The sequence below is a fragment of the Pelophylax lessonae genome (genome assembly GCF_965119305.1).
Source record: "Pelophylax lessonae genome assembly, chromosome: 4".
In the NCBI taxonomy this organism is placed as follows: Eukaryota; Metazoa; Chordata; class Amphibia; order Anura; family Ranidae; genus Pelophylax; species Pelophylax lessonae.
In genome coordinates, this window is record NC_138771.1 from 604,949,472 (window position 1) to 605,021,560 (window position 72,089).

General features: G+C 44.0%; 1 protein-coding gene across 1 annotated transcript; it reads left to right on the forward strand.

Annotated features, from left to right (window-relative positions):
* The first annotated feature begins 5,431 nt into the window (after positions 1-5,431).
* Positions 5,432-33,087, forward strand: DNASE2 (deoxyribonuclease 2, lysosomal). Its single transcript, XM_082254298.1, has 6 exons — positions 5,432-5,534; positions 11,772-11,943; positions 18,279-18,351; positions 25,810-25,971; positions 27,759-27,956; positions 32,554-33,087. The coding sequence occupies exons 1-6, from the start codon at positions 5,443-5,445 to the stop codon at positions 32,886-32,888; spliced, it is 1,032 nt and encodes a 343-aa protein (XP_082110424.1). The 5' UTR covers positions 5,432-5,442; the 3' UTR covers positions 32,889-33,087.
* Positions 33,088-72,089: the final 39,002 nt, after the last annotated feature.

Consider the following 72,089-nt stretch of genomic DNA (forward strand, 5'->3'; position numbering starts at 1 on the left):
TGCCCCCTAGAGGGCCGCTGGATATGACACTTTCTGGATTCCCCTGGGTTACCCTTAGCACCTGGTAGCAGACAATTAGTAATTTAAGTCCTTGGCTCAGTCAATGATCAGTCCAGGGGATGTTGTTTTTGTGGTTTTAAATAGAACTTGGATAGGAGAAGGGGTGAGTGGGATACTCTAACTAATAACTATTCACAGTATTGAGGACAACTGACTTTAGGATGCGGCAAGGCCGCTGCTTCACTCTGCCACTGAAGTGAAGGTACTTTAAGTGTTCTTGCTTGAAATTCTCTTCAGGGTTCTAAACTTGACACCCCCTTTCTCTCTCACTGTGTGCTGACACCCGTCCACTGACTCTAGCCTCTGGAGTGGTCCCCTTCCTGGGCAGACCCCCGGGCAGTGCCATCTTAAGAGCATTACAGGCCCCCAGGCAACGCAGTGCACTGGGGGCCCCGCCTACACAATCACCCATGAGAATAAAAATGCAAATTATCGATACGGCAATATATATTGGTACAGCAGTGCCAGGGTATTGACAGCTTCCAAGTTGGGCGGCTGGGTCCGGTGAACACACACACAGACAGGAGTCAGACACGACTGTCCTGTGTGTGCCTGTTTCCGTAGAAGCGGACAGGGTTTCCTGCAGTTGTGGGCTCCCCCTCCACGGCCCAAGTGGCCTGACAGTAGCGCCACCTGCTAAGTTCCGCTGCGGGGTGCACACGGGAATTTGGACTAATGCTTGGTTGGGGCTGGGTCACTGGGCAGGTAGAGCCCCGCGGGCAAGTGGGGCCCCCGGGCAACTGCCCAGTGCGCCCATTTGGTAAGATGGCCCTGCCCCCGGGCAAGTTCCTCTGTACTCACGGACACTGTTTTTCCAGAGTCACTGTTGACTCCAACTCAACCAGTCAGCTCCTCTTGTACTTCTTGATTCAGCCACACACTCTGGTTCACCAGGCCGGCTGCCTGCGACCACCATCCACTGCTACAGAAGAAGAGAAAGCCGTCACCCTCCTTCTGGCACCTGGCTTCCCGCCCAAAGACCCTAAGCACATGTGTCCCTGGCTTTATATACCCTGCCCCATAATGCACCGAGACAGCCAGTCTGTGCCAATCCCTAACAAAGCCTGTGTGTCACTGGCTGGGTTTCCTCCACTGTCCAATGTGCATCACTATTGGACACAGTGGGGACACTCCCTCAGCCCAGATGAATCACACAGTGGACACATGGAACAGGCCTAATTGTAAATCCTGGTCCCTGATAAGCAGAAAGCACATAACTTTAGCCTGTTGCTCTACTGATAAGCGGCCAGACCCAAAAACCACACTACCTATCTAGCACCTGACTAGGAGGGTGCTACAGTAACAAGGGGCATAACATAGGCAGGCTAATTCTAATCAGAACTCAAAATAATGCAAACATGTAATGAAAACAGTGCTGTGTGCAAAACATACAAAATAGAATACAATGATATACAGAATTGACAAACTTCCTTTACAATCTAAATACTTTAAAGCGGATTTCCGGACTTTTTTTTTTTAATTACCCCCAGGATTATCACCACTCATTCTTCTACAAATGGAAATGTTAACAGTGTCCCCTTTTCGCTTGTTGTGCAGCAATGATTGCCTACTGTGTTCTCCTTCTGCAGAGCACAGCCATCCTAACTGTGGGCATGTGAAGTCCGCTGGGTCTCTCTTCCGGGATTAGTTGCATGCTGGCTACCCAGCATGCAGCTCCCGATCTCGTGTATGAGCAGTGTGAAGCAAGTGCGCCCACTGCATTGGCCTGGTTTCCATAGCGATGGCGGCGTCCGGGGGGGAAATATCACTTCCTTGGCTACATCGGCTCCTGGGATTGCTGTGTCATCGCGGGGAGGTAAAGTGGAAGTTGACAGGAACAACAAAGGAAAAGATAATAAACAAAGAGATGTAAAAAAAAAAATAAAAATGGGGGTATAGGGAATCTATTAACCACTTACGGACCGCCCTCCGCAGTTCTACGTCGGTACTTTGATGTTAAATACCAGGGTTATGGCCGCTACCGGTATCTTTTTAAACAGCGGGCGGTCCGCCTTAACATAAAAGAGGTCCCAGCGGCGGATTCGCCGCGGGATCGCTTTTATGGGGCGGCGGGAGAGGTACGGTCGGTAGCGGGGAAAACAACCCGGTCTGATGGAGTCCTAGGCAGGAAGATGGCCCACACTCGACTCTATGGTCTTGGAGGACCGGAGCGACATCATATGTCGCTTCCTCCCAACGGCCTATTTTTTTTCTTGCAGAAAAAAATGACTTTTTTTTTTTTTTTAAGTGTAAATGTGAGATATGAGGGCTTTTTGACCCCAGAGCTCACATTAAAGTGATCAAAAAAATGTTTTTTAAAGGGACAGTATAAAAATAAAAGGTAAAATAAATAAGAAAAAAAAAATTAAAGTGCCCCGTCCCTCCGAGCTCGCGCGCAGAAGCGAACGCATACGCAAGTCGCGCCCACATATGTAAACGGTGTTCAAACCACACATGTGAGTTATCACTGTGATCGTTAGAGTGAGAGCAATAATTTTAGCCCTAGACCTCCTCTATAACTCTAAATTGGTACCCTGTAGAAATTTAAAGCGTTGCCTATAGAGATTTTTAAATACCAAAGTTTGTTGCCATTCCACGAGCGTGTGCAATTTTGAAGCATGACATGTTGGGTATCAATTTAATCTTCGTAACATTCTCTTTCCCATCATAGAAAAAAAAGATTATTTTTTAACCACTTAAGCCCCGGAGGATTTGGCTGCTAAAGGACCAGGGGTTTTTTTGCGATTTTTTACTGCGTGACTTTAACGGACAATTGCGCGGTCGTGCGACGCTGTACCTAAACGAATTTGACGTCCTTTTTTTCCCACAAACAGAGCTTTCTTTTGGTGGTATTTGATCACCTGTGCGATTTTTTGATCACGCGCTATAAACAAAAAAAGAGCGTAAATTTTGCAAAAATAACAATATTTTTCACATTTTTTTATATGAAATTCCCCAAAAAAAAAAGTAAAAATCAAAATTTTTTAACATTTTTCGGCCAATTTGTTTTATGCTACCTATGTTTGGTAAAAAAAAATCGCAAAAAGCGTATTTTGATTGGTTTGCGCAAAAGTTATCGCGTTTACTAACAAAGAGAAAGATTTTTGTCATTTTTGGTGTTTTTTTTTTTAACGCGTAATGGCGGCGATCTGCGATTTTTTTTTCGGTACTGCGACATTGCGGCGGACAGATCGGACCCTTGACTGACATTTTTGACACTTTTGGGGTTACCAGTGACATTACTGCAGTAATCAGTGCTATACATATGCACTGTTACTGCAAAAATGACACTGGCAGGGAAGGGGTTAACTTTATTGGACAGGGAGGGGTTAAGTGTGTCCTAGGGGCGTGCTTTCTACTGTGTAGGGACATTCCTATTGGTGTAAAAGCAAAGATCAACCGTTCTACATAGTAGAACGGACAGATCTTTACTTTTACACAGGGAGAACTGACAGGCAGCTTGTTTACACAAGCTGCTCTGTCTTTCTCCCTTCACAGGAGCGATCGCAGTGTGACTGGCGGACATCGAGTCCGCCGGTCACACGCACTGACTTGCCTGTGAACGAGCCGCGGCGGGCGCGCGCCTCCGCGGGCGCGCGCCCGCCCGCGATAGGCTCGCAAGTCAGTGACAGGCGAGTGACGTACCGATACGTCACTCTGCCTGGCCGGGGCTGACCGCCGCAGTATATAGTCGTGCGGCGGTCGGCAACCGGTTAATTTAAAATTTTTTTATTTTTTCCAAACAAATTGCGTTTGTAAGACCGCCACACAAATACAGTGTGACATAACGTATTGCAACAATCTCCATTTTATTCTCTAGGATCTCTGCTCTGCTAAAAAAAAAAAAAAATTTTGCAAAAAAAAACAAGTGTCAGAAAAAGCCAAAAAGCCAGGTCCTTAAATGTTTAAACAATACCAAGTTTCATTTTTGCCTGAAACTCCGCTTTTAAAGTGCCCCTGTGTTTCCAGGGGCCCTGAACAATACAATGTAAGCTACATCTATAAGTTCCCAGTTGTTTGCTGCAGGTTTCACTATGTCTACTTCCCGTGTATTGCTGATACTGTGGAGATGTCCTTTGTATGTTAGAAGTACAAAAGACTGATGGCACATTTTCTTTAAAGAAAAGGGAAGTAAATGAGTGAGGTCATGGGGGAGGGGATGTCAGTCACAAGACTTGGTGTAAAACTCCAGAATTCTGAACAAATACTCAGAGTTCGCTGTGTACCCGGCACAGGTGAGTTCCCAATTTGCAGCTCTCTGCCTTTCAGCCTCTGGGATCCGCCTAGACATGCACGCTCTTGTATAGATTAGGAAAGTGAAAATATAGGCAACGCCATTGATTGGCTGAGTATGTCGACTTTTATAATTACAGCATTCTTTCTATTTGCCAGGTGTGCGGAAAAATATATTCATTAAGTAGATAAAAATAGCATCTCTACATTTTTCTTTCTTGTTCCTGTCTAAGTTGTCATAGGGGCTTACTTCTATGTTGGACGAAAAGTAAGCAGCGGGCAGGGTGTCAAACTGGTGGCCCTCCAGCTGTTGCGGAACTACAAGTCCCATCATGCCTCTGCCTGTGGGAGTCATGCTTGTAACTGTCAGCCGCCCTTGCAATGCCTCATGGGACTTGTTGTTCCGCAAAAGCTGGTGGGTCGCAAGTTTGACACCTGTGCTAGAGGGTCTATCCTACCTGTAAGGCTTTGATCCTTTTTAAGCCAATGATCTCCAAGTAGTGACTTACGAGCCACATAGAGCTTTTAGTTGATCTGTTGCTTCACTTTCTATGCTTTAGCCCTCGTTCATATTGAATGCGGCTTTGAAATTGCAAAGCTGCATGTCAGTGCGACTTGGAAGAAATATCTCTCTTTTTCTCTCTCTCTCTCCTTCTCTCTTTCTCTCTCTCTCCTTCTCTCTCCATCTCTCTCTCTCTCTCTTCCATCTCTCTTTCTCTCTCTCTCTCTCTCTCTCTCTCTCTCTCTCTCTCTCTTTCTCTCTCTCTTTCCATCTCTCTTTCTCTCCTTCTCTCTTTCTCTCTCTCTCTCCTTCTCTCTTTTTCTCTCTCTCTCTCTTTCTCTCTCTCTCTCTCTCTCTCTCTCTCTCTCTCTCTCCTTCTCTCTCTCCCTCCTTCTCTTTCTCTCTCCCTCCTTCTCTTTCTCTCTCTCTCTCATTCTCTCTCTCTCCTTCTCTCTCCTTCTCTCTTTCTCTCTCTCTCTCTCTCTCTCTCTCCTTCTCTCTCTCTCCTTCTCTCTCTCTCCTTCATGCAAGCCTCCATATACACATTTTTTTGTGGTGGCCTTCAATTTAATGTTTATTAAAAAGAATTTAGCAGTATAAAATGTTCATTGTTTCTTTGTTTCTTTGTAGTATCTTCAAACCAGAAGATGGCGCTGCAGCTACTGATGTTCCTGCTGATGCCTTACCTGTCCTCTACTGCCATCTCTTGTTACGGGGATAATGGCCAACCAGTAGACTGGTGAGTTCCCATTGGTCATAGGATTATCAGTTTAAGTTTTGGGCTTTCCTGTACAGGTCTGAGAAAATATTGTTTTACATTTATTGTACTCAGATTTAGTCAGGTTCTTGATACATTAAATGGTGATCAAATGAAATGAAATCAGTATACATAGGTTTACTTCTTCTGAGAGATATTAAAGGAACACTCTAACCACCATGACCACTTCAGTTATTTGAAGTCTTGGTGGTAGGAGTCAGAAACACTGCACATGCTGGGATATTTACAGTTATGTGCTGGGGGATAGTTGCACTCCTAGCACATATGACTTAGACAGCCAGAAAATGTCATGTCCTTATTTATACATGTATAAACAAGGACATGACATATTATGACAAAACACAACAAAACACAACTAGTTATTAAAAAACATATTGCAACAATTTACACACGCTAATGCACATACCTTTTCTATTTATTTTGCAGACTGCTGGAGGTTGCTGCTGGTGTGTAGTGCTGGCAGATACTGCTGGCGGATACTGCTGGCGGGTACTGTTGGCGGTTACTGCTGGCGGTTACTGCTGGCGGGTAGTGTTGGTGGGTAATGCTGGTAATAACTGCTGGCAGGTACTTCTGGCGGTTACTGCTGGCTGGTAATGCTGGTGGTTACTGCTGGCTGGTAATGCTGGTGGTTACTGCTGGCAGGTAGTGCTGGTGGTTACTGCTGGCTGGTAATGCTGGCAGTTACTGCTGGCTGGTAATGCTGGTGGTTACTGCTGGCGGGTACTTCTGGTGGGTAGTGCTGGCTTGTTTTTCTGGCGGGTAGTGTTGGTGGGTAATGCTGGTAATAACTGCTGGCAGTTACTGCTGGCTGGTAATGCTGGTGGTTACTGCTGGCAGGTAGTGCTGGCGGTTACTTCTGGTGGTTACTGCTGGCTGGTAATGCTGGTGGGTAATGCTGGTGTTACTGCTGGCGGGTAATGCTGGGGAGTACTGCTGGCGGGTAATGCTGGTCATGCGGGTACTGCTGGTCATGACAGTGGGTACTGCTGGAGGAAGCAGTAGAGAGCAGAGCCGCTACTTCCTGTATGGCTCCTGTCACAGGCGGAGTGCATTTCATATTACTCCGCCTGTGACAGAGCCAGAACTATACAGGAAGCAGCGGCTCTGTCACTGACTCCTGACATCCTAAAGCTGGATACACACTATATAATTTTCTTTAGGTTTTTTCCTTTAGATTTACCAAAACCATATAATATGAGGTCAAATCTAAACACTTTCAATGTGTATGCAATCAGGCAGGCCCTTGCACTACAGGATTTGGCTTTCTTTCTCATGATAGCTCTACTTGGAATAGAAAGGAACTGTACAAAAAAGATGGTTTGCATCTTTCTCTCAAAGGAACAAATGTACTTAGTGAACAACTCCAAGAATTTGCGAAAGAGTATTTAAACTAGGAAGGGGGGGCAAAAGAGTGGAATTACAAGAGTCCAATTGCCCCCCGAAACAATGCCAGAACAGGTCAGAAGCACAGAGGTTAAGAAATGATAAGCTCAGAGTCCTGTCTACAAATGCTCGCAGTTTAGGTAAAAAAATCAATGAACTTGGGTCAATAATGGCATCTGAGAATGTAGATTTAGTGGCTGTTACGGAGACATGGTTTAATGAAAGAAATGACTGGGACATAACCATACCAGGGTACTCTTTATACAGAAGAGACAGAGAAGGCAAGAAAGGAGGAGGAGTGGCCCTGTATGTGAAAGATAGCATTAAATCTAACCTAATACAAGTTGGTGAGGCCAACATAGAGTCAGTTTGGGTTACGTTGCAGTTTGCTAATCATGCAGTAACTCGTGTAGGTGTGATATATAGACCACCTGGTCAAGTCAAAGAACTAGATGATCTACTAGTTGAAGAAATAGCTAAAATGACAATGAAAGGAGAAGTTATCATTATGGGAGATTTCAATCTTCCAGATATAAACTGGAAAACCAAAATAGCAAGTTCTACCAGGAGTACAGATATTCTAAATTCCCTACTGGAGTTGTCTCTGCAACAAGTGGTTGAGGAGCCAACCCGGAGGGAGGCCATTTTGGATTTGGTATTCACAAATGGGGATTCGGTATATGATGTCATTGTAGGCGAAACCTTGGGATCTAGTGATCACCAGTCAGTGTGGTTTAATATAAGAACTGTGAAAGAGTCACACCACACAAAAACAAAAGTTTTAGATTTTAGAAAAACAGACTTTTCAAAAATGAAATTAGTCATAAATGAGTCCTTATCAGACTGGTACGGATTACATGGAGTCCAGGAGAAATGGGACTACTTAAAAGGTGCATTATTGAAGGCAACAGAAAATTAGACTTGTCAGTAAAAGCAAAAAAAGGAAGAGACCACTGTGGTACTCAGCAGAAGTGGCCCAAATCATTAAAAATAAAAAGCTAGCATTTTGTAATTATAAAAAACCCAAAGCAATGAAGATAAGGAAATCTACAAGATTAGGCAGAAAGAGGCCAAGCAAGTTATAAGAACTTCTAAAGCGCAGGCAGAAGAAAAACTAGCTCAGTCTATGAAAAGGGGGGATAAGACATTCTTCAGATATATAAATGAAAAAAGGAAATTAAAACCAGGAATAACTAAATTAAAAACAAAGGACGGAAGGTATGTAGAAGAGAATAAAGGGCTAGCCGACTGTCTTAATGAATACTTCTGTTCAGTTTTTACAGAAGAAAAAGAAGGAGAAGGACCTCCACTTGAAAGGATGACTAATGAATCGTTTGATCCATGTGTCTTTACAGAGGAAGACGTTCTAAGATTGCTGTCTAAAGTGAAGACAAATAAGTCACAGGGTCCTGATGAGATACACCCAAAATTATTAAAAGAGCTTAGTGGTGAGCTGGCAAAACCATTAACAGATTTATTTAACCAATCCTTAGTAACAGGAGTCATCCCTGAAGATTGGAAATTGGCAAATGTCGTGCCCATTCACAAGAAAGGTAGTAGGGAGGAATCGAACAACTATAGACCAGTGAGTCTGACATCAATAGTAGGCAAATTAATGGAAACCCTATTAAAGGATAGGATTGTGGAACATCTTAAATCCCATGGATTGCAAGATGAAAAACAACATGGGTTTACTTCAGGGAGATCATGTCAAACAAATCTTATAGATTTTTTTGACTGGGTGACTAAAATAATAGACAGTGGAGGTGCAGTAGACATTGCATATCTAGATTTTAGTAAGGCTTTTGACACTGTCCCACATAGAAGACTTATCAATAAACTGCAGTCATTGAGCATGGACTCCCATATTGTTGAGTGGATTAGGCAGTGGCTGAGTGACAGACAACAGAGGGTTGTAGTCAATGGAGAACATTCAGAACAAGGTCATGTTACCAGTGGGGTACCTCAGGGATCTGTACTAGGACCAATTTTGTTTAATATCTTCATAAGTGATATTGCAAAAGGCCTCGATGGTAAGGTTTGTCTTTTTGCTGTTGACACAAAGATATGTAACAGGGTTGATGTTCTTGGAGGGAAACGCCAAATGGAAAAGGATTTAGGAAAACTAGAAGAATGGTCAGAACTCTGGCAACTGAAATTCAATGTGGATAAGTGCAACATAATGCACCTGGGGCGTAAAAACCCAAGGGCAGAATATAGAATATTTGACACAGTCCTGACCTCAGTATCTGAGGAAAGGGATTTAGGAGTAATTATTTCAGAAGACTTAAAGGTGGGAAGACAATGTAATAGAGCAGCACGAAATGCCAGCAGAATGCTTGGATGTATAGGGAGAGGTATAAGCAGTAGAAAGAGAGAAGTGCTTATGCCGCTGTACAGAACACTGGTGAGACCTCACTTGGAGTATTGTGCGCAGTACTGGAGGCCATATCTCCAGAAGGATATAGATACTCTAGAGAGAGTTCAGAGAAGAGCTACTAAACTAGTACATGGATTGCAGGAAAAAACTTACCAGGAAAGGTTAAAGGACCTTAACATGTATAGCTTGGAAGAAAGAAGAGACAGAGGGGATATGATAGAAACTTTTAAATACATAAAGGGAATCAACTCGGTAAAGGAGGAGAGCATATTTAAAAGAAGAAAAACTACCACAAGAGGACACAGTTTTAAATTAGAGGGGCAAAGGTTTAAAAGTAATATGAGGAAGTATTACTTTACTGAGAGAGTAGTGGATGCATGGAATAACCTTCCTGCAGAAGTGGTAGCTGCAAATACAGTGAAGGACTTTAAGCATGCATGGGATAGGCATAAGGCTATCCTTCATATAAGATAGGGCCAGGGACTATTCATAGGATTCAGATATATTGGGCAGACTAGATGGGCCAAATGGTTCTTATCTGCCGACACATTCTATGTTTCTATGTTTCTATGTTACATAGTTGAAGGTAAATCTAAAGGAAATCTACCAACAAAAGTTGTATAGTGTGTATCCAGCTTAAAGCCTCGTACAAACGCAACGAATTTCCGCCGACCGGTCGTCCGTCTGTTGGTTGGAATGTGCTCTACACTGCACTGCAATTTTCCTGCACGACAGAATTCTACTTCAGAAGTGATGTCATGTGTTGGATTGCTTTGTATGTGTTCTTTCATCTCTGAGCATGCCTAGTCTTGCTCATCAGATTTTTCGCCATCAAAATCTGTACTAATGAGACGAAAATCGGACGTGTTTTGATGGTCGACAAAAATGTTATAGCCTGCACACCAGGATTTTTTCGGCCGAAAAGTCGGAGTCGGTTGTCGGAAGCATCATACTAACAAGCCGAAAATCGTCAGATCGTTCGTCGGACGAAAATTCCCGGCCGAATTTCCACTCGTGTGTACGGGTCTTAAGTCTCCCGCGGCAGCCAAGAGATCGCACGGCACTTGCGGGTGTCCGTGAGCCGCCGGCCAAAGACGGGAGACTCCTGCAAATCGCGGGAGACTTGGGATGTCTGAGAATCCATCTAGTAAACATCAACACTGACAAGGCACACAGTAAACCCTTTGATCACCCCAGATGTTTAACCCCTTCCCAGCTAGTGTCATTAGTACAGTGACAGTGCATATTTTTAGCACTGATCACTGTATAAGGCCCCTTTCACACTTGTATGACCTGAAAGTTGCAGGACTTTGACACAACTTTGCCACGACTTCGACATGACTTGAAGCAATGCCTGTATAATCTTGAGGTCTATGAACCTCAAGTCGCATCAAAGTCAGACCAAAGTAGTGCAGGGACTACTTTGAAGTCGCACAGAAATGAACGGTATTCATTGGAAATCATGGGGTACGACTTGTCATGCGACTTTGCAGTCCCAAGTCGCAGGACAAGTTGCACAAGTTTGAAAGGGGCCTTAGTGTCACTGGTTCCCGCTGCAATATCGCAGTTCCACTATAAGTAAAAAAAAAAAAAATTCCAGTTTATATCCCATAGTTGGTAATATACGCTTAGTGGGATTTTTATTTTTATTTTTTTTTTACTAAAAATATGTAGCAGAATACATATTGGCCTAAATTTATAAAGAAATGAGATATTTGTTTTCAATTTTTTTTATTGAATATGTTTTATAGCAGAAAGTAATCAAAATTTTCGGTCTTTTTTTTGTCTATAGTGCAAAAAATAAAAACCGCAGAGGTGATCAAATACCAACAGTGTTGCATGACCGCGCAATTGTCAGTTAAAATTAAGCAGTGCTGTAATCGCAAAAAGTTGCCTGGTCATGACAGGGGGGAAAATCTTCTGAAGGTCAAGTGGTTAAATGGCCTGTAGTGCGTTTCTGAAAAATGCACTAAAAAACGCATAGGTGTGAACCAAGGTGAAAAGGGGGGATTTGATTGGTTGCAGTAAGTTTGTATCTGTGTGCGACCAGTCTTGAGATCCAGGCACCCCTGCAGAGACCACAGGTCGTGCACAACATCTCAGTCTTATCAGGAACCTACTCAATCCTGTGATTGGACAATGAGACAGGAGACGCCCAATGATGACATCATCACATGCTCGTAGTATTAAATAGGGCTGTGAATGCACAAATGCATTATTATTAGGGAATTACAGGAGGCTAATGTCAAAAACAGATCCTGGTACCTGGATGAAAATATAAATTAAAAAAAAAAGAAAAAGAAAATATAAATTCATTGATTTTTTTTTTTTTTATTTATTTTCAAACTGGATTTTTTTTTTTTGTGGAAAAATGTGGTCTTTTCAAAGCCAATGATTTGCACTCTAATATTCTAGTTAAATCTAATTTCCAGGTTCATTGTGTACAAGCTACCCCATATGGATCACAGCGCTGAGGATGGAATGAAGTACATGTACCAGGATGGTAACAGTGATGGCTGGAAGCAAGGGGTCTCACTGATGAACAGCACAGACAGTGCAGTAGGACGGACCATCAATCAGCTTTACAAGTTCTCACAGTCCCAGGTGACACCCCCTTGGTCTTCTACCTAGTCAATACAACTGTGTAATGTCATAGTGTGGACAATTAGGAGCTGACACTAGCCATACACGTTTAGATCTCTCCCATTGGGCCCTGCCCTGTGGATGAAGCAATCTCCCCTGACAGCTATTGTATTCAGCAGCCAGCAGGACTTTATTTTACATGTGTATTTTTTTTTGTTCCATGCAGAAATTTAAGTCACCTGCCAAGATTAAATTATACTTTTTGAAGTCCAATAGCTTCCCTAGAGCTCCTTTCAAGTTCACTTTCCGGTTCCTATTAGGGCAGTATACATTAGCTAAAGTACATTCCGTTCCCTGCAGGTTTCTTTTCAGAAATATATATCGCCCTTCTGGGTCTTTTCTTCCACAGAGAACCTTATTCCTTTTGCTATACCAATTGCTACTTGCTTTCTTAGTTGGAGAGTCTCCATAGTGCCATGTCGGGTGGTGTTTTCAATATAATTTTACCTTGTGCTATATGTGTTTCCTGTAAAAAGAATACACTTGCTGAGTGTCGTTTAATTTCCTGTAAGACCTTGTGTATTTTTGTTGGGATATTCAGTCCTCTTACATTATAAGTTAAAAAAATTTTAAGTAATCAAATTGTCTTTCCCTCTCCTCTTCTTTTGTGCCCTATTTCTCCTCCCTTCTGCCTCTTCTTTGGGCACAAGTCGGGGAAGCTCCTTAGGACCAAGCAAGGGAATTCAATTTCAAGTCTGATCAAAAGGAAAACACTTTTGTGTTTGGCACTATATATTCTTCCCCTTTGCCCACCTTCCATCCACCCCTCTCCCTCCCCCACCACCCCCTCTCCACCCCCCCCCCCTCCCCACCCCACTACCAACGTCCCTTTGTTTTAAAACTTTAGACCTATCCATGGCCTCCAAGTAGACTGATGATCTTTTTAGTTGGGTACTCTCTACCCGTCTACTTCGCCTAGGATGGAGGCCAGGAGCTCTCCAGGTGCCCAAGTTTCCCATCCCTATTACTCATTTTTATCCTTTTCCTTCCCGCCTAACCCATCTAAATCTTGAGTGTCGCCTTTATGCTTCAAAGTTCCCCTTTATATTTCTGTCCCTTAATTTCTTCAAAACCCTACTCTTTTTGGTAATCAATGACCATTGGCCTTCCGCTAGTTTTATTCTCCATTTCCTTTTTTCTGTCCATCCGGGAACATCTGGAATCAAAAGTTGTAGTTTATTACAGAAGTCTTGGAGCTCTTCGGAAAATCCTAACTTTGCTGAGCGGCCATTTTTACGACCTACCAGGCATGCAGGAAAACCCCAGTTATACTGTATACCTTGTTCCCACATCTGTTCCATAAGGGGTTTGAGGTGTCTCCTTCTCATTAATGTTTCATGTGAAAGATCTGTAAAGATCTGGAGACTGATACTCTGATACTCTCGTATTGTAGTAGTGGCACTCCTCTCAAGCTTCCCCAAACTTGTGCCTTTTCTTTATAGTTTCGGAATCTGATTATTATATTTCTTGGGATTTCCATCAATATTCCCTGTGGTCTTCTGACCCGATGTACTCTTTCTTTATTTAATGGATCGGTGATAGCTCTTCCTAATAATGGGTTGAATATTTTTTTCATTATTTCTTTTAAGTCTTCTCCCTGCATCCCTACTGGTAGGCCACAGATTCTCAGGTTTTTTTTCTTCTGTTTCGATTTTTCTGATCCTCTAATATATATTCCATGTTCCTTTGTTCAGTTTGTAAGTTTTTCATTTCCTCTTTTAGCTCTGTTATTACTTGTGTTTGCACGTCCAGTCTCTCTTCTGTGTCTTCCACTCTTTCCAGTATCTGACCTAGGTCTCCATGTAACTTTGCCTTGTCGGTTTTTAGAGAGTTTTCAAGTTTAGCGAACATGGCCGCCATTTCTGATTTTGTAGGCAATTGGGCTTTCAAACTTTGCTCTTCCATGTATCCACCTTCGGTGTCACTTTCCAACTCTATTTCTAATCCCGACTGACTGGCTATACTTGTGCCTGTTTTGATTAACGTTAATGTTTCCCGTCACCTGTTTCACACGGGTTCCCTGTGGTTTTTCCGTTGTTGAGTTATCATTGCTCTCTTCTTGCGACATATGCTTTTTTATTGTTCCTTAACTTGCACTAATTTTAGGCCATTTTACCGCCCCTGTCCCTTTAGTTGGTTTCCCCTTCATTTTCTTGGCTTGGTTTTCTTCCCTCTTTCTCCCGGTTAGAACCTTAAATATATTATCTTCTGTCTGGTGATTTTACTTTACTCCAACTTCACACTTTCCTCCTCCTCTCTCCTCTCTTTATCCCGTCCCCTATTCCTTGCCCCTCCATCTCCTTTAACTTGCACCTATTCTTTTTGATGCTTATAGTCCAATAGTTCCAATGTTTTTATATAGAGTCTGATTAAAGGCTCAGGGGGCTATGGGACAGTCCACAAGTTGTAAAAACAGTGTGGTGCAGAGATAAATAAGGAGAGTAGTTTACTCACCACTTTTTGATAGCTGAATTTTTCACGGTCCTTTTCTACACCGCCATACTCCAAAACCGCAGCTTTTTAAATTACTTATGTAGCAGGTTTTCCAGGCATTGAGCCTGAGGTGGGTTTGCCATTGTTACCGGTTACCTCTCCAGCCCATGTGAGCTGTGACCCCAGGTGTGAGAACTGAGACAATGACAATTCCGGCATCCTTGGTTTGGTTGTTTTATTGTATTTAGGGGATGGGAGAAGGGAATGGTTGGCATACCCCTCTGGCTCAACTAGATAAACTTTTGGGACTCTTTTGGCAAGAAATGCCTATTAGCGCTGTCTTGACGCCAGCCGACACTAACCAACGCTTCCTGATGCCTGAATACACTGTAACACTGAAAACTGTGCTGGAACTTCAACTGTAATTCAGAAGATCCAGGACTGTAGAAAACTTGACTCCTGACACTGCTTTGCTCAAACGTCACTGAATAGCTCCCTCCAGCCCTGCACTGCCTGAGGTAGCTCTTTGTGAATTCCTGTGCTGCTGCAACTCTCAACTGGTACACTCCACACTGTACACTGACTCTTCAGGGCCCAAACTGCAGGCGCCCCCTTAACACTTCAGGGTCCTCTGACCAGGCACCCCCTTTACAGCTAGCTGACACTTGGATCCTAGAACCTTTTCCGGAGTGGTCCCCTCTAACACTAGGCAGACCCCCAGGGGCAATCCACAGCACTCACGACCTTTGTAGGCTTTCCTGGGACTGGACCCCTCTCTCTCTCCGCTGGTTCTCGGCACACCGGATCCCCTTCAGCTCAACTCAGTACCCTCTGGATTCTCAGGCAGCACCCAGAGACATCCGCTTCCTCTGACAGGAGAGACAATCGTACTCTCCCCCTTGGACTCTGCTTCCCGCCAAAGACAATGAGTCATGCACTCCCCTCAAACGTATACCCACTCCCAGAATCCTCTGCGGCAGAATCTGCCTTCTGGGGTAGTTACAAGCCTGAATGTGTCCCTGATTGGGTTTCCTCCACTGCCCTATGAGAAGCCTCTCACAGAGCTAGTGGGGAGACTCCCCTCTCAGCAGACACACCTGGAAGCCATGACACCCTACCTTACAAAAATAAATCATGGCTCTGCTGTTAGGCAGACAAAGCCCACTATATTTTACCTAGCACCTACCTGTAGGGTGCTACACTTAAGTCAGGGATCCTCAAACTATGGCCCTACAGCTCTTGTGGAACTTCACATTCCATGAGGCATTGTAAAATTCTGACATTCACAGACATGTCTAGGCATGATGGGAAGTGTAGTTCCTGAACAACTGGAAGGCCATAGTTTGAAAACCCCTGACTTAAAGTGGAGTTCCACCCTATTTTTATACTTACCTCCATCTTCTCGCTCCGGGTCACCTGAAAAAGAAATGGATAATCGCATATTTTTTTTTTTTTTACTTACCTCGTAGCGAAGAAAAAATACTTACCTTACTTCCTTCTTCCTCCTTCCTCGGCCGCGGCCCGTCGTCACTTCCTGGCTCTGCAATGATTCCTGGGAGCTGAACGTCATAGCTCCCAGGGATCATTGCGCCTGCACCGGCCCCGACGTCAGTTCCGGGTCGCGCGCGTCATCCCCTTCTAAACAGCTTCTGGGCATGCCCAGAAGCTGTAGAGGGATGACGCGCGCGACCCGGAAGTGACGTCGGGGCCGGCGCAGAGCATCGTGGGACCAAAGAAGGCGGAAGAAGATGCCGAAGGGGATCTCGCTGGCTTCAAGCTGCCCACAGCTGAGATGGCAGCGCTGGACAAGACGTTTGCAAGGTAAGTATTTGTCCTAACAGGTAAGTGCAACCCGGGACAGATCAGAGGCTAGCCATTGTGGAATGTACTAGCCCTGACTGTCCCGGGGGTATTAAAAAAAAAAAAAAAAAATCCAGGGTGGAACTCCGCTTTAAGTACTTGGCCCACACACTAACTTGGATCAAACCTTGATCTAGGTCTTTATTTTTTATTATTATTATTATTATTATTTTTTTTTTTTTTGTTTTCTCTTTGCAAGGAGAGAAGAAAAATACAATGTATTTTTCCTCTCCATTCACAGAGAGAGAGAAACACAGAGTGGGCCTAATAGTGACTCATCGCTGGGGTAGCCAATCAGAGGCTACCGCAGTGATCAGGTGTCCCCGAATCAGGAATTCTGGGTACCGCGTTAGTACAGGACTTGAGGGCTCTCGGTGAGACCCCGGTCTCTGTGCTGCATATATGCGGCCCCACTGCAAAAAGGCAAAGTCCAGTGAGGCCGCATATATGTGTTATGTCGGCGTGAAGGGGTTGAAAAAGGGAAACGGCGGTTGTAAAAAACACAAGACACCGCCCATATAGAATAGAATGGACACCAAACAGCCTGCTAAAATGGATTGTTTAAGCATTCGGGCAAGCCCTAAGACTTTTGCACAGTACCATCTGTGTGTATGTACAGTATACCTATGTGTGTGCCTAAAATACAGAAGACCTTTTGTCCCAGGAGGACTGCTCAGGCCTTGTTCGCCTGGGCCGTACACAAGCGGTGGAGGGCCATTTTTGCACGGGTGTTTGATGCATCCCCATGCAGGCAGGCCCATTGCTGTCATATGGGACAATCGCCCTGAAATCACCCTGGGTGTGACCCCTCACAGGGGTACACTTACAGTATGTATACCTCCTGTGAACAAAGCCTTCTGAAAAGCTGGAAGGCTGAATCAGGTGTGCACCACTAGCACCCTATAAATCGCCATGACCATATGCAAAGTGCAGCATTGAAATCTGAAGGACAGCTCTGAGCTGCTGGACGTCTCATGTGATCGCTGCATTTTTCATGACTATGATGAAGCTCATCAGAGATGTGAAAGAGGAAGGATGGTTTACAATTTGCTGATACTGCTTAAGTTATGCCCTTGCAGCATAAACGTACTTTTCTACAAATACAAAGCCAAACCTTTTCAAACCCAGCTTCTTCTTTTGCTGTTTACAGAATGATGAAAGCTGAACTACAGGAATTGCACAATCTAACCTTGCCATGGAACCCCCCACACTGCAAGCTCGTTTAGTTAAGACGTACAGAGATAAGGTGTAATAACTACCATATTTCTGGCTCCGGCAGGCTTCCTCCATTCCTGTGACTGGTCTAAAATAGTTTACTCTAAAGTATACCCTAAAGTATATTGACTATGAGCATGCTGGCAGAAGTAGAGAGCACAGTGAGCAGTGAAATGGTGATAGATTAGGCTATTGCTGATTTTTCATTGTCCAATTAGCAGCCAGGGGGAAGGCTTTGGATTACTGTGCTGCCGTTGTTTAGGATCAGGCTATATTGTATGGCTGGAGTGCCTTATCCCAACACTGGCTATACAGAATTGCTAATTCTTTAGGAAGAAAACATATTACATGAATGAACTGTATTTTACATGTGTAACTACCCCTTGCCTACCGTGAACAAAATCTGCTGCGTCCTAGCTCCCTCAAAATCTAAATCTTGGGGAGCCTAATTTACATGGTCATTGACTACCAAGAGCATTGTGGATGTTTCATGTCATTGGAGCCTGCAGATAGTTGATTGTTTTACAGTATACTCTATTTTACAAACCATGCAGTAAGGAAGTTCATCAGGGCACAAAGCAGGACATAAAGAGCAAATAGGGCCACCTGCAATGTACAGATAGGATTACAAGTTATATGTATAATTAGGGCCACCTGCAATGTACAGATATGATTACAAGTTATATGTATAATTAGGGCCACCTACAATGATCATATATGATTACAAGTTATGTGTATAATTATTAACATACAATGATGAGAACAATATACTCTGTTTTCTTTTGCAGAATGTGGCGTATATACTGTATAATGATCAGCCTCCTCATGACACAAGCAATATGATTCGTGGCCACACCAAAGGTATCTTTATTATTTCCTACATTCTGCCTATGGCTGAACATGTTTATATATGACTGAACTGATTTTTCCTCATATAATGAAGCACACGAAATTAACCACTTGCAGCCTGCCAGCCGACAAATCATAGTCATATGACGGCGCCCCTGGGTGCGCCATGTTCCCTGGAAACGTTGCAACCCAGATCTCGGCAAAGAGCCGCAGCTCTTTACCCATGTGAGGCAGGCAACCCCATTGCTGTCAATTGGGACATTTTTATAGACTGATCATTTCTTTGTCAGTGGTCTCTGGGCGCTCCCTGTTTCTGGGACACGGTGCGACCCCAATCTCGGCAAGGAGCCGCGGCTCTTTACCCATGTGATTGGTTATGTCTGATCAGAGCCGATCACATGTAAACAAGGAAGTGAAGTTTATTGGCTTTTTCTCTCTCGCACTGACAGAGTGTGAGGTGAGAAGAGCTGATAAGAGGCATCTCCTCACAGGGAATATGTGTAAAGGTAATCAGGGCACTGATCATCAGTGCCCTGATTACAATGCAGACACAACAGTGCCCATCAGTGATGCCAGTCTGTGCCCATCAGTGACGCCAGTCTGTGCCCATCAGTGACACCAATCTGTGCTCATCAGTGACACCAATCTGTGCTCATCAGTGACACCAATCTGTGCCCATCAGTGAGGCCAATCTGTGCCCATCAGTAAGGCCAGTCTGTGCCCATTAGTGAGGCCAATCTGTGTGCATAGGTTATGCCAATCAGTGCTGCCTTTTAGTGCCCATCAGTGCCACCTCTCGGTGCTCATCAGTGCCACCTATTGGTCCCCTTCAGTGCCAACGAGTGCTGCATATAGGTGCCGCCTCATCAGTGCCCATCAGTGCAGCCTCATCAGCGCACATCAGTGAAGGTGGAAAATAACTTAAGAACAACTTTTTTTTTTCAAAATATTTGGTATTTTCGTTGTGTTTTTTTTTTTTTTTTAGCAAAAAATGAAAAACCCAGCGATGATTAAATACCACTAAACGAAAGCTCTATTTGTGTGAAGAAAATGATAAAAAATTAATTTGGTTACAGTGTATTATGACTGCGCAATTGTCATTCAAAGTGCGACAGGGCGGAAAGCTGAAAATTGGCCTGGGCAGGAAGAGGGTGAAAGTGCCCGGTATTAAAGTAGTTAATATTTCGGTTTTGGTGGCTACTGGGGATTGGGGATGTTTCAGTTGGTCCCATACCTAACATCTGTGCACATGAGTTGGGATAGGGGATCAGAGGTCACTTTAAAACTGAACTCTGGGATTTTTGTAAAAAGTACTTCTCCACTACCAGCTACATCTCTCTTCCACCCCACCTCCCACAACCGTTAACAGCTTTAATAGCAGAGGAAGAAGCTGTAATACTAACTCTAGTCATTGTTCTGCGGTGGGTCTCCTCTTCTCTCCACTGCTCCTGCTTGTGAGTAAGGCCTCATCATCCTCATGTACAGTGCAGGACTACTGGTCCTGCATTGCACTTGATGATGCCGCCAGCCAGAACACCTTAGAGAAGTGGCTTCGGAAGGGGGTGATTATTATTACAACTTATTCCCTCTACCCCTACACCTAATGAGCCTTCATCCCTGCAGAGTTAGTAGGGGGGGGGGGGGGGATAGGGGCCAATACAAGGGTATTTTTAATAAGATAGCTTAAAACTGGCACAAAAACTTTCATTTAAATATACAGTATTCCTCAATAGCCACTAAGGATATACATCGATCAGCCATAACATTATGACCACCCACCTAGTATTGAGTATGGCCCCCTTTTGCTCAAACAGCCCTGACCCATTGAGGCATGGATACTAAAGTAACATCCACATGAATGGCAAGGCTCAAGGTTTCCCAGCAGAACATTGCCCAAAGCCTCACACTGCCTCTGCCGACCTCCCTTCTTGTACCACATCCTGGTGCCATCTCTTCCCCAGGTGGGTGACACATACGCACCCGGCCATCCACATAATGTAAACGAAAACGTGATTCATCAAACCAGACCACCTTCTTCCATTGCTCTGTAGTCCAGTTCTGATGTTCATGTGACCATTGTAGAAGCTTTTGGCTATGGACACGGGTCAATATGGGCTTCACAGCAAACGGCGATGCCTACTTTTTTTCTGCTTTCATCACATCAACTTCACGAACAACATGTTCACTTGCTGTCTAATATATCCCACCAATTTTCAGATGCCATTGTAATAAAATATTCCCTTTACCTGTCAGTGGTCATAATCAGAGGCGTAACTAGAACCTTCAGGGCCCTGATGCAAGAAACCATGAAGGGCCCCCCAGACCCCTGGCCGGGGCCCTTACCTTCAAGCCCAGGGCTCTTCCCACTAATCCTGGGGCTCTTTACACTCGTTGCATGGCCTTTTATTACGGTCCCGCAGCAGGATTCTTTCACAAGTTCTGCAGTGGGCCCCCTTTCTGCAATCTTGGGGCCTCCCCACAGTGGTGCAATGCCAGGGTCCGGTCGCAAGTGTGACCTTTGCAATCCTGGAAGTTCACCCACTGGTTTGCTACCGGGCCCCCTGGAGCATGGGGCCCGGTAGCGATTGCAACCCCTGCAACCCCTGTAGTTACGCCCCTGGTCATAATGTTATGGCTGTGTAAATCCACTTTGTGTGCACCAAATAGCTTTGCAAACCTTGACATTACCTTGTGAAAGTAGCAGTGACACCAGCACTGTGCTGCACATAGACCATGCAGAGAGCAGATCTGTGGGATGGGCTTAGCAGCTCCACCCACTACAGGCTGCCTGCAGAAAACTACAGGAGGGGGCGGAGACAAGACCAGTCACCCTACACAAGGAGGCAGAGCAGCAGTGAGCGGTCTTTACCTGCTTGCCGACCACCTCATATAGGAGCTCCTGCGCTGGAACTTGAATCCAATATGTGATCCAGCTTTTCCGGATAGGGGGTGCACACGTTCGTGCTGTGATTAGTCACAGTATAAGCTGATCAGCGGTAGGGATGATCGAACTTTTGAAAAGTTCGGTTCGGCCAGAACATCCGAACTTCCCGAAAGTTCCGCCCGGATTTCAGAACCCCATTGAAATCAATGGGACCCGAACTTCGGTAATCAAAAAACACAATTTTTAAGCCCTAAAACCCAATAAATGCCCCTAAAAGTCCCTAGGGTTCTGGGTCATGCCCCATTAACTATTAATCACACAAAAAAAAGTTCTTAAAAATTATCATTTTTGATAAAAAAGCCAATTATTGGAAAAAAAAAAGAGAGATTTTTTGACTTTGGATTTAGTATCTGGGGGGTCTAAAAAGTGTACATGTGAAGTTTCAGCTCTGTAGCATGTCCAGAACCATGAAAAAAAAAAAGATCATTTTTCAGTAGAACAGGGATGTGGGACCCTCCTTTTACACCTATATGATCTTTTTTTCTGGTTCTGGACATGCTACAGAGCTGAAACTTCACAGGTACACCTTTTAGACCCCCCCAGACACAAAATCACACAAAAAAAAGTTCTTAAAAATTTTAATTTTTGATAAAAAAGCCAATTATTGAAAAATTAAAAAAAAAAAAAAAAAAGAGATTTTTTTGATTTTTACTTTGGATTTCGTATCTGGGGGGTCTAAAAGGTGTACCTGTGAAGTTTCAGCTCTGTAGCATGTCCAGGACCATAAAAAAAAAGGATTGTTTGTATTAGAACACTTTCAGCTCAGGGGGTTAGCTTCTCTTCTCGGTTTTCACACCTTGCCGGTTTTAAAGCAGGCATTTTTTTGGGTTCTTTGCAGTCAGGAAAAACATCTGAACTTGTGTATAGTGGTATTGTGCACAAGTTCTGATGTTTTGCCTGCCTCCAAAAACTCCCAAAAAATGCCAGCAAAAACACACCTGGGCATTTTTTTTGACGCTAGCGTTTTTTTGGGCATTTTTTGGGGTTCTTTTGAGGCAGGCAAAACATCTGAACTTGTGTATAGTGGTATATATACACACATAATTATATGTATATAGACACCTAGCCATATATAGGTGTGATAGTAGCAGAAATATATTACTGTAAATGATTTCATTAGCGCAAGCATATATTTCTGCTACTATCACACCTATATATGTCTAGGGGTATATATACAGACATATATGTGTATATATACCCTCTATACACATGTTCAGATGTCATGTCTGACATCAAACATGTCCTCAAAAAAGCACTGGCAGTGGCAGCCCCTGCAGCATGAAAAATGCTTAGCTGGTGAGAAGCCATATTCCTGTCCCGAAGCAACTCAGAGAAATGATCATTTCTCTATAGCGGTCACCCTGCTATGGAAGGGTTTTGTCACCCTTCCATAGCAGTCACTGTCAGTTAACCCTACACTACACTACGGTCCCTTTACACTTAACACTTTCCCTACAGAAACTAAATTTTTGAAGCTAACTTAAGTGTAAAGGAGCACTCTAACTACACTAGATATCCCTTTCCTCACACTAAAAATAGCTAAATGACACTTTGTAACACATTAGAACAGAACAGCATTCCACTCTCTTCCATGTCCCGTACAAGAATGCTAGGAATTTGGCGGGGGCGATCTTATATACTGGGGGGCGTATTCACTAATGATTGGTCTAGGGACCCCCTAGTCACTCCAATCACATTCCTAGCATTCTCCTGCCCCCTCAATTGGCTTTTGGTAATGGTTCTGGTCCAATCACGGGCTTGTAAAGCCCATTTCCTGAAGCATTGCATTTTGGTCGGTTCTGGTTGCCGAATTCCGAACTTTTTGGGCAAAAAGTTCTAAATTCGGCCGAACCTCGAACACCCAATGTTCGGGCCGAACCGATGGTGGACCCGAACCGTTCGATCACCCCTAATCAGCGGGTTCCAGCCAATGTTTGACCGCCAGCACCCACTGATCAGCAAACAGGATGACAAGACAGAGCTCTGGGAATGCAAACAATACAGAGCTCTGTCCTGTCAGCAGGGATGAGCCAGTTTTTGTTTCCCTGCAAAGCAGGGAATAAAAACTGTCACATTCCTTAGTAAGAGCACACATTTAACCCCTTAATTACCGTAGATGTTAACACCTTCCCAGTCATTGTCATTAGTACAGTGACAGTGTAAATTTTTAGCACTGATCCCTGTATTAGTGTGACTGAATCTGAACACTAGGAGGAAACCGCTTTAGAGCAGCGATGATACACAATGTCTCCTGACAATGCAGGCAGCGTTAGCCAGCTCCTGGCTACATCTGTCTTGGGACTTGGAGCCTGGAGATTTCTTCGATATCTGGGTGAGATGAAATCGCTAATCCTGGGTCCAGGTTTTTAGAACCACCATCAAGCTTATTGGTCAGGTGTGCTGGGCTTTTTGTAGAGACCAGACCATGGATCTGGGCTGCACCCCAGCAAACAGGAGGTCTTTGCCCAGGAATCAGGAGGGCTCCACCTAGGAGAGAGGTGGGAGCCGGAGCAACAAGGAGCTGCTAGCTGTATGAACAAAGTGTGTGTTTGTGAGAGGACTTCTGTAGGAAACAGACAAGGTCCTGAAGAATAAGGCCAGAACCACAAGGCTGTATGTTTAAGCCAGGAGGCTCAATGTCTTTTTGTTTGGGTGGAAGAGCAATGCTGAATACCCCCGTGAGGGAAACTCATATATTGTTTTTGGACTTTTTTAATAAAATTACGTTAGAAAAGCCCTTAAAACAGCGGTCTAAAATGTGGCCCTTTGCGTATCTTTATCTGGCCTTTGGGGCTCCAGTCTTAACTCTGATAAAAAAGGCACCAATTACCCTACTGACCCTAACAACAGGGAAAAATGTCTGCCACTAACACCAACAATGTGCCATTATTCCTCCCATTGACACCTAAGATGTCGCACTATTCCTCTCACTGACACCAGGGATGGGACACTATTCCTCCCACTGACACCAGGGATGGGACACTATTCCTCCCACTGACACCAGGGATGGAACACTATTCCTCCCACTGACACCAGGGATGGGACACTATTCCTCCCACTGACACCAGGGATGGGACACTATTCCTCCCACTGACACCAGGGATGGGACACTATTCCTCCCACTGACACCAGGGATAGGACACTATTCCTCCCACTGACACCAGGGATGGGACACTATTCCTCCCACTGACACCAGGGATGGGACACTATTCCTCACACTGACACCAGGGATAGGACACTATTCCTCCCACTGACACCAGGGATGGGACACTATTCCTCCCACTGACACCAGGGATGGGACACTATTCCTCCCACTGACACCAGGGATGGGACACTATTCCTCCCACTGACACAAGGGATGGGACACTATTCCTCCCACTGACACCAGGGATGGGACACTATTCCTCACACTGACACCAGGGATAGGACACTATTCCTCCCACTGACACCAGGGATGGGACACTATTCCTCCCACTGACACCAGGGATGGGACACTATTCCTCCCACTGACACCAGGGATGGGGCACTATTCCTCCCACTGACACCGAGGATGGGGATCTATTTCTCCCACTGACACCAAGAATGGGGCACTATTTCTCCTCATTGACACCAAGGATGGGGCACTATTTCTCCCACTGATACCAGCAATGGAGCACTAATCCTCTCACTGACACCCATACTGGGGTACTATTCCTCCCACTAACACCAACATTGGGTCACTTATCCTCCCAGTAACACGAAAGATGGGGCATTGTTTACTCCCACTGATGTATTGCAACTTACCACAGCCCGGCCTCCCCAGAGTCTGGAGGACAGCCCTTTGTTTAGAAAAGTTGAAGACCGCTGCCCTAAAAAAAAGAAAGCCAGTGGCTTTGTCCTTGAATACTATACTATTTGATGCTAGTTCTCACAGTATTTAGACATTATTGGCTTATCCCGGAGTTCCGCTTTACGACTTGTCAACTGTCTGACCTTACATATAATAAGAATGGTCATAGAATGTAGGCCGATGCAGCAGGAACTGGCCGAGATTCAAACCTTGTGTGGTCTGGCAAAATGTACCAAAATGATTGATCAACTTGGATACAACCAGCCTGCCGGATTCACTTGTGATTATCGATTGCGGCTGCTATAGGCGCTAGCAATAATCCCTGTCTTCAGTCGGCAGAGACGGCTTCTTCCGCCCGCCCCCCTACCGGGAGCAGACAATTGCTCAGCAGGAGGGATTCTCCTGTCAGCACTGTGTGTGTTGATGGGGGAATCGTGCAAATTTCTTTCCTGCAGCCCATGTTTGCAGGAAAGGAATTTGAACCGTCTGGGGCCTGCCTCAGCTGGGAGGCAGTGTGTGAGGTCAGGGACTGGGTGCATCTGTCAGCACACCAATGAAATTGGAAAAGGCATTATACTGAGATGAGGAGGAACAAATCCCCGGTATGTGTGAATACAGGTTATGCAGATCAGATGGAATCTTTACTTTTTCTGAAGCCCACCACCAATATTTCTGGGTGTTTTCCTCATTCCCTTAGGTGTGATTCTCCTGGACAAAGAAAGTGGCTTCTGGCTGGTACACAGCACCCCCAGCTTCCCCCCGTCTGCTTCTTCCCAGTACGACTGGCCCAGCAGTGCACATCACTATGGTCAAACATTCATTTGTGTCACCTACCCGTACCTACAATTCAAAGAAGTCGGTGAGGAACTGAAAAAGGGTTGGAGTAACTATTGGGAAGCTGGTTGGTCTAGGCAAAGATTTGAAGGCCATAGAGGAACTATTTGAGCCAGAGAAATAGGCTAGAGCAACGCAGAATGAAGCCGACCGGTCCTGCGAGAACAGGGAGATTAACATAGAGATGAAGTTGATTGGTAGTGAAAAGCAGAAGGGGGGATTAGGTTGATTAGTCCAAAGGAGTGGGGATCTATGGGGAACCCGCTAAATAACTGAAAAGGGGTTTGGAGTAATGGTATTGCGAAGCTTACTGGTCTAGGCAAAGAGGGGAGGGCCCTAGAGGCTATATGAGAAGGCAAAAGCTACATAAAAGGAAGCAGGAGCATAATAGAATGAAGCCAACTGCTCCTGCAAGAGCAAGGACATTAATGTAGGGATGAAATGAATTCTTACTGAAAGCAGGAGGTAATATTAAGCTGATTGGCCCAATGGGTCTATGGAGAAATCAATGAGGAACTGAAAAGGGTTTGGATTATTGGTTTTGTGAAGCTGATTGGTCTAGGCAAAGGGGGGAGGGCCCTAGAGGAGCTATTTGAGCCAGCAAAGAGGCAAGAGCATTGGAGAATGAAACTGATTTGCCCTGAGAGCAGGGAGAATAAGAGAGATGAAGCTGTTGGTACCAAAAAGCAGAAGGAGGTAAAATTAAGCTGATTGGTCCAAAGAAGGAGGCAGGGTCTAAGGAGAAATCAGTAGGGAACTGCAAAGGGGTCTGAGTAATGGTATTTTGAAGCTGATTAGTCGAGGCAAAGAGGGTCATACTGTAGAGTAGCTACATGAGCAGGTGAAAGAGGCAAGAGCATTGTGAGTGAAGCCGACTGGTTCTGAAAGAGCTGGATAATAAAAATGAATTCCAGGTACTGATTGTATTTCTTCAACTTGGACCATGTAAATATACATATGTTGTTACAGTGATCACTGCTGTCCTCGAGGCCAGTGCTGAGTGGTTTTCTTGCTGCAGAGTAACCACATGGAGTAGCCCACTCGGCATGGGCGCCATTTACGGAACAGCTTGATGTTTTTTTAATGAATGAAAGGCATTCTCTGATTGGATGGGGTGGGGAGGTGGAGCAGTGAAGCCACTACCTCTACCTTGTCCCATCAGAGAACTCCTTGCATTCACTGAGAAAAATACAAGGTGTTCTGAGAATGGCACCTGTGCCGAGCAAGCAACCCCCTATGGTTACTTTTGCAGCAGTAATTTGCAGTCGCTCGGCAGGGGACCTGGAAGACCACGGAGATCACTGTAGTAGTGGCGACTACTACTACCGTGATTTTCAACTTCCACAGTGATCTCACAGGTATGGAATATGCATCCTGTAGTTACATTTATTCAAGCTTGACCAATGTAACTGTACAAGAAAATCCATACCTGGTGTTCAACTTTTACGTAGTAATTAGGTTGATTGGTACCAAAAAGCAGCAGTAGTCAGAAGTGAAATTAGGCTGATTGGCCCAAAGGAGGGGAGGTCTATGGAGAATTCACATTTTCTGGCCTTTAGTAGGGGGGTTTCAGTGGTAAAGTGAAGGGGAGGATGCTTAAAAATTAATCTAATTGGTCCAAAGAAGGAGGGCAGGTCAATGGGAAAATTACGTTATCTAGCCCTTAGAAGGGGGGTTTTCAGTGGTAAATTGAGTTGGGTGGGGGCACTTAAAAAATGAAGCTGATTGGTCCAGATTAACATATTTAGATGCTGATGAAATTAAACGAATTGGTTCAGGGAAGTAACAACTGACAGTACATGTCCCTCTCAGGAACGCAACTCCTGTACAACACCATTACTCCATATGATTCCTCGGTTCCTGACTGCTTCAGCGGTGACTTACCTGACCTAAAGAATGCAGCAATGAAGAAGGAAGTGAAGTCACCACCCTGGAACAGGCAAGTCACCCTCACCTCTGCAGGAGGCAAAACATTTGTGAGTTTTGCTAAGCATGCCAGATTTGGAGACGGTAAGTTAAGAAGGAAATTGTAATAGTTTTTAGTCCATTGTTTTTATTTGTTTTCTCTGTTTACAAGGTTTTAAACAGTTTTATATAATGATTTTAGTGATAAAAGTTTAATGCAGGATTCATCAGACAGCATTCACGGAGCGTTATAGGTTTTTAAAAGCAAGATCATAGAAGTACCTTTTTCCTTTCAGGCTGTGTCTCTAATTAAAATTCACATATTAACTATTAAGATATGTAAACTACAAGTATTTTTTCACATGACAGTCAGTGTACTGGTAGGCAAAATTATTACTTGCATATGATGTTGTCCAGGGCTTTTTTCTCAGAAAAAAGGTGCAGGAACCCAACCACGACCCCCCCAAAAACTCCCCTCCCTCCACCCCATTCCCTACACATCCACCAAACCACATAAAATAGTGGGTGTGGTCAAATTTCACTAACAATGGAAGAGTCTTAAAGAGGTAATAAATACCAGAAGTACATTAAATACAGAGTGCAGAGTTTGGGGGTGTTACACATAGAGTACAGATTTCAGGGGTGCGCTAGGTGCAAAGTTCGGGGATGCGCTATGGACATAGTGAAGATTTCAGGGGTGCGCTGCATACAGAGTGCAGAGTTCAGGGGTGCACTACACATAGAGTGCAGAGTTCAGCCTTCTTCCACAGCTGTTTACCTCTGCATCCCATATCCTCATCATGGGACTTTAATACCTCTTCAGCTCTGACCTCTGCATGCAACCCCCCCCCCCCCCCCGCCGCCCCTCTCCACTGCCCCATCTTTTCCCTCCCTTCTTAAAAGCTCCTCCATCTTCTACATGTCTTACTTGTGTTCCTGTGTTAAGCTGAAGCACCGAGCCGTCTCTAGTACCTCCCTGCACACTGTAGGTGGCTCTGCCTGTCTCATTGCAGGTAGATTATCCAGTAGGATATGCACTGCACCACAGGCACCTACATCTCTCTTGTCCCCATCCTGCACTTAGAGGCTCAGGAGATCAGATCTGTGGGAGCCATTGGGAGGGAGGCTGTCTCATGTAAACACAGAAGACAGTTTCTGTGTTTATAAGTGATAGTGGGGAGAAGGGAGCAGAGGGCCTGAGCCAGAGGTGGTGGAACTGAGTTCCACCAAGTTCCAGCTGAAAAAAGCCCCGATGTTGTCTATCTCTAGCATTAACACAGCAGTTATTGTGTTTCTTTGTATACTTTTATTACTTGTTGATTCTTCCAGTATACCTGTAAACTTTTAACTAAAGCCGGCCATACTAGGCCGGCTGCACCGGCCGAAGTTCGATCCATGTATGGGCAAGCTGAATGTACCTAAGTTAATTGATCGATCAACTTGGGTACAACTAGCCTGACAGATTTTAAATGCAATTATTGCAAGTGGCTGTTATAAACCGCTAGCAATATTCACTGTCTTCTCCTGGTGAGAACGGGATTGGAAATAGGTAATATGAAATCTGCTATAATGTGCAGTAACTCCTATTTAAATTGTATAATAAATCTCAATGCCACATCCGAATTACACCTATAGAACAACCAAAGAAAAAAACATACTGTATTTCAGACTTCAATGGCAAAACAAGGAGCACAAAAATTATATAATAAAATAAAAAAAAGTAGTTAACCAACCAACTAAACTGAACAGGATAGGCGACTTCAGATAGCAGTACTCTGATCGCCACACAAGGTTTTTACACAACGTGCCACATCCCAATTATCATAGAAAGTTTGAGTGTGAACCAGGCAAGGACTTTAAAGGCACGATTTTAATAAAAAACAATTTATTTAGAAAGAAATACATTAAAATCATCAATGAAAGTGCATATATCTCAAAGAAAAACACAAACAGTACATATCATGATATACACAGAATAGGGAGATAAAATCCTACTACATATTAGGACAACGGATGGTGGGTATTTGCGATGCTCCACATGTTTCGCTTTATGTATAAAGCTTCATCGGGAGCTAATCATATCTCTGTATCTTTAATGTAGTGCCATGGGCCAGGTTAATGAGCCCACCACAATGGGTTAACGAGGAAGGTGATCAATTTGCGGTTGGATTCCAAGTATTAGAGAGTTGTAAAAACAGGCTTATTGTAGGACCTGCTGGTGCATAAACCCAGCTAAGCCTGAAGCCTGATCTTTGCAACGTCTGAGTTCAAAAATGGGGAGCATGTAGGTAAAAACAACCCCCAGATACAGCGCTGCATGTGCGCACAGTAGAGACACTCAGTACAAGGTATAAGTCCAAGCGCGCATGATCACCCTGCTCAGATGGGGAACCGCCACCATGGTGTTTTGTATAATTCTTCTTTAAGGGGGTGTGGCGGGGGTTGTCCTATGCCTACATACTCTTGCTAATAGGTGTCCCTCGTTCCTATCTCAAAAGGTTGGAAGGTATGATTAAAGCACTATACATTCTCTCATTCATATAGTTTGTTACATAATTATTAAGACCTTAATCTGCTGGGTTACTGTAGCAAGATATTAATAAGGTAATAAGACACTCAGGAGCCGGGTTACTGTAATAAGATATTACAGGGGTAATAGGACACTCAGGAGCCGGGTTACTGTAATAAGATATTACAGGGGTAATAAGACACTCAGGAGCTGGGTTACTGTAATAAGACACTCAGGAGCTGGGTTATTGTAATAAGATATTACAGGGGTGATAAGACACTCAGGAGCAGGGTTACTGTAATACGATATAACAGGGGTAATAAGACACTCAGGAGCTGGGTTACTGTAATAAGATATTACAGGGGTAATAAGACACTCAGGAGCTGGGTTATTGTAATAAGATATTACAGGGGTAATAGGACACTCAGGAGATGGGTTACTGTAATAAGATATTACAGGGGTAATAGGACACTCAGGAGCTGGGTTACTGTAATAAGATATTACAGGGGTAATAAGACACTCAGGGGCTGGGTTACTGTAATAAGATATTACAGGGGTAATAAGACACTCAGGAGCTGGGTTACTGTAATAAGATATTACAGGGGTAATGGGACACTCAGGAGCTGGGTTACTGTAATAAGATATTACAGGGGGTAATAGGACACTCAGGAGCCGGGTTACTGTAATAAGATATTACAGGGGTAATAGGACACTCAGGAGCTGGGTTACTGTAATAAGATATTACAGGGGTAATAAGACACTCAGGAGCTGGGTTACTGTAATAAGATATTACAGGGGTAATAGGACACTCAGGAGCTGGGTTACTGTAATAAGATATTACAGGGGTAATAGGATACTCAGGAGTCGGGTTACTGTAATAAGATATTACAGGGGTAATAAGACACTCAGGAGCCGGGTTACTGTAGTAAGATATTACAGGGGTAATAGGACACTCAGGAGTCGGGTTACTGTAATAAGATATTACAGGGGTAATAGGACACTCAGGAGTCGGGTTACTGTAATAAGATATTACAGGGGTAATAGGACACTCAGGAGCCGGGTTACTGTAATAAGATATTACAGGGGTAATAAGACACTCAGGAGCTGGGTTACTGTAATAAGATGTTACAGGGGTAATAGGACACTCAGGAGCTGGGTTACTGTAATAAGATATTACAGGGGTAATAAGACACTCAGGAGCCGGGTTACTGTAATAAGATATTACAGGGGTAATAAGACACTCAGGAGCCGGGTTACTGTAATAAGATATTACAGGGGTAATAAGACACTCAGGAGCTGGGTTACTGTAATAAGATATTACAGGGGTAATAAGACACTCAGGGGCTGGGTTACTGTAATAAGATATTACAGGGGTAATAAGACACTCAGGAGCTGGGTTACTGTAATAAGATATTACAGGGGTAATAAGACACTCAGGGGCTGGGTTACTGTAATAAGATATTACAGGGGTAATAGGACACTCAGGAGTCGGGTTACTGTAATAAGATATTACAGGGGTAATAAGACACTCAGGAGCCGGGTTACTGTAATAAGATATTACAGGGGTAATAGGACACTCAGGAGTCGGGTTACTGTAATAAGATATTACAGGGGTAATAGGACACTCAGGAGTCGGGTTACTGTAATAAGATATTACAGGGGTAATAGGACACTCAGGAGCCGGGTTACTGTAATAAGATATTACAGGGGTAATAAGACACTCAGGAGCTGGGTTACTGTAATAAGATGTTACAGGGGTAATAGGACACTCAGGAGCTGGGTTACTGTAATAAGATATTACAGGGGTAATAAGACACTCAGGAGCCGGGTTACTGTAATAAGATATTACAGGGGTAATAAGACACTCAGGAGCCGGGTTACTGTAATAAGATATTACAGGGGTAATAAGACACTCAGGAGCTGGGTTACTGTAATAAGATATTACAGGGGTAATAAGACACTCAGGGGCTGGGTTACTGTAATAAGATATTACAGGGGTAATAAGACACTCAGGAGCTGGGTTACTGTAATAAGATATTACAGGGGTAATAAGACACTCAGGAGCCGGGTTACTGTATTTTGATGTTATAGGGCATTCAGGAGTTGATGGTAAGCTATGCATGTATTATGTATGCTGACATAGTGGTATGTAGGGATACAATCTGACTCTATGTATATGTTCTTTCTCTGCAGACCTGTACTCCGGTTGGGTGTCAGAGGCATTGAAGTCTGATCTTTGTGTTCAATTTTGGTTAAATTCCAGGGGAATCCTCCAATCGAATTGCTCTCTGGCATATCACACATATAATGCCCTGACAATCTCTTTTGACCCCACTGTCACTTTCTCCTCACATAAGGACCACTCCAAGTGGTGTGTAACCTGGGCGGACAGTTCTGGCTGGGCCTGCGTTGGTGATATGAACCGGGACAAGGAGGAAATGCAGAGAGGAGGGGGCACCGTGTGTATCCAGGACACAACCGTATGGAAGTCCTTCAAAACCCTGGTGATAGATTATAGCAAGTGTTAGGACAGCTGAGGAAGGATAAGTTAACATTCATCCTCTGTATATAAAGCTAAAAGTTAGGACAGTAACGTGGAAGAGGATTCTGGGAAAAAGACACATTTCATGTGGAACATGGACTCTGCTTGATAGACACAAAATGGATGTAACATATTTGTGCAATGTTAAACAGTAAAGGGACACATGGAGTTTGAATAGCTGTAGAAATATTCAAGTTAGGAAATGAGGAAACCTGTATGACCACTTTTTTTTCTGTTTGCAGGTATAAGCTTTAGGGCCATCAAGCCTTATCCTTTCTTCTCTGTATAGTGAGTCACTGACCCAGAACAAGGAGTCTTGCCTTCACTGGATACATGCTTGCACTGTATGATCCATTAGCAAAGAAAATATAAGGATTACAGCATTGGGGCTTACACTCCTAAAGAAGAAGTCTCATATATATTTTTTTTTTATTAGTGTTTTGATCCCCAGGGGATAATAGTACTTTAATCAGTCTTCCAACAACATGTAGAAGGTTAGATAGGTGGTCAGAAAGGACATCCCATGTCAGCCCCCCATGGCTTTCTGACAATGCAACTAGCAAGGAGTCGGCCTCATTAATAATCCCGCACTTGCCCGTGACAATCACCGGCAAGAGGAATGGAGAAGGACAGAAGGCAGTCTTCTCCCTCTGCGTTTCATTTGCTGGCGCTTGTCTTGGGCAAGTGCTGGAGACAAGTTGCAGATATCAAGGTGGCCATCTCCTTGCTAGCTGTATTGCCGGGGGGGTTGTGATGAAAAGGGGACTGCTGGCCATCTGACTACATAGATATCCTTCCACAGCACAAAGGAAGAAGGGAAATAAGTACTACTGGACATCTTAATGTGTCTGGCTAGTCTAAATGTCATTAAATTAAAGGGCAGTGTTACATTTTTTGTATAGGTAAGTCTGCACAATTAGAATTGAATACTGAATATATCTTTTTGTTGCATTAGCTTAGTTGTGACTAATTCTCTTAAGCTAAACTCCCAGATTTTTATTTTATTAAAAATGTCCCCAGCAATAGTAGAATTAGAATAAGTGGTTCTGGCTGCAGTGCTTGCCTCCTCTGCAACTTTATAGTTAATTTTCACCATTAGATGTCCTTAGTCTTCCAGGTTGAATAATGCCCAGTGTTTGTAAGGACAGGGGGTCAGGGACCTGTAAAAGGGAATAACTCTATTTAAACTAAGGGAATTTATGCCATCATCCCATAAACATAATCAACACATTTTTTTTATCCTCTATTTTGTGGAATATTAAAGGCAACTATTAATTACAATAGAGAAATGTATATACTATAATTGTTTATAAGACAATAATTCATTATTTATGCATATAAAATGATCCCTCCGGGTCTAATCTTAAAGATCTGACATGTCAGTTTGTATAACAACAATAAGCAAACATTTTGCAACAGTTGCACCATTTCAATAAGTAAAACTTATATAAAGCCCTGTTTCACGGGACATGCCCACTCAGGATGCATCACCACAGCACCAGCACTCCCATTGTAACGATAGACAGAATGGTACAAATAAATTCTGCATCATTGAGGCCTATCCTGTTCCAGAGAAAAGGCAAAGATTACATTGATAAAAGCTGAAGTTTTAAGGGGGGGAGGACCCCTGGGCATGGGGAGCCCAGAGTTGGGCTTTAAGCAGTTAGTGACTTGCCAGCTGCTCTGGAAGAAGTCCCAAGCTCCTGTAATGTATGTGAACTTGCAGTATATAATATAGCCACAAGAGGGCGATATTCCACCATTCATTTCTTCACTTACCCTTCTTATGTAAGTACAGTAACAGTAATTGTTTTCAGCCATGACCATACCAGGAGTACCTATTACCCACAAATAAATTGTTTTTTTTGTCTGATAAACGAGACATTACAATATCCTCCTAGTAATCACACAGTACAAATTTGTTTTAGTAATATATTAAACGGTGTATCCTGCTGTCCATACCATAGATGTCTAATAGGACACAGAGTCACTACCATTTCACAGAATTTCATTAATGTATGCAGTAAATCGTTAACCATTTCCATGAATACCTTTAACATGCTCTGCTATGATGATTTGCTATGCATGGATTTTTTTTTTTTGCTGTTTGCAAAGGACTTTGACTATATTTTCTGCATTAACTACAATATACACATAAAATGTATTTTACTGATATAGTTGGGCGACTGTTTCTGCAATATCGGGTTAATATATTTTCAAGTTTACTTCTTCTGTCTTCTAAAAAATTTCAGACAGTTAAAATTTTGTCTTCAGTTTTTAATGAACCTCAAGCAGATTTCACTATTTTTTCCATTTAGAGTCTATAAAGGTCAAGATCAAAGATCAAACATTTCCTCCTCTCTTAGCACCTTTCAATGAAAAAAAAAATGCTAAATGATTCTGAACTGGATTAAAAAAAAAAAAAGAGTATATATGGTTTTTATTTATTTTTTGAACATATTGGAGAATTGTAGTGTGGTGTAACATTTTTTTTTTTTATATATGGAAGTATAAACAATTATAAAATGGAATTAATTGTATTTCCCAACAGAATTTCAATAGGAAAAAAAAACAAAAGAGCAGACACGTGACCTAGACATTGATGGGTATACTGTCTGCTTTTCTGTGTGGATGGTCTCTTATTATCACGGGGTGTGCACATGTGACAGTTCTTGAAGCGACATGCCTTATAAAAATGAATGCCACATCTAAGCCTTGACTATTGTAAATCCCTCCTCATTGGCCTGCCTCTTTGTTGGCTATCCCCCCTTCAGTCTATCATGAATGCTGCTGCCAGACTCATCCATCTTACCAACCGCTCAGTGTCCACCACCCCTCTCTTCCAATCCCTACACTGGCTTCCCATTGCCCAACTAATAAAATTCAAAACACTAAAAATAACACACATTGCTATTTACAACTCTGCCCCGAGCTACATTACCAATCTTGTTTCCAAATATCGACCAAATTGTCCTCTCTGCTCATCCCAACACCTCCTGCTCTCTAGCTCCCTTGTCTCCTCCTCCCATGCTTGTCCCTGGGGCTTCCCCAGAGCCTCTCCCATCCTCTGGAATACTCTACCCCAATCTGTCCGGCTATTTTCTACTTTGTCAACTTTTAGGCGATCCCTAAAAACGTATCTCTTCAGGGAAGCCTATCCTGCCTTCAGCTACTAACCAAATGTTCTATTTCTTCCATCAGTTCATCCTTTACAATTATTACCTTTTGTTCCACCAGCCCCTCCCTATTTGATTGTAAGCTCCCGGGAGCATGGCCCTCCTACCCCTCTTGTATTGAATTGTGTTGTTATTGTATTGTATTGCAAACTGTTGTATACTGTTGGTGCTATATAAATCCTGTATAATAATAATAATAGGCCTAACTGCACACAGTTACTAGTATAAAGCCCCGTACACACGTACTGATCGTCGGCCGAACGATCGGCCGTCTTTTGTCCAGGGCTGTCGTGTCTGTTGAAAACTGCAAAAGACTGCACACGAATTTTGTCGGCCAACAACAGCCGACTGCAGAAGTGATGTCACGTGATGGTTAACTTTCCTTGTCTTTTTTCTTTTCTGAGCATGCCCAGTCTTGCTAATCGTCTGTCTGTCGGCCGAAATCTGTACTGACTGGCGAACAATCGGCCGTTCTGGTGTTGGCCAACAAAAATTTTAATGCCTGCACGACAGATTCTGTTCGGCCGAAAATGCGCTGTCGGATGTCGGAAGCATCATACTAACAAGCCTACAATCGGTCGTCGGCCGAATATTTACGGCCGACAATCGGTACGTGTGTACGGGGCTTTAAGGGCTCATGGTGGTACGTACAGCCTGCTGCCAGTAGACTGTCAAAATCAATGACAGGCTGAAATACCGAGTGGCTGTACACACATCCAAGTGGTATTTGCATACAGGGCTGTATGCACCAAACATGGACTTTCTGCTTCCAGGGCATACATCTCTATATTCATATGGCGCTGCACATGAGAACCACTTAGATGTATGTACAGCTGCTGCATATTTCAGCCTGTCATTGATTTTTACAGGGTGTTGGCAGTGGGCTGTATCCACCACCCATGACTCCCAGGCTCTGAAATACACCAGATTTTTATGAACAAATGCCTCTGTGTACACGAACCATTAAGAAGTTAAAGACTCAGTTGCCTGAAAGCCACCTAATTTGATGAACACGTTCTATCTCCCTCTAAGCCACCTTACATGCCTAGGAAAGTAGAACTTCCAGGCCCATTACTTTTGGGTCCCTAGGATGTAAGTGCTGCGGATCTCATAGGCCTCAGTACTGCGGTTGTGTCTCCATCTCTTTCTCCTCCTGACCTTTCACAAAATAAAACCTGGGGCTGTGTGTATTGTAAATGGTCAGGAGTTTAGGGAGGTGGAAATACGACCGCAGTGCTGGGGCCGATGAGACCTGCAGTGCTTAAATCCTAGAGGCCCAGACGCAAGTGGGATCTCTACTCCACCCCCCCCCCCCCTACATGAAAAGAAGATTTGTAAGATGTAGAACAAAAATGTTCATCACAAAAGGAGGCTTTTGAGGCAGTGGAGTCTTTAACTGCTTTAGGGTTAACATGGATGCATTTTCCCATAGAGTGTAAACAAATCAGGCATATGGGAATCATGGGTAGTAAGCTTATTGTGCCCAGAGTTGGACTTTAAATGTTTCTAGAATAGCAGATGGGTCTTGGCCTGTGATTTGCCACAAATGCAATTGCAGTCTCAAATTAGCTTGGTTCAAAATGGGAAATGCTGTAAAATGTTGTTTATTTTTATAGTGCTTCCCCAGCACAAAACCCCAATTTCCAGCAGGAGCATTCAGTTAACATGCATCTATACCCCGAGTTTTTGAAATTCAACTTTAAAGCTGGAGTTTTTTTTATATTTATCATATATATTTATAATTACTATAATAAATATATTTAAATATATTTTTTTTTGAAGGAGCTTCACTGATGTCTAGTACTGTTTCTGTGCTTAGGATAATTTTAAGACAGGATTTACACCTATGCATTGTAGTAACGCAATTGACGATGTAGCAATATTTCCAGGCATTGGGCCTGATGTGGGTCTGCCATGGTCACCGGTAACACCAACAGCACATTTAAGCTGAACACCCAAGTGTGAGATCTGAGACAATGAACAGTCCGGCATCTTTGGTTTGTTTTGTTTATTTTATTTGGGGATGGCAGAAGGGAATAAGTAGGATACTCCTCTGGCTCAACTAGGTACAAATTGGGTCACTTGAGAAAAAAAAGGCCTTTCAGCGCTGACTTGACGCTGGCTGGATGCCAGCCACGCTTGCTGGCGCTTGAAATCACTGACATGCTGAACTGTATTGAAAACTGACTTCTGACACTCTGGTTAGCTTAAAAGTCCTTGGCTGTACTGAAGACTAACTTCTGACGTGCTGGTTAGCTCAAAAGTCTTTGACACTGCTCCCTCCAGTCCTTCCTGACTGAGATAGCCTCTTGTAATGCTGCTGCAACTCTTACCACTGTACACACTGCACTGTACACTTCAGGGCCCAACCACTGGCACCCCCTTTTACTCTTCAGGGTCAACACTGGCACCCAATTTACTTTGCTCCTGCATCAGCTAGCTAGCTCCTGGATCCCTCTGACCTTCTCTGGAGTGGTCCCCTCTCACTAGGCAGACCCCCAGGGGCAGGTTGCAGTACTCACGACTGGGAATGCTTTCCTGAAACTCGTCCTCTCTCAGCTCCGCTGGTCCTCGGCACACCGGATCCTCTCTGCAGCTCAGCTCAGCCATTTATACCCTCAGGCAAGCCGCCTGGGATACCCGATCCTTCCTGTCAGGAGGAGAGACAGCCGTACCCTCCCTCCTTGGCTTCCCGCCAAAGACAACCTGTCATGTGCTCCCCACAGACTTATACCCTCTCCCAGAATGCTCTGTGGCAGAATCTGCCCTTCCAGGATGGATACAAGCCCTGGTGTGCTATTGGTTAGGTTTCCTCCACTGCCCAATGAGAGCCCTCATTGGAACACAGTGGGGAGACTCCCCAACTCAACAGGCAAACCTGGGAACACATGCCAGGCTAGCTGAAAATCATGGCCCTGCTGATAAGCAGACAAGACCCACTACACTTTACCTAGCACCTACCTTGGAGGGTGCTAGAACAACATACCTTGCCAAATGCACTTGTGGGAACCATTTGGGTGTTTTAATTTAATTTGGTGTTTCTATAGCGCTTTTCTCCCTGGGGACTCAAGATGCTTAGGAGATGAGGCAGCCATCTTGGGTGCACTCAGTAGAGCCAATAAACCCAGCATTGTTCAACCAGAGAAAGTTTGGGTATGTAAGGGATACTCCGAAACTACAGCACTCCTGACAACAGCCTAGCACATATATGCAGTGTTATAAAAGTGGACTTTCTTCTGTTTGGGCATATATATAGGTGCCATGTGATTGGGGCTGAAAGCACACTCAATCACGTACCCCCAACGGAGACTGAGCTGTCGCCACCAACTCCTGGTCTTGATTAGGAGTGGGTAAGATCATTTCCTGATCACTGTGATAGCCAATCGCAAAAGGAGACATCTGTGTAAATAAAAAAAAAAGAATCAGTTGGAAAAAAAAAAAAAAAAAAAGATAAAATAGTTAGATCAGGTCTTCATCTAAGGTAATTTCACTGTTACTGTGTTTTTTAGTTTTAATATACCACCAAATGAAGACTCAATTTGTCCTTAGAAAAAAGACAATCTATTATTTACCTGGGATGCCTTGAGATTTTGCATACTTTTAAAGGGTGTTGTGGCTGAAAAAAGGTTACGAAACAAAGAATTTCCCTATCTGCATGTCTGTCCTGTGCATGGGAGTACTGGAACATGCAAACCTGAGGACCCCAGTAATACAAGGCGGAAGTGCTACACAAAAAGCCACTGTGCTGCGCTGTAGTATGGTCCTTTACAAAAAAGGACTGCGTCCACTTCTGAGTGCATTGGTCATCTATATTAAGAATGAATGAGTTGTTTCTTTAACGTCTTCCTGCTGGCCGTATGCATATATGTGGTTCTATGTAAACATCTTTCTGTGCTGAGAGCGCATGCCCTGCTCGCTCCCAGCACAGTTACTGGCGGGTATCGGAAAGCTCCAGATGCATACTTGCAATCAGCGGTTCCCGATCATGTGACAGCCATTCACAACTGTCACGTGATCGAAATGCCCACATCCTGACATTTAGAACCTCTTATAAAGCTGGGAAGCGATGGCTGTAAGGGATTAAGACACTACATACCACAAAATTAACATGTGTTTTAATTCACCACAATGGTGTTAAGGGACCCTAAAAAAAGAAAACTGTGCCCGAGGAATTGTGGGCTGCCATTGCTGTGCTCCTGAAAATGCCAGCTAACAGGCTGTCATGCTGCTCCAGTGGCTTCCAAGCTTTCTTAAGCTGGCCATACATTAGCACAGTCATTCACAATCTTTTTACCCCAGAGAAACCCTTGAAATAAGTTCCAGGTCTTGGGGAACCCTTGCTAAAACCAATTAATTTGTGGTCAGTGGGAAAAATGCCACCTTAGTGTGGGTCAAAGGGAAGAATGGAACCATTATAGTGGTGGTGGTCAGTGGGAAGAATGCCCCTTACATTGGTGGAATACCCCCGTTACAGTGATAGTCAGTGGAAAGAATGTCCCTAACATTGAATGCCCCTTATATTGGTGGTCAGTGAGAAGAATGCTTCCCTTACAGTGATGGAAAAAAAATGGAACCCTTACCGTGGTGATCAGTGGGAAGAATGGAACCTATGCAGTGGTGGTCAGTGAAAGAATGAAACCCTTACAGTGGTGTTCAGTTGGAAAGGATGCTCCCCTTACAATGGTGTTCAGTGGGAAGAATGGAATCTATACAATGTTGTTCAGTAGGGAGAATGGGACCCTTACAGTGTTGGTCTGTGGTAAGTACGCTCCCCTTACAGTGGTGGTCAGGGGAAAGAATGAAACCCTTATATTGGTGGCCGGTGGGAAGAATACTCCCCTTACAGTGGAAATCAGTAATGGAACCTTTACAGTGGTGGTCAGAATGCCATCCTTATGGGTAGCTTAAAGAGGTTCTAAACCCACTCTTATAGCTTCTACCTATAGGTAAGCCTTTAATAAGGCTTACCTATAAGTACTGTAAATATCTTCTTAACTTGCACCGTTTAGGAGATATTTACATTTCATGCAGCCGATGATGTCATCGGCGCATGTGCTCTGAAGGAACGGCCACCCGTGCCGTTCCTTCAGAGCCCTGTGCCATAAACAGCGGCTCCCGCACGCATGCGCGGGAGTGATGTCATCGCACCTCCGGTTGAAATCTGATTGCCAAAGGACGCAAACCAGGAAGCAGGATGGCCAAACATGTTGCCCATGTCACCTGTGAGCGGGCGGCACTGCAGGTGCTTCGTTCTAAGGTAAGTATTTCATAATGAGCTAGTATGCTATGCATACTAGCTCATTATGCCTTTGTCTTTCAGGTTTTTTTTTTTTTTTGTTATTTTTTTTTTCTGAGGTTTACAACCTCTTTAAGAGATAATTGTTGTCATGCAGCTGGCTATGCCAAGTGGTGTTGGCCCTGGAAATATGTAGGCAACACCAAATAGGAGGTCAATCAGCCACATCCCATGGAACCTCTAGCAAAGTCTGGGGGAGTCCTAGTGTTCCACTGAGCCGTGATTGAGAATGATTGCACTAGTAGAATATCCTCTGAAACGTTTAAATTTAAGAACATTCCTTCAGTTTTCTAACGGTTAGTGGGGTGAAATCAGCATTCGTTTTCTACTGCAATGACGAGAAAATTTGAAGGCACAGGATGGAAAATATTTCTCAAAAACAAATAAATTTTTAACATTAAATGTGGTTTTCATTTCGGAAATCACTTCATCCAAAATCGAATGTTGAAAGCAAACTAACATTTTAAAGTTTTTTTCAAATTATTGGTGTCAAGCCATTGGATGTATTGAAAATTTTAAAAAATCTGTAAAAAACAAGCTTCAGTCACTGACCTGGAACAAACACAACAGAAGTCAGAGATTCTTATCTTTATATTTGTCAGTGATCTTGACAGGACTAAAGCCTTTAGATTAGCATGATAACCAGGCAACTATTATATGTAGTATAAGGAGAGATCAGCAGTATAACTTTCCTTTAAAATGATGAAAAAATGTATTTTGCATAGTTTTTTCTACCACGTCATGCTTTCCTCTACTGTGTATAGGAAATGACCCTTGTAGGCTAAAATAAGGTACTGCAATCTGTTACCATCTTTATCTTCACACCTACATTGTTCTTACTTTCAATTTATTTTATTTTATTTTTGCTTTTATTATACATTTGCTACTATTCATTTATATGTATCTGATTGATTTGTGTCACTGCATTTAGAAATGCTGCATGCAGTGCAAAGATGTAAGTACGCTTTTTCTATATGCCATACATTATATGCTCAGTGATCTAAGCCTGGAGCCTAATTATGGTGTGTAGCTGTACTGGAACTGACTGTGCACATCACATTCTGCATGCAGGTCTCAAGCACAAGCAATTAAGGAGGGTTGAGAAAATCCCGACGACCTACCTTTTAAAGCAGTCATCAAGAAAAGGCTTCCAAGCGTATTGGACATGGTACCCAGAGAGCTAGCCCATAAAATCTCCAAGAGTCAGGTATGACTGAATGGATAACAGACACTCTGGCAGTGTCACCTTCTTATAGCACTGCGGTACATTTATGCTGTGTTCACATCTACATGGGTTGGAAACACTCACAAAATTCCGCACTTTCCCGACATGCACAGAAATGCGCTTCTCTTTAGCAGACACGTGGGGGTGCCATTAATTCTGAATGGACTAAGTATGTATTTATAATACATTTTTCGGTTGATCCTTTAGAGACCGTACAATTAGGTTGTAAGGTGTATGGAAATAGTGCCCCCACTTCCTCTTTAATGTGGTTGGCTGCTAGACCCAAGCACTGTCACATAGAAGAAGGTCATGTGCACCCCCATACCCAGAAGCGCCGAATATTGTTGCCAGTTGTGAGGAAGCAGAGGGAAGTAAGTGCTGGTAAGGTTGGTTGGTAAGTCACCTTCGCAGGGCATTTTGCCTTGAATGGGCAAGGTGTCAGTGTCTCTTTAAGCGTAACTTTAATTCATTTTGAATGACATCCTAACACACTAATGGGCCATACACACTATTAGATTTTCCGAAGACTTTTTTCTTTAGACTTACCAAAACCATATAATATGAGGTCAAACCTAAACACTTTCAATTTGTATGCAATCTGGCAGGCCCTTGCACTACATAGAAAAGGTAAATTTGAAGGAAATCTTACCACAAAAGTTGGATAGTGTGTATCCAGCTTAAGGCAATACATCTCCAGTGCACTTGTAAAGAGGTGATAGCTTAACTCCCAGTTTGGCCACTAGGTGGCACCCTCTGGTAGCTTATAAATTGTGGCTAGGGTGAGAAAGAGAGAGACTCAGTTCAGGTAGAGTTGTAGAAGTGAAAGGAGGTAGCTGCTGGAGTGTGCCCTCCATGAGATTGATTGGGACCTTATTCCCAACCATGTAGCCCTGGAAGTGTTGGTTATTTCCTTGGCTGGAGGATAGCTGAAGAGGTCCTAGAACTCTAGTTGTGTCTAGTTGTAGGGTCAGGACTAAGTATGCCTGTCCTAGGAAGGTCTTGCCAAACCGCTGACTAAAGCATCGTACACACGCACCGATTGTTGGCTGTGAATTTTCGGCCAACGACTTTTCGGCCGAACAAAATCTGGTGTGCATGCTATAAAATTTTTGTTGGCCGTCACCAGAACGGCTGATTGTTCTTCAGTCAGTACAGATTTCGGCAGACAAAAATGTGATGAGCAAGACTGGGCATGCTCAGAGAAGAAAAAACACACGAAAAGTTAACCAGCACATGACATCACTTCTGAAGTTGGTTGTTGTTGGCCGAGAAAATTCGTGTGCAGTCTTTAGCACATTTCAACCAACACAACAACACTGGACAAAAAACGGCCGATCGGTCGGCCAACAATCGGTGCGTGTGTACGGGGCTTAAAACGTAAGATCTTGTCTGTCATAAAGCTTATGGTGTACAGCAGAGGCGTAACTAGAACCTTCAGGGCCCCGGTGCAAGAAACCATGAAGGGCCCCCCCGGCCCTTGGCTGGGGCCCTTCCTTATAAGCCAACCCTTTATTACGGTCCCGCAGCGGGACCCTTTCACAAGTTCTGCTTGGGGGGGGGGGGGCAGGGGAGCACACAGGGGCCCAGAGACAGCAGAACACAAGTGAACTGGATAGGAGGAGTGGTGGGGGCAGCATACAGAGGAACCAATCTCCTCCATTTTCCTCCTGCAGCTACAGGAGGAAAAAAGGAAGACAGTGATTTCTCTACATGCTGTCCCGCCGCCCCTCCTATCCAGATGTACAGGGGAGCCACACAGGCCCCCTGGAGCATGGGGCCCGGCTGCAATTGCAACCCCTGTAGTTACGCCTCTGGTGTACAGCTTTGTAAAGCTTTTACTAAACTTAACTCTTCCTTGTTTATGGCCTATTCTATCTGGAACCTGGCTCAGGTGATTGCATGGTAACATATATGTGGTGTTGAACTGTACACATTATATACTCCCTTAGGGAGTGGGGGACTCACACTAATACAGAGAATAGGGCATGAGGCCTGTTAGTGGCCTGTTTGCAGTGACCAACAACGCATGGTAACTACTACAGATGTTGCAATTCACTGCTTCAGTAATGCTGCATGCTCAAATTTTGGTCTATTCCTGTGCAGTGACAGCCCATTTAAAATGAATGGGCTTCCTTAACTCAACAATTGATAATATGTGACGCTATGTCTGCAGGTATTGCAATGCATAGGAACGGACAAGATCGAGTTCAGTGTTAAGGACAGAACTGAATCACCTAGCATTGAGTGAAAAGGGAAAAAAGAAAATTCTGTGTGACCATCTTTACCCATCTCCCTTTAAGAAGCCTACGCTTACCCCAAGTTGCCCTTTCCTCTGAGTCACTTTAATTACACGCCAGGCTAATACATTGCGCCAGCTCTTCATTGTTTCTTCGCCCCCTACGTCTGTTATGACAAATTATCCCTCTAACAAAGCTAATTAGTTTGTCTTCAGCTGGTACAGGAGAAGGAAAAACAATATTTTTATAGAACAACTTCTGTCCATGTGAAAAATTAGTCCATGCGCACCAAAAACACATCATGAGTTTTAAAAGCGTATCTAGAGCCAATACCTTTTTTTCTCACTTCGGTGGAAGATTTGGATGTTCTATCAGGTTTTTATTGCTGTTCGTGTTTCCAGTAGGGAGATTTACTTGCTGTATATGTCCAGATGACCATTGTCACCAGGACAGAAAGTGATAGGAAATCCAAAATTCCAATGGGGACACTTGTTCAAGTCTCAAGTGGGGCTTTCCCTTCACTTTCAAGCGATTTCCTTTCACTTCCTGTTGTGTCTCTAAGCGCCGGTTCACATTGCAGCGACGCTACTTCGCACCGCGACCTCTGAGGTCGCGGTGCGAGCAGCGCGCCGCGACCTTAGAGCAGCCGCCACGGACTTCATAACATTGAAGTCTATGGCGGTCGCCTCCAGGTCGCCCCAAAGAAGCTCCGGACCCTTTTTCTAGGTCGGAGCGACTTGTGTCGCTCCTATTAGAACGGGTCCGCAGCTTCCCTATGGGAGGCGACCTGTGAGGCGACCAGGTCGCCTCACAGGTCGCCCTAGTGTGAACCGGCACTAAGACATGGAGTCAAGGGAATTCTCCTAAGAGGGACAGCAAAAAAAAACTCTGACAAACCAAAAATGGAAAATCTCCCACCAATTTTACTTTCCTGATAAACTCCAGGGCAGTATATGTTTTGGGTAGCTCCACCCTTGCTCCTATCCCATAGGACCCTACTCCTATAAATTTTGAGGCTGAGCCAAAGAACGTGTTCCATAACTAGCCTACTCGTGATACTGGGAGTGGACTCATGCTGCTATGGAGTCTATAAGGAGAGGAAAATTAAGGAAAGCATTTGATAGGAAATTTTCTGTTTTCTTTACTGCCTCTTTGTATTTTTACTTATTTTATTTATTACAGGTACTTATATAGCGCCGTAAATTTTTACAGTGCTTTACATACATTTAGTACATACACATCAGTCCCTGCCCCCAAGAGCTTACAATATAAGGTCCCTAACTCACATTAACCACTTTAGCCCCTGAGGATTTGGCTGCTCAAAGACCAGACCCTATTTTGCGATTCGGCACTGTGTGACTTTAACAGATAATTGCGCGGTCGTGCGACGCTGTACCCAAATTAAATTGATGTCCTTTTTTTTCCACAAACAGAGCTTTCTTTTGGTGGTATTTGATCACCTGTGCGATTTTTATTTTTTGCGCTATAAACAAAAAAATAGCGACATAATTTATCACCAAAGAATAACTCTCAGAAAGGAGTTGAATAAACAAAGTTTTTAAAATAATGATTGAGGTAGAAAAAATTTTTCACAGAATTTTAACTGACATATAGGGGGAGGTTTACTGAACCTGAAGCGTGCAAAATTTGGTGCAACTCTGCATAAGAACCAATCATCTTCCAGGTTTTACTACCAAAGCCTAACTGAAAAAGCTGAAGTTATAAGCTGATTGGCTACTAAGCAACGCTGCACCAGATTCTGAATGCTCCAGCTTTACTAACTCTGCCAACATAGCCGTAATTTTTAGAATGGATTTATAATGAAGAATTGTATCAAATATTTACTGTAATTTTCTTTTCTTTGCATCAATCCATGGCAGCATGCTCCCAAATATTGCTGTCATGTTGGATCCAGGAAATCGGAAAAATTGTATCAAATACTTATCGTAATTTTCCTTTCCTGGCACCAATCTACGACAGGATACTACAGCTGTGGTCAAATGTTTTGAGAATGACACAAATATTAAAAAGTCTGCTGCCTCAGTTTTTATGATGGCAATTTGCATATACTCCAGAATGTTATGACGGGTGATCAGATCAATTGCAAATTTGTGAAGAAGGCTCCCAAGAAAATCAAGCCCGCGCTAGGACCGTCTGATACAGTTGATTCAGCTGTGGGATCGGGGCACCACCAGTGCAGAGCTTGCTCAGGAATGGCAGCAGGCAGGTATGAGTCCATCTGCATGCACAATGAGGCGAAGACTTTTGGAGGATGGCCTGGTGTCAAGAAGGGCAGCAAAGAAGCCACTTCTCCCAAGGAAAAACATTAGGGACAGACTGATATTCTGCAAAGAATACAGGGGGGGGCACATAACATACCACAGTCAAAACTAGAGGGGTGCTCATAATTTTTACCACTATATCATGCCCCTGAAAAACAAATAAAAATAGAAATAAGTATATATATATATATATATATATAAATATATATATATATATATATATATATATATATATATATATATATATATAAATAAGGTTACAAAATATGAGAGTAATGCAGTATGCAATGATACCTTTGTATTGTACTAACCTAACACCTAAAAGACAAGCTTTCAAGAGTTTTCCTTTCTTCCTCCGTTATTGCTTCAGACCTGAAAAAGAGGAAAACTCTTAAAAGCTTTTCTTTATAGCTTAAAGAAATTTCTGCAAACAGTTTAGCCAGTAATAACCCCTAGTAATGGTGCCAGTTTACACAGTAATAGCTCTTAGTATTGGTGCCAGTTTACGCAGTAATAGCCCCTAGTATTGGTGCCAGTTTACGCAATAATAACACCTAGTAATGGTGCCAGTTTATGCAGTAATAGCCCCTAGTTTTGTTGGCAATTTATGCAGTATTAACCCCTAGTATTGGTTCTAGTTTACTCAGTAATAGCCCCTAGTATTGGAGCCAGTTTATGCAGTATTAACCCCTAGTAATGGTGCCAGTTTATGCAGTAATAACTCCTACTAATGGTGGCAGTTTACGCAGTAATAGCCCTTAGTATTGGTACCAGTTTATGCAGCCGTAGCCACTAATATTGGTGCCAGTAGTCTAGAATTGGTGTTCGTTTATACAGTAATTAAGAATATCATTGGTGCCAGTTTAGGCAGTAATAGCCCCTGGCATTGGTGCCAGTTTATGCGGTCATTAAGCCTAGTATTGGTGCCAGTTTACGCAGTAATAGCCCCTAGTATTGGTGCCAGTTTACGCAGTAATAGCCCCTAGTATTGGTTCCAATTTACGCAGTAATAAAGCCTAGTATTGGTGCCAGTTTATGCAGTAATAGCCCCTAGTATTGGTGCCAGTTTACGCAGTAATAACCCCTAGTATTGGTGCCAGTTTACGTAGTAATAAAGCCTAGTATTGGTGCCAGTTTACACAGTAATAAAGCCTAGTATTGGTGCCAGTTTACGCAGTAATGGCCCCTAGTATTGGTGCCAGTTTATGCAGTAAATAAGCCTAGTATTGGTTCTAGTTTACGCAGTAATAACCCCTGGTATTGGTGCCAGTTTACGCAGTAATAAAGCCTGATATTGGTGCCAATTCACACAGTAATAAAGCCTAGTATTGATGTCAGTTTACGCAGTAAATAAGTCTAGTATTGGTGCCAGTTTATGCAGTAATAAAGCCTAGTATTGATGCCATGCTCCCAGCGCGGAGGAAGCAGGGAAGAACAGTGAGACCTGCCAAACACAGTGATAAATGTGTTAAGGCCAGCCGTGACAGTGGCAGCGGTCTTATCACTTTTATCAATTTCATGGGAGATCTTTATGACTTCCCCACGGGTCTCCTGATGTGCTACAGTACAGCGCACCTTTCCATTCGACTCACACTGCTGCGACACTAAGGGTGCTACAGCGCACCTCTCCATCCGGAACTCATGCCCCTACAGCAGGGTGCCCAACCTTTTGAGGATTAAGGGCCACTTTAGCGACTTAGTAACCGGTCGTGGGCCACAATGAGCAGAGCGGGTAGATGACAGGTCCGTGTCCACTCAGCATATGCTGAGCAGACACAGCCCGCTCTATGGGCCCTTCGAGCCGATCTATCCAGACAGAAGGGGATGGATACCCTTCTGTTTTTTTAAGTGGATCGGCTTGGAGATGAATGGGTGTAAACCGGCACAAGCCCATTTACATCTGCCGCTCTATAGAGGCGAATGGAGGATCCTATTGGGTCCACCATAAAAACAGACAGGCGGACCCGATCAGATCAATTGTGTGAAAGAGGCCTTAGGCTGCTTTCACAGGGATGCACTGCGGTTTACTTGCACCTCAACTGACCTCAATCTTCACTTCTTCCTCAGGATTCCTGCAGATATGGCTGGCTGCTGCTGTCCCCAAGGCAGATATAGCTGGTGGCTGCTGCTGGCTGTCCTCCAGGGATGGTACTGCTGGCTGGTACTGTTAATGGGTACTGCTATCGGGTACTGCTAGCTGGTTCTGCTAGGGGGTACTGCTGGTGGGTACTGCTGGCCGGTACTTCTGGTGTGTATTGCTGGCGAGTACTGCTGGTGGGCATTGTTGGTGGGTACTGCTGAAGGGTACTGCTGGTGAGTACTGCTTACGGAGACAGCTTGCTGGTACTGCTGGCTGGTACTGCTGGTGGGTACTGCTGCTGGGACAGCTGGCTCCTCTGAGACATAAATGGAGATGTGACAGGAGTGGCACAGGAGGAAGCATGAGGCTGCCATAGAGAGCAGATCCGATGCTTCCTGTATTGCTCCTCTCACAGGCGGAGTACATTTGGTATCACTCGTGTGACACGAGCCACTCCATTCTTCACAATAATGCTCAGGAATGGCGATTCGGGAACCCGCAATCTGGGCTTCCGCCATCCCAGAGCAGGAGGTGGGATGCTGCTGAAGGGCACATGGGGGGGCACAGCATAATGTTGGGGGGCCATGGCCCCCTTTGCCCCTCCCAGTGGCGCCACAGGGTGCAGGGATTGGACTGGGTTGGACTGGGGTAAAGTAATTTTCTCTGATGAATCCCCTTTCCCAATTGCTTGGGGCATCTGGAAAAGACCTTGTCCAGAGAAGAAAAGGTGAGCGCTACCATCAGTCCTGTGTCATTGCCAACAGTAAAGCATCCTGGGACCATTCATGTGTGGGGTTGCTTCTCAGCTAAGGGAGTGGGCTCACTCACGATTTTGCCAAAGAACACAGCCATGAATAAAGAATGGTACAAAAACATCCTCCGAGAGATACTTCTTCCAACCATCCAATAACAGTTTGGGGACGACCAATGCCTTTTCCAGAATGATGTAGCACCTTGCCATAAGGAAAAAGTGATAACTAAGTAGCTTGAAGAACAATACATTGAAATTTTGGGTCCATGGCCAGGAAACTCCCCAGACCTGTGTTCAATCCTCAAGCTGCAGGTGAACAAAAAAAAACCCCCACAAATTCTGACAAATTCCAAACATTGATTATGCAAGAATGGGATGCCATTGGTCAGGATGTGGCCCAGAATTTGATTGACAACATGCCAGGGCGAGTTGCAGAGGTCCTGAAAAAGAAGGGTCAACAATGCAGATATTGACTCTTTGCATAAACGTAATGTAATCGTCAATAAAAGCCTTTGACACTTATGAAATGCTTGTAATTATACTTCAGTATACAATAGTACATCTGACAAAATAATCTAAAAACACTGAAGCAGCAGACTTTGTGAAAATGATTATTTGTGTCAAAACTTTTGGCCATGGCTGTACACATGTATGTTGCCATGAACTTGTGATGCCCATTTTAAAAAAGTGTGGGCACAGACAGCAAAAATGTTTTTTTTTAAATTAAATGGCTGAAGTTCTGACCCTTCCTCACTTCGCTAAAAGTGTTTTTGTCTATGTGCCCATTGGACAGATTTGCCATAACTTCCTGTCCTGACAGGAAGTGAGTCATTAAAAAAAAACTCCCGAGTAGAGACACAGAAATAAAAACCTAACAGGAGCTCTAATCCTTCTTTGCTCTTTCCAACACTAAATAAACAGTTAGTTTTGTTTGAAGCTGGGCTTGAAAGAAACAAGCCATAGAAGCAGTCATTGACGTTGGCAGTTAATATACTTTCCTGGTATGCCTGAGCTATTTACAGGAAGCCGTGGGAGGAGAAAAACATGTGGCCCTGATAAATTAATTTATGGAGCAATATACTGTATATATATAAAGTTGTTCTCTGCATGACGTATAACATCGTGTCCTTGGTGTAATCAGCCCTTTTTACTGTTTCTCACGGTGGGATTGCATTCTAGTGCTCAGCTGCTGGTATGGTGGCATCTTGAGTAGAATCTCCAAATATTTGTAGCAGGAGTGCCAACATCCTAAGATATACAGATAACCGCCATTTTAATTGCATACGTTACATAGAATTCACATAGATAAAATCAGAAAACAAAAATTCTAAACAACACACTAATACATATACTGTAGGCTAGCAATGTAACACAGTACAGTACATTTCCATTATACTACATTACATATAATATAGCACTTAATATGTGTTGAGGTGTATCATAGATGTAAGATATTTACAATGCATTTCAAATCCTTCAGGTTGTGAGACTATTTATGTCTTTATACTGACGCATTTCAAATCCTTCTTCAGGGGCGGGAGACTATTTATGTCTATAGGAGATACAGTATGTTGAGAGGTACAACTTACATTGTAAAGTAATATACATGTAAAATGTTTTGTCATAGTTCATTTTTCCAAATAGAGGGCTTGTAACTTCCTCAGGTTATGGAGACTATTTAATTCTCCATACTGGTGCATTTCAAATCCTTCTTCAGGGATGGCGTTACTCATGTCTATGGGAGATATGTTGACCCTTACAACTTACATCATATAGTAATGTACACAAATGTTATGTCATAGTTCCTAATTATAAATAGAGGGCTGGTAACTTCCACAGGTTATGGAGACTATTTATGTCTCCATACCGATGCATTTCAAATACTTCTTCTGGGGTGGGGTTACTTATGTCTATGGGAGGTAATTTGAGCGTTACAATTTACATCATGGGTGTCCAACCTTTTGGCTTCTCTGGGCCACATTGAGTGTAGAGAAATTTTCTCGGGCCGCATATAAAACATATACTATAGTTAAGGTATATAAGTAATAAAACGCCGCTGCACCCTTCCCGCGACCCCCCCCCCCCGCACTAATTTAACACAACCAGTTGATGATCAAATGAAATAGAATCAGTTTACAGAGGTTTACTTCTTCTGAGAGATATTAAAGGAACACTCTAACCACCATGACCACTTCAGTGGTTTGAAGTGGTCATGGTGGTAGAAGTAGGAAACACTGCACATGCTGGGATATTTACAGTTATGTGCAGGGGGATAGTTGCACCCCTAGCACATGTGACTTAGGCAGCCAGAAAATGTCATGTCCTTATTCATACATGTATGAACAAGGACATGACATATTATGACAAAACACAACTAGTTATTAAAAAACATATTGCAACAATTTACACACGCTAATGCACATACCTTTTCCACATATTTTGCAGACGGTTACTGCTGGCTTGTAATGCTGGTGGGTACTGCTGGTTCGGTTACTGCAAGCGGGTACTGCTGGTCGTGCGGGTACTGCTGGTTATGACGTTGGGTACTGCTGGAGGAAGCAGCGACTGCAGTAGAGAGCAGAGCTTCTACTTCCTGTATGGCTCCTGTCACAGGCAGAGTGCATTTCATATCACTCCGCCTGTGACAGAGCTGGAACTATACAGGAAGCAGCGGCTCTGTCACTGACTGCAGACATCCTAAGTCTCCCACAGGAGTCGGGAGATCGCACGGCACTTGCAGCCTAGTGCGTGCCCATCCAATGCAGCCTAGTGCGTGCCCATCCAATGCAGCTTCCCCAGTACGTGCCCATCCAATGCAGCCTGATCAGTGGCCATCCAATGTAGCCTCACCAGTGTATGCCCATCCAATGCAGCCTGATCAGTGCCCATCCGATGCAGCCCCACCAGTGCATGCCCATCCAATGCAGCCTGATCAGTGCCCATCCAATGCAGCCTCACTAGTGCATGCCTATCCAATGCAGCCTCACTAGTGCATGCCCATCCAAGGCAGCTTCACCAGTGCGTGCCCATCCAATGCAGCCTGATCAGTGCCCATCCAATGCAGCCACACAAGTGCATGCCCATCCAATGCAGCCTGATCAGTGCCCATCCAATGCAGCCTCACCAGTGCAAGCCCATCCAATGCAGCCTGATCAGTGTCCATCCAATGTAGCCTCACCAGTGCGTGCCCATCCAATGCAGTCTGCAATGAAGAGAGAGGAGAGCCGCTGGATTACACAGAGCGGGAATCTCCCATTTACCCGGCGACCGCTGTCATACGAAGTCCTGCCTCCTGGACTGGCCGCTATGATAGACCTCACCAATGTGCTGTCTATCATTGACAGAGGCTCCGAGGCAGCCTCTGCCTACAGTTAATTGGAAGCCGCTGTGGCCGTGCCCCCCGACTCGATTTCCTTCCTCCCCAGCAAAAAAAAATAATAAATGTCAGAGGGCAGTGGGCCGCATTGCCTGCGGTTCTGGGCCGCAGTTGGACATGCCTGATTTACATCATATAGTAATGTACACATAAAATGTTATGTCATAGTTCCTACCTACAAATAGAGGGCTTGTAACTTCCTCAGGTTTAGAGACTTTTTATATCTTCTTACCGACATGTTTTTAATCCTTCTTCAGGTGAGGGAGACTATTTATGTCTATAGGAGATGTTGAGAGTTACAATTCACATCATATAGTAATGTACACAAAAAATGCTATGTTATTATTCCTACTTACAAATAGAGAGCTTGTAACTTCCTCAGGTTTGGAGACTATTTAAGTCTCCATACCGATACATTTCAAATCCTTCTTCAGGGATAAGTCGAGAGTTACAACTTACATCATATACTGTAGTAATGTACACATAAAATGCTATGTCATAGTTCTTACTTGCAAATAGAGGGCAATCTTAAATCATGTCAACCAATAAAAACATATTTTTCTCAAGAGCTTGGTGGATGCCAATTAACAACCAAACATTTGTGTACATTACTATATGATGGAAGTTGTAACTCTCAACATATCTCCTATATACATGAATAGTCTCCTTCCCCTGTAGAATGATTCGAAACTTGTTGGTATGGAGAATGTACCACATTTATGATACACCTCAGACACCTGTAGCGCACCCCCTGAGAAACCGCAGAGGAACTGGGATAACCCATCGTGCACAGCCAGGCACACCGAATTTTCACAGTCACTCTAGAGTCAGGAAACAGTCCAGTACTTTGTTTTTTTGTTTTTTGTTTTTTTTATTGAGGGGATTTAAATTGGATAGGAATTTGGGAAAATTATGGGATGCCCACTTGACTTCAAACAACTACAGGGACAACTTTTCCTATACACAGTCTATATATACTCCTCGCTTCCTCCAGCACACTTGCTTGCAGAATTTCAGCTGGCACACTGTAGATTCGAAAAAGCACAAAGCAAAATTACAGTTTCCAGCTTAATCATTCCTGTGGCTACTGATTCCAGCTCCACCTCTTCAGGCACTGCCTGACGCCTGGTTGCAGCTATCCCTTTCACTAGCCCTCTTGGCTACTTCTCCACAGTCCTCCCAGACTTACACTTTCTCTCTCTCCACAGTCCTTCCAGGATGAACTCTGACTTCTCAAGAGATCTCCCGGACGACTGACCTCCAGGAAGTATTCTTTTGTGTGTTGTAGAGGGTCCCTCCAGCACCCAAGGTCACACCCCCCCCCCCAGACTAGGGGGCATCCTCAAGGGCCACCAACAGCCTCCTCGGCACTCCTTCCCCGTTTTCCACCCGACTGCCCCTGCTGGCATGACTCATGAGTATTTATGTGGTGGCCTGCCCCCTGCCAGCCCATTTTTCTGGGGATTGGATGGGGTCCTCATCAATACTCCAAGCAGCTCCTCCTAGACTCTAACTTCTACTTCTGGAAGCTTCTCCAATGTTCCAGAAAGCAGGGGGAGGCACGATTGATGCTGCTTGCTCAATACTCCAAGCAGCTCCTTCTAGACTCTACCCTCTACTTCTGGATGCTTCTCCAAGGTTCCAGAAAGCAGGGGGAGACACGATTGATGCTGCTTGCTAAGTCATCCAGCCTCCCTGAGTCACTCAGCCTTGACCCAGATTCAACCCAGGCCTGGCTCTCAGCCAGGCCAAATTTTTCCTACACTACAACTAACCATGTACATCTAATCTAGCACACTAGAGGGTGCTACACACCTATATGAAGTGCTATACTATATATAATGTGGGATAAAAGAGATGTATTTCTACACAATGTAATTTACTGTGCTATATCGGCAGCCTATTAGTATGTGTGGTTTTTTAACCACTTAAGCCCTGGAAGATCTTACCCCCTTCCTGACCAGGGCCTATTTTGCGATTCGGCACTGCGTGACTTTAACGGACAATTGCACGGTCGTGCAAAGCTGTACCTAAACGAAATTGGCGTCCTTTTTTCCCCACAAACAGAGCTTTCTTTTGGTGGTATTTGATCACCTGTGCGATTTTTTGATCATGCGCTATAAACAAAAAAAGAGCATCAATTTTTTATATGAAATTCCCCCCAAAAAAATGTAAAAATCAAAATTTTTTAACATTTTAGGGAATTTTTTTTTTTTTACCATATGTTTGGTAAAAAAAAAAATTGCAAAAAGCGTATTTTGATTGGTTTGCGCAAAAGTTATTGCGTTTACTAACAAAGGGATTTTTGTCATTTTTGTTGTTTTTTTTTAACGCGTAATGGCGGCGATCTGCGATTTTTTTTTTGCGGGACTGCGACATTGGGGTGGACAGATCGAACCCTTGACTGACATTTTTGACACTTTTGGGGTTACCAGTGACATTACTGCAGTAATCAGTGCTATACATATTCACTGTTACTGTAAAAATGACACTGGCAGTGAAGGAGGTAACTGTATTGGAGAGGGAGGGGTTAAGTGTGTCCTAGGGGCGTGTTTCTAACTGTGATTGGCTGTGGCTTGATGTGTAAGAACAATGATCAACGGTCCTACATAGAACCGTTTGATCACGATTCTTACACAGGGAGAACTGACAGGCGGCTTTGTTTACATTACCCGCCTGCCTTTCTCCCGCTGTCACGGACGATCGCGAGTGCCCGGCAGACATCGGGTCCGCCGGGCACACGCACGGGGGGGTCTGTGCAGTGGTGTATTTAGGTTTTGTGCTGCCCTAGGCCTGACTAAGTTTGTGCACCCCCTAATTTAAATATGGCCCACCCCTTCCTGTAAAGGCCACACTCCTTCCGGTTTATGACCCGCCCTGTCATCTGTACACCACAGTCTATCTGTGCCCATCAGCATAGCCTTATCAGTTCCCATATGTTCAGCCTCATCAGTGCCCATCAGTGCGGCCTCATTACTGCCCATCAGTGCAGCCTCATCAGTGCAGCATATCAGTGTAGCCTATCAGTGCAGCCCATCATACTGGCAGGTAGCAGTGTGACTACTTTATGGGGGTGCCAGACTGATTTGCCTCCTGGACCCTGCCCTCTGGCCCAATTCACCCCATAATACTGGCACTAAACTAAAAGTGTAGCGCAAGCCGGCGGGGACCCTTTTCCCTGCAGGCGCCGGGAGGAGGCTGTTTTTTTCATGCGGTGTGCAGCTTTTTTGCTGCCCCCCTGCAAAGTGCCGGCCCTAGGCCTGGGCCTTGTCGGCTTAGGCAAAAATACAGCACTGGGTCCGTGACCAAGCGGGAGCGCGCATTCGGCGGGACACGCGTTTGCTCGCTCGCTCCCAAAGCCCTTACAGGCTAGCGACGTAGCCCTACGTCGCTCTGCCTGTGAGGGGCTGACTGCCGATGTAAATAGTCGTGCGGCAGTCGGCAGGTGGTTAAGAAATATTTGTAACAATAAACATTTTCTCATGTTATCTATGTATGGAATACCATTAAAGTCCTAAATACTTAATTTTGCAGTTTAGCTATGTGGAATCATCCCCTTGACTTCCCTGGATATGAGAGCGCGCGGGGTTAAGCCGTAGCAGCGCAGGGTCTGCGTTGTGTTGTGATGTTCTCCTTGTTCGCTATCTATGTGTTGTTTGTGTATGTGTAGACACGTCTACGTGCAGACTGTCAGTTTTACATTAACAGGCTCTGGGCCCCTGCCCAGACGGGCGTTTAAGGACAAGGAAGTATAAGGAAGTGGCACAGCTCGTCCCCTCATATACACTCTCCTCGCTTCCACTATAGCTGCCAGTTGTTTGTATCTATCCAACGCCTGGATTCCCTATCACAGCGCTGGTGGGATTCTCTGCCTATATGCGGAGAACACTTGGCTTTGTACGCCGGGCAGTAGAGATACTACGTGTGCCGGTTAATCCAGGACACCAGCAGGCTGACTAAAGGGAAATTATAGACTATTCTCACTGAACACATGTTTTAGGTTATGGCAACCGTTTACCTTAAAAGCCAGTTTTATGTAACTTTTACATTTCGACACATTTGCTGTCCCGTATTTGCGTTATGGTGTTATTGTGTAGCCCCCCCCCCCCCCCCCAATCTACAACTGATGAGATAAAGTTTGAACCAGGTAGAGAATAGGTTATTTTCATTATTCAGACTCCGCTGGCAGATTGAGAGACAGAGGAGCTGTGCACCATGATTAACCCCTTACCACCGACTTACGCTGGCCCTTTAAGGGTTATTCCACTTTCTCACAAAAATTGAATTAACTCACAACACCCTCCCCACCCCTCTAGCCTCTGATGCATGTACCTTATATGATTCCTATCTTCCGCTGCCCTCTCCAGCTGGTATACCTATCAGGCGCTTCATTACCGGTCACTTCTACCCCTTCCTGCCCAGGCCAATTTTCAGCTTTCACCCTTTGAATGACAATTGCGCGGTCATACAACACTGTACCCATATAAACATTTATTTATAATTTTTTTTCACACAAATAGAGCTTTCTTTTGGTGATATTTAACCACTTAAGGACCAAGCCTATTTCTGACACATGCTGTTTACAAGATAAAATCAGTAATTTCAACTAGAAAATTATATATATATATATATATATATATATATATATTTTTTTTTTTTTTTTTTTTCGTCAGGTGGTATTTGTAATTTCACTACATTTAAAAAAACGAAACAGTAAAGTTAGCCCAATTTTTTGTATTTTGTGAAAGATGATGTCACACTGAGTAAATAGATACCCAACATGTTACGGTTTAACCACTTTACCACCGGAGGATTTTGCTGTCTTACGTCCAGGCCACTTTTTGCGATTTGGCGCTGTGCGACTTTAACTGACAATTGCGCGGTCGTGCGACGCCGTACCCAAACGAAATTTACGTCCTTTTTTTCCCACAAACAGAGCTTTCTTTTGGTGGTATTTGATCACCTGTGCGATTTTTACTTTTTGTGCTATAAACAAAAAAAGAGCGTTTATTTTGAAAAAATAACAATATTTTTCACATTTTTTTATATGAAATTCCCCCGAAAAAATTGAAAAATCAAAATTTTTTTAAATTTTTGGCCAGTTTGTTTTCTGCTACCTATGTTTGGTAAGAAAAATCACAATAAGCGTATTTTGATTGTTTTGCGCAAAAGTTATTGCGTTTAATAACTAAGGGAGAGATTTCTGTCATTTTTGGTGTTTTTTTTTTTAACGCGTAATGGCGGCGATCTGCGATTTTTTTTTCGGGACTGCGACATTGCGGCGGTCAGATCGGACCCTTGACTGACATTTTTGACACTTTTGGGGGTACCAGTGACATTACTGCAGTAATCAGTGCTATATATATATGCACTGTTACTGTAAAAATGACACTGGCAGGGAAGGGGTTAATTTTATTGGAGAGGGAGGGGTTAATGTATGCCTGGTGCTTACTGACGTGTGGGGGGGGGGGGGTGACTGAGTGACACAGGGACAGATCGGATGTTCAGCTATGATGAACCATGCTATCTGTCCCTGCCTGTCACTTAGGAGATCCGCCCGCTCTGTTTACAGAAGTGGGAGGATCTCCAAACTAGATTCCCCGACGATCGGGGAAGAGCAGCGGCAATCGCCACCGCTCCTCCCCTGGCCCGACTCCCGCTGTGACTGAACACAGCGGGAGCGAGCCTCCGGTGGCACAAAGGGCGGAGTCCAGCGACGTAGGTCTACGTCGCTGGACGATAACGAGCCCCATTGCTGCAGTAGCAGCAATGTGAGCGGAGTTAAAGTGGTTAAAATTGCGCACACTCATGGAATGGCGACAAACTACGGTACTTAAAAATCTCCATAGGTGACGTTTTAACGTTTTTTAACAGTTTACAGTTGCAGCAAAGGTCTTTTGTTATAATTATTCCTCTCACTCTGGTGATTGTGGCGATACCATGTGTGGTTTGAACACTATTTTCATTTGCGAGCGTGACTTACGTATGCGTTTTCTTTCGTGCTCGAGCTCACGGCGGCGGGGGTGCTTTAAAAAAAAAAACTTTTCCTATTTATTTTATTTTATTTTATTTTTAGCACTGTTTTTAAAACAAAATAAAAAAATCTGATCACTTTTATTGCTGTCACAAGCAATGTAAACATCCCTTGTGAGTTTTTTCAGGAGGTGCACAGGTGTTTGGGGTCCTTTCTCTGGGGGGGATCGGTCCCGTGTTTAGCATGCAGTACTAATGGTAACACAGCATGGTTAAAAAGGGTGTGACAGCATAGTCAATTGACGCATAGCAGGTAACACAGCATGGTTAAAGGGGATGTGGCAGGTAGCACAACATGGCCATTGGGATTGTGGTAGGTAGCACAGTATGGGTAAAGGGGTTGCAGCGTGTTGCAAACGTTGTGGCCAAAAATTCACAGAAAACCATGCAGACCATTTATTTCAAACTCATATCCATGACACCATTTAATTTTATTGCATAATACTGCACACCCATAAAATCTATAAATGAGTTTAGTCTTCTGTTATTTATTGCACCATCTGTTTGTTTGTCTCTAGTCTAAATCAAGGGACAGGGGGCGACGGGGGGGGGGGGGGGGGCTTGGTTGTTGGTGGTGTACAATCCAGCACCTGTGTATGATGTAGTGAACGAAGACGCTCCCCCCCACCCTTTTGTGTCCCCGGCCCCCCGCATGACCATCAGTCCCGTTACTTTATATATGTGAAATGCGATCCATGTTTGTTCCATCAATTGGCAGCCTTGTGTGACCACAGAGTCACGGGACCCGGCATACTACAGATGGCTGTGTACAATGTGTGAACTGGCTGCTGGAGAATTTGGCTTTTCCCGTTTCCTCACCCTAACATGTGTCAGGAACATTATTTTTAAAGGGGAAGCTCACCCAAAATTCATCATTCTAATTGAGGTGGATGCAGGTACGCCATGAAACACCTCCTTCCTATAAGCACTGGAAGATGTAGGGAGGACTTCCCATTTCTGCAGCCATAGTGTCCCTTGTGTGGTTTTATGGATGCAGTGTTGTCACACATTGTCCCTCTCACCATACCTCAGCACTCCTCTCGAAAGTTTGTAGAGCTAACGCAAACAGTGAGCTTGTAGGCAGGTGCAGCCTATTTTCTCCACACCAGATGGCGCTTGCCCGTAGTGGCACTGTTGCTGGAGAGGAAGTCAGGAGGAACAAGATTCCTCTATGGTTTCCTGGGTCACTGGGAAAGCTATCCCATTGGATGCTGCTTCCTCGTGTTACTCAAGTGGCCATATTGAGTCAGGCAGAGCCTATTTAAGGCCCTGGCTGCAAGATTTTGGTGTGTGTGTGGTGAGTGGACAGGTACCCAATCTGTAAAGACAGTATCAGTGCCAGGGTGTAATGTTCTGGTACCTCTGGTACCCTTGTCTCCATATTTCTCCTTTCCTAATTGCGTCCCATCTTGTGTAAAAAGGGACGCATATACCTTTAAGACCGGATGACATCATTGCCGAGCGCCGCTATGAGCGGCTATTTCAATCGCCGGTTTGCTCTCACTCATCGCTCGTTCAACCGCCATGGTTGGAGCGTCCCGCTGTCTGAAGTCAGCATACCAGTTCGACACGTTCCTGTATCTCGCTACCTGAACCTGTTTTCGGATCCTGTGTCTCGCCACCCGATCACCCCTGGCATGCTGTCTTCACCTTCACCGCATGTTCACCGCACCTACTCCTGTGAAGTCGGAGCTGCTGACATTCTCCCTTGCTGAACTGAAGCCGGAAACCTCGCTGGTGATCCGTATCTCGCTACGGGATCACTCTTCTCCAATGGACACTGTTACTCCTAAACCTATCTAAGTGATAAGTACCCCACAGGGGATTCTTACTAACCAATCTCCTACTGTCATCTACTGCAATTACCAAGACTATCTGTATCTATCTATTCACTATCATCTGCATAGACTGTTAGCTCTTGGGACTACCTTCAACTATCCTTGCACTAGGTTACTCTGTCTAAGTATACTCCATCTGTGTCCTCTTACCATCTGCACTATACTTGACATCAGAACCTATCTGCTTTACCATCACCTGCAAACTCTCCTAATACTACTTCTAGTGCTCACCATACAATAGCCTGTCTCTCATCTATATATCCTCATATATTCTATCCCTCCATTAACATCTATTAATATATATGGTATATAACAGGCTGTACACGGTGATGAAGTCCTGAGAGTTGGATATGTTTGTTCAACAGATTCTCTACAAGGCTACTGAGTGTAATAATTCTGCAGCTGTAAATCCATCCACTAACAAAAACGCATGAACGTTACAGATTGAACGAGCCTTTAAAAAAAATATGGATTCAGCAGAATTATCCACTCATGTACTACAATTAAAACAGCAAGTAGATGCATTGATCCTTGCGCTTACAGAGGTACAAAATGAAAATCAGACCTTGAGACAGCAGCTTGGCCGTTTCACACAGCCTCCTGCTGCTCAGCCCCGTGAGCCTAAGATAAACCCTCCTATAGTGTTTTCTGGTGATCGGAGCAAATTTCGTGAATTTAAAAACGCATGTCGATTGTTTTTTTTGTTAAAACCTCTAACCTACACCACTGACCAAATTAAGGTTTGTACCATCATCTCCTATTTAACGGGTGAACCCCGGGCCTGGGCAGATGCTCTCTTTGAAAAGGATGATCCACTCCTTAATTCTTATCCCTTATTTCTAGCACAACTTGCTAGTTTATATGAAGACCCCAACAAGCAGAGTACCGCTGACACCCAATTACGGGCCTTAAAACAAGGAAGGAGACCTGTTGAAGATTTTGTGACGAATTTTAAAAGATGGTCCCCTGATTCAGGGTGGAACGACACATCTTTGCGAACGCAGTTTAGACTCGGCCTATCTGAGGCCGTTAAAGACGAGCTCGCCCGAGCGGATTTACCTGGCACTCTAGAGGGACTGATACAGACCAGTATCAATATTGACAGACGACTACGAGAAAGAAAGGCTGAGAAGATGGGCTCACCATTTTCCAGTCCTTCTCGGATGTTGCCTGCTGACCCTACTCCTATGGAAGTAGGAATGATACGTCCACCTCTGACCCTTTCTGAACGTGCCAAGAGGAAAACCGAACATCTTTGCATGTACTGCGCATCCCCGAATCATTTGGTAAACGGCTGTCCTCTTGTCCGCAGAAAAGAGGGTGAGTGTTCAAATGTCTTGCTAGGGGGACTCACAACTTCCTTTTCTAATCCCTATCTTTTTGTTCAATTAACATTGCAGTGGGACCAAACTAGGATCACCACCAAGGCTATGATTGACACCGGATCTTGTGGAAACTACATTGACATTTGTTTTGTCTCCCTTAATAAAATACCTATTGTTTCAAAACCCAAACCTGTCTCCGTTAGTTTTATTAACGGTACACCTTTATCCTCTGGTCCTATCACCAGTCAGACACAGGCACTTCTTGTAACTGCTGACGAGTCTCATGTGGAGACCACCACCTTTTGATGTATTAACTTCACCACATTTTCCAATCATTTTGGGACTTCCCTGGTTACACATACATCAACCAATCATCGATTGGAAAACAAGAACGTTAGCCTTCTCTTCTCACTATTGTGAGACGACGTGTAACCTCCCCACACATGATAGGATCCTGTCTGTACTGCCGGATGACATTATTCCTAAGTGTTATCAGGATCTATCGGAGGTTTTCCTTGAGAAAAACGCTCAAATGCTACCTCCCCATAGGGACTATGATTGTTGTATCGATTTACTCCCTAATAGCAAGTTGCCTTTCAGACATGTTTATCCTCTCTCACAGGATGAACTCTCTCATCTTAAGGAGTATCTGGATGAGAACTTGGCAAAAGGATTCATCCGACCTTCTACTTCCTCCACTGCTGCTGGGCTCTTCTTTGTCCGCAATAAGGACTCTAGCCTTAGGCCTATCATTGATTTCAGACAATTAAATGCCATCACAATAAAGGATCGTTATCCTTTACCCCTTATTCCTGAACTTATCGAACAGGTGCGTGGGGCTTCTTTCTTTTCAAAATTGGACCTAAAAGGGGCATACAATTTAATTAGAATCCGTAAAGGGGATGAATGGAAGACGGCATTCAGAACCAGATACGGACTGTTTGAGTACCTTGTAATGCCATTTGGGCTATGTAATGCTCCCGCAGCCTTCCAACGGTTTATAAATGAGATATTCCGAGACTTGCTTGATGTTTGTGTGGTAGTATATTTGGACGATATACTTATCTATTCTCATTCCTTACCTGAACACATAAAACATGTGAGACTTGTGTTGTCAAGACTACTTGCACATAACTTATATGTTAAATCAAAGAAATGTTTGTTTCATAAAGAGGAAGTACTATTCCTAGGGTATATTATATCTAAAAGTGGAATCAAAATGGACATGAGCAAAATATCCTGCATTCTGGATTGGCCTGTGCCAACCACTCGCAAAGCATTACAAAGGTTCCTAGGATTCTCGAATTACTATAGGAAATTCATTAAGAACTTCTCTGCGATTGTGAAACCTCTCACACAACTTACAAGCACGAAGAAACCATTTAATTGGTCAAAAGAAGCAAATGGAGCATTCTCTCTGCTGAAATCAAGCTTTACTACTGCCCCCATACTATGCCATCCAGACCCATCCCTTCAATACATCTTGGAGGTAGATGCGTCTAATATGGCAGTAGGAGCAGTTCTCTCACAACGACCAACAAACACCTCACCTCTTCACCCAGTTGCTTTCTTTTCAAAGTCATTAAGTAGCCCCGAGGTGAACTACCCAGTAGGTGAGAAGGAGTTATTAGCAATAAAACTGGCGTTAGAGAATTGGCGACATCTACTTGAGGGCACTCAATTGCCAATTCTGATATATACTGATCACAAAAACCTTCAATACCTTCAGACTAATAGAACTCTTTCCCACCGGCAGGTACGGTGGTCGTTATTCTTTCTGAGATTTAATTTTTTAGTGACTTACACGCCCGCAGACAAAAATAAAAAAGCGGATGCACTCTCACGACTAGCCGAGAAAGATTGTACTGAGGTTCCCTCAGTTCCTATAATACCACTTGAACGTATTATCGGAGTCGTTCGCTCCCTGAAGGAGGAGATTTTGCACAGCATAGGATTGGATTCACCTCCACCACAACTAACTACTGACGCAGAAGGCTTCCTCTACTACAACGATAAATTATACATACCCCCTACTATGCGAACCAAGATCTTAGAATTGTCGCATGATGTACCTATGGCAGGACATATGGGTATGACTAAAACTCTCAGTCTACTCACTAGGCAATTTTGGTGGCCAGACATGAAGACAACCGTAAAAAAGTTCGTTTCATCTTGTGATATCTGTGCAAGGTCTAAAATTGACAACACGAAACCATCGGGGTTACTTTGTAGTTTACCGATACCCCAGGTTCCGTGGGAAGTGGTATCCTTAGACTTCACAGTGGAACTACCACCTTCCAAAGGATTCAACACTATCTTGGTGTCAGTGGACCATCTGACCAAGATGGCACATTTCACTCCTATCCGAAAACTACCTTCATCCAAACAAACAGCGGAATTACTTGTGAAACATGTCTTTAAGTTACATGGTATTCCAAAAACACTGCTGTCTGACCGTGGTTCACAATTCATCTCAAAGTTTTGGCTAGCTCTATGTCAGATACTGCGAATAGAGCGTAACCTTACTTCTCCCTACCACCCTCAGACCAACGGACAGACAGAGAGAGTTAACCAGTGCATTGAACAGTACCTGCGTTGCTATACTTTGTATCTACAGGACGATTGGGCAGATCTCCTCCCGCTGGCTGAATTCGCCTATAACAACGCTACTCATAGCACTACTAAGCAAAGTCCGTTTTACCTGAATTATGGGTTTCATCCCACACTCCTTCCTCCACGTATCTTGCCATCAAGTAATCCAGTGGCATCTGATTATCTTGCCCAGATAAAGGATTCTCTGGGATTACTCAACAATACCATATCCCATGCTCATAGCCAACAAAAAAAGTACTACGACCTCCGTAGGAAACCCTCTCCCCAATATGCCATTGGGGATCTTGTTTGGCTTTCTACAAAAAATCTGAGACTAAAAATCCCTAGTAAAAAACTTGGACCTCTATTTCTGGGACCTTTTCCAATAGAGAAGCTTATTGGAAAAGCTGCAGTACAACTCACATTGCCAGTAGACCTCAAGATACATCCTGTCTTCCATGTGTCTCTACTGAAGCCCCATGTTCCTAACCAAGGAATAAGGCCTACTATCTCACCTCCACCTCCTGTACAAGTGGAAGGCGGAGAAGAATTTGAGATAAAAGAAATTTTGGATTCCCGTTTCAATAGAAGAAGACTCCAGTATCTTGTACGATGGAAGAACTATGGGCCCCAAGATGACACCTGGCTGGATACCTCCGATATACATGCCCCTAGACTGATTCGCAATTTCCACTCGAAATATCCGGAAAAAACAGTTCTAGAGGCCTTCCGGAGCCGGCCTTAAGGGGGGGGGGGTACTGTAATGTTCTGGTACCTCTGGTACCCTTGTCTCCATATTTCTCCTTTCCTAATTGCGTCCCATCTTGTGTAACAAGGGACGCATATACCTGTAAGACCGGGTGACATCATTGCCGGGCGCCGCTATGAGCGGCTATTTCAATCGCCGGTTTGCTCTCACTCATCGCTCGTTCAACCGCCATGGTTGGAGCGTCCCGCTGTCTGAAGTCAGCATACCAGTTCGACACGTTCCTGTATCTCGCTACCTGAACCTGTTTTCGGATCCTGTGTCTCGCCACCCGATCACCCCTGGCATGCTGTCTTCACCTTCACCGCATGTTCACCGCACCTACTCCTGTGAAGTCGGAGCTGCTGACATTCTCCCTTGCTGAACTGAAGCCGGAAACCTCGCTGGTGATCCGTATCTCGCTACGGGATCACCCTTCTCCAATGGACACTGTTACTCCTAAACCTATCTAAGTGATAAGTACCCCACAGGGGATTCTTACTAACCAATCTCCTACTGTCATCTACTGCAATTACCAAGACTATCTGTATCTATCTATTCACTATCATCTGCATAGAATGTTAGCTCTTGGGACTACCTTCAACTATCCTTGCACTAGGTTACTCTGTCTAAGTATACTCCATCTGTGTCCTCTTACCATCTGCACTATACTTGACATCAGAACCTATCTGCTTTACCATCACCTGCAACCTCTCCTAATACTACTTCTAGTGCTCACCATACAATAGCCTGTCTCTCATCTATATATCCTCATATATTCTATCCCTCCATTAACATCTATTAATATATATGGTATATAACAGGCTGTACACGGTGATGAAGTCCTGAGAGTTGGATATGTTTGTTCAACAGATTCTCTACAAGGCTACTGAGTGTAATAATTCTGCAGCTGTAAATCCATCCACTAACAAAAACGCATGAACGTTACACAGGGAAAGTTTCCTAATGAGGAGGATAAGCATAGGGCCTCATTTCTTCTTATATAGTCCTATTTGGGACCAGTCACCCAGGCCGCATTCAGTCTCTTCTCTACAAATGCTGTCATTCCATCTAAAATCGACCTTGTCACTCTACTGAATCGTGAGTGTGCTGAGTGTGAGGGTGACTGTCCCACCGGGCTTGTTTGGAACTGTTGCTGTTTTCCTTCCATACAAGTTCTATTGCACCTGCCTGTGTGAATTATAGTCTCCGCACCACGCTTCACCTTACCTACAGGCTTACTCTTGGGAGGAGTTTTGCAAATATCAAAATGCTATGATTGGTGAATGTCAGTCCTGAGGTGTGGGTGTTCCAAGGCAGACTGTATTTGCATGCAGAGCACCCTGGGTAGCACCCTAGGTAATGTGATGCTGATCCCTCATGACTGGCACAACTGAAATCCAATTAATGAAAGGGGTGGGCCAGGGACAGTCAGGTTTGCAAAGACAAGGCTAGATGATGCTGGATGTCCTCCAGCCAGGAAAAGAGATGGGCTCTCTCTGACTTGCTTACACAGTGGTAAATGACAGCCCACTTGCTCCCTCCTCCTCTAGGTCCTTATAAACACTATTGGGGGAGGGGATATAAGATGGTGATTGATGGAGGCTTCACCTCCTTGTTATTCTAAGACACATACTGTGACTGGCAGAAATCCACCCACACCATGGTATTGCCAAAACATATTAAAGATTTGATTTTAAATACTGTATATATTTGTATAACACTTTAAAACAGTCTATTGAAATTATGTATTTATTTTTACCCTGTATCCCGAAGGCTGGTTTTTATTTTGAGTGAACAGTAGCAGAGGATTAGAAGCTCCTTCTGTCACTGTTTCCCTGCAGAGAGGCTGGGAAAGAGCTGGGGCATGTGACAGCTGTATATCAATGAGGAAAGAAGGTTACAGTGCCATCATCCATATACAGAAAGAGAAGGGATCTTATATATTAAAGTATTACTAAACCCAGGACCCTGCAGTCACTATATCTGGTCTCTCACAGCACACAGAACATGGAAATGCAATAGTTTTAGTAAATATAAACTGCTAAATACCTTTTCTCATCAGCAGTATATAGCAGTCTTTTGACTATCTATCAGTGTCTGGTCAAGCACTGGTTAAAGCTTATAGGAAGAGTTTTCATTCGCCTTTGACTGTCCTATGAGGCTGCATGACCCCTGACCCTCTGTCTGGACAGTGCTGATTGGCCTTGTGCTGATCACATGCACCCTCCCCCCAAAAAAAAGAACATTTCTGTACTATCAGCAGATGGATTGGGAACTTGAAAGAAGGGGTTGATCAGAGAAGACAGGATCAAACAGCCTTTTTACACAATGCAGAGGATTAACCCCTTAGGTTCCACAGTGAGTATAACAAGCATGCTTTACTGCATATACAGGCTGATTTTACTGTTTGGGTTTAGTAACACTTTAATCACTTCAGCCCCGGAAGGATTTGCCCCCTTCCTGACCAGGCCCTATTTTTCGATTCGGCACTGTGTTATTTTAACGGACAATTGCTCGGCCGTGCAACGCTGTACCCAAATAAAATTGATGTCCTTTTTTTCCCACAAATAGAGCTTTCTTTTGGTGGTATTTGATCACCTGTGCAATTTTTATTTTTTGCACTGTAAACGAAAAAAGTGACAATTTTGAAAAAAAAAAAAAAAAAAAAACAATATTTTTCACATTCTGCTATATGACATTCTCAAAAAAAAAAAAAAAATTAACATTTTTTAATATTTTAGGGCAATTTTTTTCTGCTACATATTTTTGGTAAAAAAAATCACAATAAGCGTATTTTGATTGGTTTGCGCAAAAGTTATTGCGTCTACTAACTACGGGAAAGATTTATTTTTTTTTAATTGTTTTTTTTTTTTTTTTTTACTAGTAATGGTGGCGATCTGCGTTGTTTTCTGGGACTGCGACATTGCGGCGGACAGATCGAACCCCTAACTGACATTTTTGACACTTTTGGGGGGACCAATGACATTACTACAGTAATCAGTGCTAAAAAATATGCACTGTTACTGTAATAATGACACTGACAGGGAAGGGGTTAACACTGGGGGTGATCAAGGGGCTAAATGTATGCCTAATGCTTACTGACTGTGTGTGTGTGTGTGTGTGAGTGGGGGGGGGGGGGGTTCTGTGAGGCACAGAGATCGCAGGTTCAGCATAGCTGAAACTGCTGATCTCTCCCTGCCTGTCAGTGAGAAGATCCGCCTGCTTTGTTTACATAAGCAGGCGGGTCTTCTCTCTTTTTCCTGGACGATCGCGGAAGGAAGGCGGCGATCGCCACCTCTCCTCCCGAGGCCCGCCTCCTGCTGTGTCTAAACACCGCCGCCAAAACCACATGCACTCCAATCACATAGTACTACGTGACTGGACGCAGCCGAGCTACCCTGCCGCAATAAAAAGCCGGCGGGTGGTCAGCAAGTGGTTAAGCAGTGTGTCTTTAGTATCACTTTAATTAATTTTTAGTGTTCAAAATAAACTCACCCATCCATCCATGTTTTTGAAAAACACCGCCTGGCATTTTTGGCTGTGACCAACTTGAGAAAGGGCAGAAGATTAATTAGCATATACTTCCTGGAATCCATCTGCCCTTAGCCCAGGCATGCATGCAGGAGGGTGTGCTTAGCTGAGAAAACCCCTCCTCCCCTCCTGAAGAATCCTGAGATATATGACATAATTTGCCTAGGCCAGAAGCCAGGAAGTAACTGAAAAAATTAAAAAAAAAAGTAAAACAAAAAATTAAGACAAGTAATTATGAAATACTTTCCTATCTATTTACTAATGCTAGCAGCATAATGATTAAAATAGTCCATGTCGATTGAGAGAGTGAAGTTCTGCTTAAAAAAATAATGAGAATGGGATTGTTCCTATTTAGGGGGCGGCATAGGCACAATTGGATTGTAAGAACCCACTAACAAGTCCCCCTAACCCTTCTTGAATTGAGCCGTATTGTAACTGTACTGTCTCCGGTTATAATGTAAAGTGCTGCACAAATTGTTGGCTCTATATAAATCCTGTCTAATACTAATAATAAGGAATGAATCATGGAATTTCAGCTTGGCCAGGAGTGGACTCTAGATAAATCATGATATTCCGGCATGTCAGCAGCTCCAAAGGAGTACTTATGACCAGATGTTGTTGGAAGAAGCCATAATTGAATCTGATATCCGTGCCATCACTGAGAGAGGCACATCATCAAAAAATCACACATCCCAACCTCCGATACTTTATTCATACAGTTTATTGGTAATGCCCGCCAAGTATATTAACGCACATTATGTCATGCCTTTAATAGCAATGCAGCCCACCACAATGTATGGTATATGGGCTGTGGTGTGCTGAGGGGCATAGGGCTCTACTGTGCAAAGCAAGGGGTGCCATTTACAATGAAAGGCACGGAAACACTACACACGAAGATCTGACGCACTGCCATGCATTGTTACATTTTAAACCCCAATTACATGGGTGCAGCTCATATACTCCTTTTCTAAGACCATAGTTCTCATTAATAATTCCCTTTAAGATCCCTTACCCACTAGGGAGAGGTACCAGACCAGGCTCTCGCTTTTAGTATTTATACTGGCGGTTGAACCTCTTGCAATGGCTGCCAGACTAAAACCTCATATTACTGGATTTGTCACACACAATGGGAGGATAAAAAAGGCCTCTACCGAGATGATGGCCAATTATTCTTGGGAGATACAACAACTTCCCTGGAAAATATTATGGCCAATGGTACAAAATTTTGGCAGATGTTTCTGCTGGACAATAATTTAGAATTAGTCTACTTTATTGGCACTAGATCCACTTCAACATCCACTCCTCAGCTGTTCGAGGCAATTAATGGCACTTTTCCACTGCAAGTACCAGCTCGGCTCTACTCGGCTCATCTCGGCCCTGCTTGGCCCAGTTTGCTTTTCCACTGCTGGTACCGCATGGTACGGTGTTGGAACAGTTCGGTACGGTACGGTATGGTTTGCTTTTCCACTAAAGTAGTACTAAAGTTAAGTGGGTGGGATAACAACGGGGTGGGTGGGATTCTCTGACCAATCAGTGGCTAGTAGTGACTGCATGCAAAGGATTGTGGGATATGGTACCGGGTATGGTACCTCTTGGAACCACAATCGAGGTGGAACTGTTTTTGAGAGCCGTACCGTTCGGTTCCATGCAGTGGAAAAGCGCCGCCGTACCGTACCGTACCGAACCGTTCCTACACCATACCATGCGGTACCAGCAGTGGAAAAGCACAAAAACGAGCCGAACCGTTCGGTTCCATGCAGTGGAAAAGCGCCATTAGAGTTGTGGACTTCTTGTCAGGTACCTGATTGGAGGCTGAAGTGACGAGAGGGCACCCCTTGCGGCTAAGTGCAGAGCACCCCTTATGGTGATGACAGAGGGTGCTGTGCCCCAAGATGCACGGGTTGCCTGCCGGTGAAGCTGTCTGAAGACACCAGATACGAGGACACCCACGGGTAGAGAAGGTGGTAACAGAAAAAGGTTCTCTGGAGGTGTTGGCGGATCTTGACAGTAGAGTAAGCGGGAGCAAGGTAGAAACCAGGCCAGGGTCAAACACAGCAGGTCAGTCCGGAGCAGAGACAAGTAGAGTAGTTGAGATCAAGCCGGGGTCAAACACAGAATATAAATATGGAATAGACAGAAGCAGGTCCAGGAAGCAAGCTGGGTATAGAGCCAGGAGATAAGCCAGAGCAGGTCAGGGGTAAGCCGGGTCGGTAACTGGTAATCAAAACAAAGGCACAAGGCACAGGAACACAGGATGCAAGCTGGAGATAATCCAGCAATTTCTGATAGCCACTGATGTCTTTTTATAGGCCAGTGAACACTGGCAATTAGCGCGCTTTGCGTACGCCAACGCGCCTTCGTATGCGCCATTGCTTTCCTTTCGCTAATGCGCATGCGCAAATTAGCATGACCATATTGGGCATTGCCATTTCTGCCAGTACTTTTGGGACTTCTTCCAAAACACTCCTTTTGTACTTAAAGGTGGGGCACTGGCAATTAGCGCGCTTTGCGTACGCCAACGCGCCTTCGTATGCGCCATTGCTTTCCTTTCGCTAATGCGCATGCGCAAATTAGCACGACCATATTGGGCATTGACATTTCTGCCAGTACTTTTGGGACTTCTTCCAAAACACTCCTTTTGTACTTAGAGGTGATCATTTCTGCAGATCCCTGGCACTATATAAAAGTTAAAGCACA

Excerpts from the sequence above, each read along its gene's own strand:
- DNASE2 (XM_082254298.1), top strand. The coding sequence starts at position 5,443 with ATGGCGCTGCAGCTACTGATGTTCCTGCTGATGCCTTACCTGTCCTCT. Across the intron at positions 18,352-25,809 it reads GATTCGTGGCCACACCAAAG|GTGTGATTCTCCTGGACAAA; the intron begins GTATCTTTATTA and ends TCATTCCCTTAG. Across the intron at positions 25,972-27,758 it reads CCTACAATTCAAAGAAGTCG|GAACGCAACTCCTGTACAAC; the intron begins GTGAGGAACTGA and ends TGTCCCTCTCAG.